Source organism: Pongo abelii, chromosome 3 (assembly GCF_028885655.2).
Source record: "Pongo abelii isolate AG06213 chromosome 3, NHGRI_mPonAbe1-v2.0_pri, whole genome shotgun sequence".
Lineage (NCBI taxonomy): Eukaryota > Metazoa > Chordata > Mammalia > Primates > Hominidae > Pongo > Pongo abelii.
In genome coordinates, this window is record NC_071988.2 from 90,561,397 (window position 1) to 90,633,485 (window position 72,089).

The following is a 72,089-nucleotide window of genomic DNA, read 5'->3' on the forward strand; positions in this document are numbered from 1 at the left end:
TTTTGGCTTTGATTTGCATTTCTCTAGTGATAAGTGATGTTGAGCTTTTTTCTATATGTTTGTTGGCTGCATAAATGTCATATTTTGGGAAGTGGCTGTTCATATCTTTTGACCACTTCTTGATGGGGTTGTTTTTTTCTTGTAAATTTATTAAAGTTCCTTGTAAATTCTAGATAATAGAACTTTGTCAGATGGGTAGATTGCAAAAATTTTCTCCCATTCTGTAGGTTGCCTGTTCACTCTCATGACAGTTTCTTTTGCTGTGCAGAAGCTCAGCAAAAAAAGCAAAAGCAGAAGCTCAGTTGGATCCCATTTGACAATTTTGACTTTTGTTACAGTTGCTTCTTGTGTTTTCATGATGAAGTCTTTGCCTATATCTATGTCCTGAATTGTATTGCCCGGATTTTCTTCTATGATTTTTATGGTTTTGGGTTTTACATTTAGGTCTTTAATCCACCTTGAGTTAGTTTTTGTATATGGTGTGAGGAAGGGGTCCAGTTTCCGTTTTCTGCATATGGTTAGCCAGTTTTCTCGTCACCATTTATTAAACAGGGAATCCTTTCTCCATTGCTTGTTTTTGTCAGGTTTGTCGAAGATCAAATGGTTGTAGATGTGTGGTGTTATTTGTGAGGTTTCTGCTCTGTTCCATTGGTCTATATATCTGCTTTGGTATAAGTATCATGCTGTTTGGTTGCTGCAGCCTTGTGTTACAGTTTAAAGTCAGGTAGCATGCTGTCTCCAATTTTGTTTTTTTTGCTTAGGATTGTCTTGGCTATACAGGGTGTTCTTTGATTCCGTATGTAATTCAAAGTAGCTTTTTTCTAATTCTGTGAAGAATGTCAATAGTAGCTTGAGGGAATAAGATTGAATCTATACATTACTTCAGGCAGCATGACCATTTTCACGATATTGATTCGTCCTGTCCATGAGGATGAAATGTTTTTCCATTTGTTTTCATCCTCTCGTATTTCCTTGCACAGTGGGTTGTAGTTCTCAGTGAAGTGGTCATTCACATCGCTTGTTAGCTATACTCCTAGGTATTTTATTATCTTTGTAGCAATTGTTAATGGGAGTTGATACATGATTTGGCTCTCTGCTTGTCTACTGTTAGTGCAAAGTATCCTTGTGATTTTTCCACATTGATTTTGTATCCTGAGACTTTGCTGAAGTTGCTTATCAGTTTAAGGAGTTTGGGGGCTCAGATGATGGGGTTTTCTAATTAAAAAATTATGTCATCTACAAACAGGAACAATATGACTTCCTCTCTTTCTATTTGAATACCCTTTATTTCTTTCTCTTACCTGATTGCCCTAGCCAGAACTTCAAATACTGTGTTGAATAGGAGTGGAGAGAGAGGGTGTCCTTGTCTTGTACCTATTTTCAAAGGGAATGCTTCCAGCTTTTGCCCATTCAATGTGATATTGGCTATGCGTTTGTCACAAATAGCTCTTATTATTTTGAGATATGTGCCATCAATGCCTAGTTTACTGAGAGTTTTTAACAAGAAGAGATGTTAAATTTTACCAGAGGCCTGTTTTGTGCATCTATTGAGATCCATTGTGGAAGACAGTATGGGGATTTCTCAAGGATTTGGAAACAGAAATACCTTTTGACCCCACAGTCTTATTACTGGGTATATACCCAAAGGAATATAAATCATTCTACTATAAAGACACATGCACACATATGTTTATTGCAGCACTATTTACAATAGCAAAGTCATGGAACTAACCCAAATGCCCATCAATGATAGACGGCATAAAGAAAATGTGGTACATAGACACCACCAAATACTGCACAGCCAAAAATGGAATGAGACCAAAGCCTTTTCAGAGACATGAATAAAGCTGGAAACAATCATCCTCAGCAAACTAACACTGGGATAGAAAACCAAACACAGCATGTTCTCACTCATAAGGGGGAGTTGAACAATGAGGACACATGAACACAGGGAGGGAAACAACAAACACCAGGGCCTGTTGGGAGGTGGGGTGTGTGGGGAGGAAACTTAGAGGATGGGTCAATAGATGCAGCAAACAACCATGGCATACGTATACCTATGTAACAAACCTGCACATTCTGCACATGTATCCGAGAACCTGTGCAGCAAAAAGAAAGAAAAAAGAAAGAAAGAAAGAAAGAAAGAAAGAAAGAAAGAAAGAAAGAAAGAAAGAAAGAAAGAAAAGAAAGAGACCTAGCTCTATATTCTCAAGTGAACAAAATATATTTTTATATTATTGAGGAAGCTAACATATTAATAAACTTAATGTCAATGGTTATTCCTAGTCCTAATTTATGAAAAATAAAAGAGAATCTGGATACAGCTATTCAATGTGCTAAGGAATAATCAGAAAATAAACAGTATGTTCCAGGAAACATATAAGGATTTTTTTCTCAAATGACCAAATTTGATAAGGATATCTAAATAGTAATGTATGTATCATCTTTCAAATAGTGCATAATCCTTCTTTCATATTTTAATACGTACCTGATACTCTCAAAATTCATTTCATATATAACATCAACATTCAATCTTCAAGTGTATTTCTATATACCACTCTATTAGTTGGCTAGGGCTGCCATAATAAAGTGCCACAGACTTGGTGGCTTAAACAACAAGAAACATATTTTCTCACAATTCAGGAAGCTAGAAGTGTGTAATCAAGGTATGATTAACAGTGTTGGTTTCTTCTAAAGCCTCTATGATTGGTTTGTAGATGGTTGCCCTCCTTACGTGGACTTTCTTCTCTGTATTTGTCCTTATGTCCATATAAGATATCCTCTATATGCCCTCATTTTAATTTTTTCCTTAATGGCCCTGTCTCCAAATGTAGTCCTATTCTGAGGAACTGGGTGTTAGAACACAAACAAATGAATTCGGAGTAATGAGCCATGATTCAACCTATAAGCACTATTTAGCATTTCAAAATAAAACATACATTTTGACAAAAAATACCAACAGCAGAGTATGCATTCTCAACATATATACTTTCTATTTTCCCAACATAAAGATAAACAAACTGAAATACAGTGCCCAAATGAACATTCAAATAAATCTAAAGAAAACAATGCAAAACATCTTATTAAAAAATTGAGGTCTTATGGCAAACTTTCTTAGACTCAACTAGAAATCCTTTCCGTTGTATTTAATTTTAAGTGCACAAATTCCTATTCTATAAAATTACGTTAGAAAGCTTTTATGTCATTTGTAATGATGTCATTTGTAATTTATGTAATTATGTAAATTGCTTAATTTGATGATCTTTTCCATGAGGGCAGCTATATTCCACTTTGACTATTGAGATAAGTAGGCTGTCCAAAGTCCAGACTGATTCACCATCAATTGATTGAGAAATTGAAGCATGAAACACACGTAGGATTAAACTGGCTAATGAGCTTGCTGTACTTATTTTAAGCCCAGGGTAAATTAAAGGAAGAGTTGGCCATGAAAACTGTGAAAGGCTTCTTCTTTTTTTTTTTTTCCTGCTAAATCTGTGTTTCTGTGACTCTGGAAAGTCTGGGAAATTACTTGTCTGGCCCATGAATTTTAGTCACTCAATTTAAAAGTTATTCTAGAAAACCTACAGCTTGATGGACATGATATAACCATATTAGTACCTCCACCAAGCCTCCTGCTTGATCATACCAAGATTCCTTTTAATGTGAAGGTTCTCCTACTTTTAGCAACTAAGAAAACCTCACAGAAGACATATATTCTTTTCTCCTTACAGCTTCTTTAGAACTGCAGAGTCTTTCATGGTGTGGCAGGCAAATAAAATTGTCAGAAATAGAATATAAAAATAAAACTGTACATATCCAAAAGTGTGTATGACAGTGCTGTATTAAATGAGGAGTTACTGAGAAGGCTGTAGGCAGCCAAGTTTTTTTATTTTGCTGACCCTTTAGCTTACTACGGAGAGTTGATGGCTGGGCTTCTCAACATTTCATTTATATATTTGTTTCTGGTTTCCCATGGGAATGCCATGTAAATTTAGCAAGTTCAAGAAGGACAAATATTTTATGAATCCACTTATATTAGTTAAGTAAAATAGGCAAACTAATTGAAGCAGACAATAAAATAGTGTTTTCCAGGGGTTTGGGAGAGAGAGAAATTGGGAGCTGTTGTTCAGTGAGTATAAAGTTTCACTTATGCTTATGAATAAGCATAGTGATTTGCTCTACAATATAATGCCTATAGTTAACGACATGGTACTGTACACTTAATAATGTATTAAGAGGGTAAATCTCAATCATTATTACAATCAAAAACAAACAGTAACAAAGAGAACTTTTGTAGGTGATGGATATGTTTATTATCTTCACTGTTATAATGACAGCATCATGGATGCATGTATATGTCCAAACTCAACAATTTATATATATATATATATGTATGTATAAAATACTTGCAGTTTTTTAATATCAATTGTACTTCAATAAAGCTATTAAAATTATATGCATCTATATTTAAAATTTATATGATGCATTTCTTATATTGATATACAAATTATTTCTTCACAAGAAATCAAATAATTCATTGAGATATCAGGGAAAATGGTATTGTGGTTTTTATTTGAATTGATGATCAAACATTTCACAGAGAAAAACACAAATACAGCAAAATAATATTTCCTAGATCAGACAGAAATTTATTTAAATTTTAAACTCTATATCTGATTCTTAAAATTACTTCCCACAAAAAGAGATAAAATTTCAAAATCCAGGTTTCCTTTAACACTGAAAATTTTGACTTGTGCTGTTTTCAGAAAGTTATATCAGTATAAATAATAGAAGACATTTTGATCTTATGGACTGAAACCCAGCTTCTGTCTATAACATAGAGAACAGCAGGTGAATGCCTTACTTTATCCATCACCCAGGCTCTGTAATAATGGATTTTCTAAATGAAGTGGGAAGCCTGTGAGCAGCACTAGAGGAAATCATGTTATCACTTCAATCATCCATTAATGAGTTTAAAATTTTGGTAAAAGATTGAGTTGACAAGGTCTGGCTTCCATTATGTAATGATAGCTAGATACATAATGATAACTCCTATCTCTGTTACTAGGCCTTCTTTTCCAAGCTAAGCGCAGTTTAAAATTTGGAAACAGCATATTTCTTTAGAGAGAGATTGGCATGGATCAAAATGAGTCCACTTACATTTTGACTGTAGAAGGAAAGACTAAAAGTCAATTCCCAAAATTGGAACAAAAGTCAGTCCAAAAAAATTCGGACATAAGTCTCAGAACTTAATATCTCCTGGCTTGTACATGCAGAACAGGGCATAATTAAGCTACTTTTGAATAACGCTATAAAAACTTTAACATTCTGAGGTGAAGAAGAAGTAGACAGATTTAATCTTGAATAAAACTGACTATATTGAGATTTAACCTATAAAAAAAAGAAAGCCAATTTTCTATAAAGTCTTATAGTTGCTTTTTAAAAAGTAATATATAAGATCATCCTGTGCTTTTTTTAAAAATCAAGTTTGAATATTAACAGTCTTTTGTGTTTTCATACAAATTTTAAGACTTTTTTCAATTCTATAAGAAATACCATAGGAATTTAATAGAGATTGCAATAAATCCATTAATCACTGTCAGAAGTACAGACATTTTAACAAAATGAATGTTTATCTGGTCTAGCAAAGATACTCCATCCGACACAGGGGATTGCCAGTGGAGCAACTACGTGGTGGAAATTGCAGGAGTCCACTACCAGACTCTAGGATCTATTGGATTTTGCAATGGTCACACTTTTAATCAAAGATGTAATGGAGCCCATCATCCTGCATCCTTTATACCTTTAAGATCTTTAATTTTCACAATCCCCAGGTATGTAATGCAATATTATTTTCCATTTTCTGGGTCACCTGACATCTGTGGTAATGGAGAAATTAAAAAGCTTCATGTATCTAGTGAAGAGTTGTCTTCCCCAAAAATGTGTCCAGAGAGTAAACTCCAGAATCTATTAAAGTGACTTTATTGGAGAAAAGATCTTTGCAGATGTATGTAGAAAAAGAAAATCAAGACAAATTTATTCTGGATTTATGATGTGCTCTAAATCCAGTGACAGATATCTTTATAAGGAGAAAGATAGGAGGATCCCCTGAGGCCAGGAATTCAAGACCAGCCAAGTCAACATAGCAAGACACACTTTCTACAAAAAATTAAAAACAAACAAACAAATAAATTTTTTTTGAAAAGAATAAAGGCAGGAAAAAATTACAAAGAAAGAAAAGAAAAGATGATGCTGAGAAAAGAGAAGTTGGAGAGAAGCCACAAGCCATGGGACTCCAAGAATTGTCAGCAACCAATAAAGGCCAAGAGACAGTCATTGAATTGTTTTTCTCTTAGAGCCTCCAGAACAAATGGACCCTGAGAACACATATTTTGACTTTCTGGCTTAGATAGCTATCAGAGAATAACTTCTATTTTAAGCAGCCCAAGAAATCAATGCAAAGATAATCCACTTGGCCTTTCCCACTAAAATGACTTGTATCCAGGCACCAGTTACATAATTTCACAGTTTTTCTAAAGAGAAAGTGTATCTACACAATTATGCATTTTGGAAATTGAGGAAATCATCAGTTATCCTAGGGATGTCACTGTCCCTTTCAGGAAAAAAAATATGGAATCACTAGCATGTGAGTTTATTTGGCTTTACAGATTTTTTTTCCCTGAAGGGCCTGATGTCTTTGTCCATAAATAAATTTCAGGTCTGAAAACACACTTAGGTCCAGACCCTTGACAGTTTACTGTGATTTCTAGTGAGGACAGCTGCCCTCAACTTTTTAGTATCCATTCTTGAACTCTTCTGGTATTAAAGATTGAGAAATTCCCTTGGTCACCTATCTATTTTGTCCCTAGTGCTATCTTCTCTATTACTATGTACCCAGCTTTCTGAATTAGGTCTTTCTGGATAACACCCCAGTCTTAGTGCTCATGTTTATTATGGCCATCTGCCTTCTGAAGGTCTCTATTATTTCAATATCTGATCATAAATTATATCAGTGAGATTGGTTTGGTAAGTCAAAACAGACTTAGTCCTCAGAGGATAGACATGTTGAACATTCATTATAACTTCAGCAAATATTTGATAGATTTACAGCACTGCATAAGATGTCTATGTTAATATATCCACTATCATAAGCCTTCTGATTCCCTCTTTCATTCACTGCCAAGGCCGTTTCAGCACACAAGTTTCATTTTGTAGTAGCCACAGTTTTTCCCAAGATTATGAACTTATCTTAGTAGTAGTCTGTTACCACTACCTTCTGAAGTTTGAGCACAACTATTAAATTCTATTTCCTTTGAGAGTGCTTCAAAACAGAAAAGGAAAGTGATGTTGAACTTTTTGAAAGCCTTTGCTGCATCTATTGAAATGATCGTGATGTATTTCTTTTTAGTCCTATGTATGTGATGAATCGCATTTATTTATTTGCATATGTTTAACGAATCTTGCATCCTAAGATTAATGCCTACTTGATTGTGTTGGTTAGGTTTTGATGTGCTGCTGAATTCGATTAATTAGTACTTTGTTGAGGATTTTTATGTCTATATTCATGATAGATATTGGCCTGATGTTTTCTTTTCTTCCTGTGTCTCTGCAAGGTTTTGGTATCAGAGCAATCTTGGCCTCATAGAATGAGTTAAGGAGAAGTCCCTCCTCAATTTGTTGAAATAGTTTCAGTAGGATGGCTAATATATCTTTTTATATGTATAAAATAATTTGGCTGTGAATCTATCTGAATCCGTTCTGTTTTGTTTGCTGGACTGTTTCAGTTTTGGAACTCATTTTGGGTCAGTTCAGGGTTTCTATTTCTACCTGGTTCAACTTTGAGAGGATGTAGGTGTCCAGAAATTTATCTGTTTCTTCTAGGTTTTTAAGTTTGTGTGCATAGAGATGGTCGTAATTGTCTTTGCAGGTAGTTTGTTTTTCCTGAGGTTGATGATGATCTCCTGTTTGTCATTTCTGAGTGTGTTTATTTGGATCATCTCTCTTTTATTCTTTTGTAGTCTCTTTAATAATTAATCAATCTTATTTATTCTTGCAAATGACAAACTTTCAGTATTGATGTTTCCTATGATTGTTTGGTCTCAATTTTACTCTAAAAAACCCTGAGCAAATTATGTGTTAAAGGAAAATACTCCAAAATAATACGAGCCATCTGTGAAAACTCACAGTCAACATCATACTGAACGGGCAAAAGCTCAAAGGATTCCTCTTGAGAACTGGAACAAGGCAATGATGTCCATTCCAACCATTGCTATTCAGTAGGGTATTGGAAGTCCTATCCAGAGCAAGAGAGAAAAATAAAAGGCATCCAAATAGAAAGAGGGAAAGATAAACTATCTCTCTTCACAGACGGTATTATTTTATACATAGAAAACCCCAAAGCCTCTGTCCAAAAGCTCCTACTTCTGAAAAACAACTTCAGCAAAGTTCAGAAGAAAAAATGTATGTACAAATGAGAGGAGGTTCCAGCTGGGTTTCCTGGGTCGAGTAGGGGTTCCGAAAACTGTGAAACTCACTCATTTCCTGCATCAGAACTTACTTTGGTCCTGGATGAATAATATTGAAGATATACGCTTAAAATATCCATAACATCAGAATTTGTGCATGTTTTCTTCCCCAAGAAAGCTATAAACAGCGAAACTTTAGTTGTAAGCTTCCCTGTGTCCTTGCTCCCTCTCTCCCTTCTCCCTCCCCTGAAACTAAAAGGAATGTTAAAAGCCAGTTTTTCTATGACCAGCAGCCATTGTCTGTGCTCCCAATTCCAATTCCTTGTTAACACAATTTGTAAAATCCTGTGAGATTCTGTCTCCTTTGCCATGCCACTGCAAGGTTATAAAGTAGATAAAACTTAAGTTACAATGCCAATTTTCCTCAGGATCTAAGACATGTTAATTGTCTTTGTTTCTGGCTCTGGTAACATCTTCCCACCACATGTATTTCCCGCCTTAAAGAGTTTAAAAGGTGATGGAAAAATCTAACACTAGCTACCCGCTTGGGACCCCTTCCATGCTGTGGAAGCTTTGTACCCTCACTCTGCTCAATAAAGCCTACAGCTTTTTTTTCTCTCGGTTGATCCGTTTCTCTCTCTCATCCTCACCAAGGGCTGCCACCACACCAAATCTTTGGCGTGGCTAAGGCAAGAACCTTTGGCATTACATTTTTGGTGAGCTAGAAAGGAGGATCTCCAGGAAAGGCATCTAGATCGTCACGTGGTGAGTATGATCGGACCTCTTCGGCTTGCTCTTCTGTCCTGTCCTTCCTTAGAATTCAGAGGCTAAACCGGGCACCTGTCAGCCACTTAAAGGTGATTAGCACGACTCTGGGACTAAAGACAGGGGTGTCAGGCTCTCTGGAAAAAGGCTCTCTAACAACCCCGACCCTCTGGGTCTGGGAATGTTGGTAAGTGTGGATCCAGTTCATACTCTTTCACTTTCTGGTGGTCCGGAAGTACACCCGGGAGTTATCAGCGGACATTCTAGTCTCCCATATTTCCTGGTTGAGACCATGGCCCCTCCAAAGGCTCTCCCAGGAAGGGTTACTGAGTGTGAGACCTCCGCATCTTCTGACCCCTTCCTCCTGGGTCCTAATGTCCACTGTCTAGACTTCTTTCCTCATCTCGAAAGCAAGGTTATTCCCACTAGGCAGGATGAAGATTCTCTATTTAAAAGTCTTAAATTCTTGGGATGGTGCCCAGAAGATCCCTGTTCATGGTGCCCTCCGGGGATCAGGCAGGTGTTTCCATTCCATGGCCATTTTGAAGGGCCAGTTCCCCACCATAGTGTATGTTACCCCACATCAAGACAATTTAAAGATAGGTCTGTAATTTTCATGTGGATAGTAGACGCCTTAGGGCATTTCCTCCATTGCTCCCCAGATAGACTTTCCCCCTTCGTGGGACCTCTCAAGTACAATATGTGGTGCATGGGTACAGCTCTTAGAGCCATTGAATTGCTATTTGAACCATTCAATAGTTGGTATTGGAAGGAAGAAAATGTAGTCAGTTGGGACACAGGATACTGGCACCGCCATAAGAGAGGGGCTAACTTCTTTGATGGCAAGTGGGGACAGAAGGCTAGAGTACAGCAGCTGTTCTCTCAACCCTGGCCTAGAGAACATACACCACCCCCTTAAGCTTACTAAGCCTCCTGTTGCTAATTCAGAGATTTCTCCTTGAAGGACAATTTTATGGCCAGGCCCACGTAAATTGGGCCTTAGCATGCAAGCATCAGTGGTGTCTCAGACCCAGGCCTTGCCACCCTGGAACAGGTAGGATGCATTGGCAGAAGGACTACAATAAGTCCAATAGTCCTTGTGCTCCATTTAGTGGTCAGTGGGTGCACAGCAGGGACAAGGGAAGTTTCCATCTTGCCAGTAAGCATGGTTAAATCCAGTAGATGGAGGGCTCAGGAAAAGTGGCCATGAGCTTTGAGCACAATTGGACCTGACCTGTGCGGGATGCCCTAAGAGAAGACGAGTCCCAGGAATAACCAGGGGTGCGGGCATCCCCGTGTTTAAAATTCCAGATGGACACCACACCTTCCAAACCGGACACTCCCTTAAGATGTATCCTGAATAACTGGGACAAATTCAACCCTGAAACCTTAAAAAGAGCAGCTGATTGTCTTCTGTAGCACTGCCTGGCCACAGTATTCCTTACAAAATGGAGAAACATGGTCCCCTGAGGGAAGTATTAATTATTACACATTTCTACAACTAGATCTTTTCTGTAAACAGGAAGACAAATAGAGTGAAGTCCCTTATGTACAGGCTTTCTTTGCCCTTCATGACAATACTCCCCTGTGCCAAGCCTGCAAGCTTTGCCCAAATGACAGAGGGCCACAATTGCCTCCATACTCAGGGCCTCTTCCCTCAGCCCTACTCTCCTCCTGCACTGGCTCTCCTCCATCCAGCCCCACTGAAGTGTGAAAGGCACACCGGAAAGAGAACGTGAACTCTGTGGGCCAGGCACCCAAATTATGTCCCTTACAAGCAATAGGAGGAGAATTTGGGCCCCTTCTCACTCTCAGATTTGAAACAAATAAAGGCAAATTTAGGGAAATTCTCAGATGATCCTGATGACTATATAGATATCCTGCAAGGATTGGGGCAGTACTTTGATCTAACATGGACAGATACCATGTTGTTTCTTGATCAGACCTTAAGTCCTACTGAAAAAGAAGCAGCTTTAGCAGCAGCCTGGCAATTTGGGAATCTGTGGTACCTTAGCCAGGTAAATGATTGAATGACCCTGGAGGAGAGGGAAAAATTCCCCACAGGGCAACAGGCAGTCCTCAGTGTAGACCCTCATTGGGATACTGACTCAGATCATGGAGATTGGAGCCGCAGGCATTTGCAAACTTGCATTTTAGATGGGTTGAGGAAGACCAGGAAAAAGCCTGTGAACTACACAATGCTATCCAGAATTACACAGGGAAAAGAGGAAAAGCCCTCTGCTTTTCTAGAAAGGCTAAGGAAGACCCTAAGAAAGCACACCTCCCTAACTCCAGATTCCGTTCAAGGCCAACTTATTTTAAAGGATAAATTTATCACCCAATCAGTGACCGACATTAGGAGAAAACTCCAAAAGTCTGCTTTAGGCCCAGAACAAAATTTAGAGACACCATTAAACCTGGCAACCTCGGTGTTCTATAACAAGGTCTAAGAGGAACAGGCCGAAAGGGAAAAGTGAGATAAGAGAAAGGCTGCAGCCTTAGTCATGGCCCTCAGACAGGCAGACCTTGGTGGCTCAGAGGGAATCAAGAGAGGAGAGGCCAATTGCCTAGTAGGACTTGTTATCAGTGCAGTTTGCAAGGACACTTTAAGAAAGATTGTTCAACAAAAAACAAACCACCCCCTCACCCATGTCCATTTGGTGCACTGCCCCAGAGGATGAAGGCCCTCTGGACCAGAAGCAACCAACCAGACGATTCAGCAACAGGACTGAGGGTGTCTGGGGCAAGCGTCAGCTCATGCCATCACCCTCACAGAGCCCTGGGTAAGTTTGACCATTGAGGGCCAGGAAGTGGACTTCCTCCTGGGCACTGGCACGGCCTTCTCAGTTTTAACCTCTTGCCCCAGACGACTGTCCTCAAAGTCCGTTACTATCTGAAGAATCTTAGGACAGCCTGTAACCAGGCATTTCTCTCACCTCCTCAGCTGCAATTGGGAGACTGCTCTTTTCACATGCCTTTCTTGTAATGCCTTAAAGTCCCATACCCTTATTAGGGAGGGACATATTAGCCAAAGCTGGGGCCATTATCTACATGAATATGGGGAACAAATTACCCATTTGTTGTCCCCTACTTGAAGAAGGAATCAACTTCGAGGTCTCGGCCTTAGAAGGATAATTTGGAAGGGCAAAGAATGCACATCCAGTCCAAACCAAGCTAAAAGACCCCACCATTTTTCCTTATCAAAGGCAATATCCCTTAAGGCCTGAAGCTCTCAAAGGATTACAGGATATTGTTAGAAATTTAAAAGCTCAAGGTTTAGTAAAAATATGTAGCAGCCCTTGGAACACCCCAATCCTAGGAATACAAAAACCAAATAGTCAGTGGACACTAGTGCAAGACCTCAGGTTTCACCTGTCTACCTTCAGGCATTTTTTTCATCTGTGATATCACAGCCTATCGATGCCTAAATGGCACTCTGAAAGAACTATGCTTTCTCTCCTTTCTAGCACCTCCCATGTCCATATATACTGAACAAGAGTTACAAAGTCTCCTTATACCCCAATCTTGCCACACGTGAGCCCTTATTTTCCCTTTTATTGTAGGAGCCAGAATACTAGGCAGGCTTGGGACTGAAATTGGAAGCATAACCTCCTCCACCCAATTCTGTTATAAATTATCATGAGAATTAAATGATGACATGGAATGAGCTGCCGACTCTCTAGTGACCCTACAAAGCCAGCTTAATTCTCTAACTGTGGTAGTCCTTCAAAATCGGAAAGCCCTAGACTTATTAACAGTTGAAAGAGGAGGAACCTGTCTCTTCTTAGGAGAAGAATGTTGCCATTTCATTAACCAGTCAGGAATCATTACTGAAAAAGTCAAAGAAATAAGAGAACGAATAGAAAGTAGAAAAAAGGAGCTTGAACACTTAGGTCCCTGAAATATGTTTAACCAATGGATATCTTGGCTCCTCCCTTTTGTAGGCCTGTGACAGCCATCCTACTATTAGTCGCTTTTGGGCCTTGCATTTTTTTTTTTTTTCTTTATTATTATTATTATTATTATTATTATACTTTAGGTTTTATGGTACATGTGCGCAATGTGCAGGTAAGTTACATATGTATACATGTGCCATGCTGGTGCGCTGCACCCACCAACTCGTCATCTAGCATTAGGTATATCTCCCAATGCTATCCCTCACCCCTCCCCCCACCCCACAACAGTTCCCAAAGTGTGATGATCCCCTTCCTGTGTCCATGTGTTCTCATTGTTCAATTCCCACCTATGAGTAAGAATATGTGGTGTTTGGTTTTTTGTTCTTGCGATAGTTTACTGAGAATGATGATTTCCAATTTCATCCATGTCCCTACAAAGGACATGAACTCATCATTTTTTATGGCTGCATAGTACTCCATGGTGTATATGTGCCACATTTTCTTAATCCAGTCTATCATCATTTTTAACATCCTTGTCAAATTTGTTTTCTTCAGGATTGAGGCCATCAAGCTACAAATGGTCTTACAAATGGAACCTCAAATGAGCTCAACTCATGCTTCTACCGAGGACCCCTGGATCCACTCACTGGTCCCTCACTGGCCTAAAAAGATCCCCTCTGGAGGGTAAGACAACTGCAGGGCCCCTTCTTTGCCCCTAACCAGCAGGAAGTAGCCAGAACGACTGCCGCCCAGTTCCCAACAGCAGTTGGTGTGTCCTGTCTAGATGGGGGACTGAGAGGAGGTTCCAGCTGGGCTTCCAGGGTCAAGTAGGGGCTCAGAAAGCTGTGAAACTCACTCATTTCCTACATCAGGACTTACTTTGGTCCTGGATGAATAATACTGACGATATATGCTTAAAATATTCCTAACATCAGAATTTGTGCATATGTTTCCTTCCCCCAAAGAAGCTATAAACAGCGAAACTTTTGCTGTAAGCTTACCTGTGTCTGTGCTCCCTCTCTCCCTTCCCCCTCCCCTGAAACTAAAAGGAATGTTAAAAGCCAGTTTTTCTGTGACCAGCAGACCTTATCTATGCTCTCAATTCCAATTCCTTGTAAACACAATTTGTAAAATCCTGTGAGATTCTGTCTCCTTTGCCATGCCGCTGCAAGGTTATAAAGTAGATAAAACTTGAGTTACAATTCCGGTTTTCCTCAAAACGTAAGACATGTTAATTGTCTTTGTTTCTCTCTCTGGAAAAATCTTCCCACCACATGCATTTCCTGCCTTAAAAGAGTTTAATAGGTGATCAAAAAATCTAACACTGGCTACCCGCTCGGGACCTCTTCCACGCTGTGGAAGCTTTGTACTGTCACTCTGCTCAATAAAGGCTACAGCTTTTTTTTCTCTCAGTTCATCTGTGTCTCTCTCTCACTGAGGGCTGCCGCCACACCAAATCTTTGGCATGGCTAAGGCAAGAACCTTTGGCATTACACAAATATTGGTAACATTTGTCTATACCAACAACATCCAAACTGAGAGCCAAATCAAGAATGCACTACCATTTACAACAGCCACAAATAAAATACCTAGAAATACAGCTAACCAGGGAGGTGAGAAATCTCCACCCTAAATGTTACAAAATGCTGTTGAAAAAATTAGAAACAATACCAACAAAAAGAAATGTGTTTCATGCTCAATTATAGAAAGAATTAATATTGTTAAAATGACCATACTACCCAAAGTAATTTACTGATTCAGTGCTATTTCTGTCAAACTACCATGAACATTTTCCATTCAATTGGAAAAAAAATCTAAAATTCCTATGAAACCAAAAATAGCCCAAAAGTCAAAACAGATCTAAGCACAAAAACAAAGCGAGAGGCATCACAATACCCAACTTCGCACTTTAATACAAGGCTACAGTAACTGAAACAGCCTGGTACTGGTACAAAAAGAGACACGTAGATCATTGGAACCAGTTAAAGCACCCAGAAATAAAGCCTTACACCTACAGTCATCTGATTTAAACAAAGTCAATAAGAACAAACAATGGGGAAACAACTCACTCTTCAATAAATGGTGCTAAATAACTGGCTAGCCATATGCAGAAGACTGAAACTAGATATCTTCTTTTTACCATATGCAAAAACCAACTGAAGATGGGTTAAAGATGTAAATGTTTAACTAATATGGCTTGGCTGTGTAGCCACCCAAATCTCACCTTCAATTGTAGCTCCCATAATTTCCACCTGTTGTGGGAAGGATCCAGCAAGAGGTAATTTAATCATAGGGGTGGGTCTTTCCAATTTTTTTGATAGTAAATAAGTCTCATGAGATATAATTGTTCTATAAAGGGGAATTTCCCTACATGACCTCTCTTACCTGCCACCGTGTAAGATGTGACTTTGCTCCTCATTCACCTTCCTCCATAATTGTGAGGTCTCCCTGGTTATGTGAAACTGTGAGTCCATTAAAACTTTTTCCTTTATAAATTAGCTTTGGGTATGTCTTTTTAACAGCATGAGAATAGATTAATACAGTACATTTGTACTAGGTAGTGGGGTAGTGCTGTATAGATATCAGGAAACATGGAAGCAACTTTGGAACAGGGTAACAGCAGAGTTTGAAATAGTATGGAAGACTCAGAAGGAAACAGAAAGATGTGGGAAAGTTTGAAACCTCTTAGAGACTTATTGAATGGCTTTGAGCAAAATGCCCATAGTAATATGGACAATAAAGTCCAGGCAGAGGTGGTCTCAGATGGAGGTAAGGATATTGTTGGTAACTGGAGCAAAGGTGACTCTGCTGTGTTTTAGCAAAGACTGGTGGCATTTTCCTCCTACCCTAGAGATTTGTGAAACTTGTAACATGAGACAGCTGATTTAGAGCATCTGATGGAAGAAATTTCTAAGCAGCAAAGTATTCAAGAGGTGACTTGGGTACAGTCAAAAGTATTCCGTTTTATGTATTTACAAAGATATGGTTTGGAATTGGAACTTATGTTGAAAAGGGAAGTAGAGCATAATAGTTTGGAAAATCCATAGCCTGACAATGTGGTATAAAAGAAAAATCCCATTTTCAGAGGAGAAATTCGAGCTAACTGCAGAAACTTGCATAAGTAATTAGAAACCAATTGTCAATAGCCAAGACAATGGAGAAAGTGTCTCCAGGGCATGTCAAAGGTCTTCCTAGCTGCAGCCCTTCCCATTACAGGCTGGGAGGCCTAGAAGGAAAAAAATGGTTTTGTGAGCTAGGCCCAGCATCTTGGTGCTTTGTGCAGTGTCAGAACTCGGTCCCCTGTGTCTCAGCTGTGGCTAAAAGGGGCCATGGTAGAGCTCAAGCCATGGCTTCAGTGGGGCAACCCCCAAGCCTTGGCAGATTTCCAGCTTTGATGTGGTGTTGAGTCTGTGGGTACACAGAAGTCAATAACTGAGGCTTGGGAGCCTCTGTCTAGATTTCAGATTTATGGAAATGCCTGGATGTTCAAGCAGAAGTTTGCTGCAGGAGTGAGACAGTCATGAAGAAACTCTGCTAGCACAATGTGAAAGGAAAATGTGTGGTGTGATCTCCCCCCACCCCCAACACACCCACACGAGAGTCACCACCAGAGCCCTACCTAGTGGAGCTGTGAGAAGTGGGCCACCATCCTCCAGACCCCAGCATGATACATCCACAAACAGTTTAGACTATCCAACTGGAAAAACCACAGATATTCAATGCCAGCCCATGAAAGCAGCCAAGAGGAGGGCTGTACCCTCCAAAGCCACAGGGGTGAGCTGCCCAAGACCATGGAATCCCACCGCTTATATCAGTGTGATCTGTATTTGAGACATGGAGTCAAAGAAGACCATTTTGGCAATGACTGTCCCCTGGATTTTACTGCCTTACCTGGATTTCAGACTTGCATGGGGCCTGTAGCCCCTTTGTTTTGGCCAATTTCTGCCATTTAGAAGGAGTGTATTTACCCAATGCCTGTTTCCTTATTGTATCTAGAAAGTAACTAACTTGCTTTTGTTTTTTAGGCTCATAGGCAAAAAGGACTTGCCTTATCTCAGATGAGACTCTGGACTGTGGACTTTTGAGTTAATGCTGAAATTAGTTAAGACTTTGGGGAACTGATGGGAGTGCATGATTGGTTTTAATATGTGAGGACCTGATATTTGGAAGGGGCCAAGGGAAGAATTAAATGATTTGGCTGTGTCCTCACCCAAATTTCATCTTGAATTGTAGCTCCCATAATTCCCACTTGTTACGGGAGGAACTTGGTGAGAGGTAATTGAATCATGGGAATAGCATGTAATTGAATGCATGGGAATAGCATATTTCCCATGCTATTCCCAAGATTGTGAATAAGTGTCTTGAGATCTTATAGTTTTATAAATGAGAGTTTCCCTACACAAGCCTTCTTGCCTGCCTCCCTGTATTACATAATATTGCTTCTCATTTGCCTTTTATCATGATTACAAGGCCTCCTAAGCCATGTGTAACTGTGAATCTATTAAACCTCTTTCCTTTATAAATTACCCAGTCATGAATATGTCTTTAGTATCAGCATGAGAAAAGATTAGTACAATATCCTAAAACTATAAAACCCTAGGACAAAATCAAGAGAATAGAACATAACTGAACCAAAAAACCTCTGTACAACAAAAGAACAAAAGTAACTATCAACAGAATAAACAGATGGCTTACAGAATAGGCAAATATAATTGTAAACTATGCATCTGATAAAGGTCTAATATCAAAAATCTATAAGGAACTTAAACAAATTAACAAAACATACACGAACAACTCCATTACAAAATGGGACAGGGACATCAAGAAAGAATTCTCAAAAGAATATATACACAGGAATGTGTTCAAGATGATCAACTAGATGCAGTCAGGAAGTGCCACTGCCACTAGGGGAACACCAGGATGTTAATCATACCAACATAATTTGAACAGATCTTTGGAGAGAAAATACTGAATGTGGATGGAGAAAAGAAGTAGTCACCGAGACTGAAGAGAAAGAAGGCTGAGGACGCTGAATGCGGTGCCTGAATACTACAGCTGGTTCTCTACCCTGAGTGGTTTCTAGGGAAGGGTGAGTGAAAGGAAGAGTAGACAGCTCCCTCTCACTGTACACATCTGGAATTCTGAATAGATGGGGCTCCATACCTTCAAGGACATGTGGAGTGGCAGAGGGTTCTCCCAGAGACTGCACAGAGATGGAGCTGCAGACAAAATCCAGGGACCGTTGTGAATAGGTCCTTTACAGAGACAAGACTTCTATATAAGAAAAACTTGAAACAAAGGTGTTGCATTCAATTCCTTGCCTTCAGAGGATGCCCTACTCTGCAATTTCACAGCTTTCAATGAACAATCTTTTCTAACTGCACTCTGTGACTCACCTTGAATTCCATCCTGTGTGGAATCCGAGAACCTTCCCTCGGTGTCTGAATCAAGGCCCCTTTTTCTGGGAACACTTCCAAGGAGACTTTTCTGGCTTTCACCCTTTGTCTTAATTTGATGGTTATTAGTCCTCACTCTTCTATTATTGTCTCCCAAGCATTAACTCTGTAGAAAAAAACATTTGCCTCTATTGTGGTCATAATTTCTACTTTTCCCATATTGATACATTTGTGATATATCCTAATAAGTAACACTTTCTCTTTCAAAAGATTACCATCATAATTTGCCATTACTGAAAGTATGAAAAATATAAATTATCACATTCCAGGGTCTATTTGTGTTCTCCCTACCAATAGTGATAGGATTCTCATTACAACTGGTAGTGAATGATCCAACTCTAAAATCTCATTTTGTTGTCTGCTCTTTTTTCCTGACCTCTCTTGGTACATATTATCAAATGCTGGGTGCCTCCAAGAAGTAGACTCTAACCTGAATATGTTTTTGAGGGAGATAATTTGGGAGTTTTATTGAAAATAACATCTGTGAAAAAGTAGGAAGCAAGATTGGACAGTGGAACAAATTAGGATATAATTCAGTGCAATGGTTTGAATGCTTGAGTGCTCCAAAGATTAATATCTTAAAATTCTTATAACCAAAATGATTGTATTAGCAGACAGAATCTTTTAGGAGGTGTTTAGGTCACGAAGGCAGAGTCCTCATGAGTGGAATTAATTCCATTCCAAAATTTGCTCACAAGAACTCATTCAACTCTTCTCCCCATTAAGACATGGTGACGGGCTGCCATCTTGGAGGAATGCCCAATACCAGAATCTTGATTGTGAAACTTTCAGCCTCAAGAACTGTGGCAAATAAATGCTTTTTGTCTATATGCTAGGCAATGTACAGTATTTTTCTATATAGCACCCTGAGCATGCTAAGACATGCAGTCTCAGCATAGGTTTCATTTTACCCACTGGGAGTTCTGGAGCTAAGTTAGCCCTTCAGAGTTGGTCCAAACTGAAATGAGGAAAATGGGCCTTTAGAGTCTTACGTACGACCAGGCATTGGATATGGGCTGTCTTGGAAAGGTCACTTTATACTAGATAGCTTTCAGCAGCGCTGTGCTGAGAGAGAGCTTCTAGGTGAAGTATGTCAGTTGTTAATCACTTCATCAGCTGGAAAGTAATTTCTATATTCCCAAAAGGGAAATCTGGGTGACACATAATGCATGCACTCAAGGACATTAAAAATATTGAACGATATTGCCACTCTGCAGGCAATATTTGCTCACAAACTGTGTTCAAATATCCTTTTAAGAAAGATTTACCTCATTTCAGGTTAACAGATTATTAATAGAATAAAAACAAAGTTGTTTATTTTGTGACATTCATCTTTTCCTTCCTAATTCTACTTTGATGGAAATTTGTGGTGAGACTTTTTAAAAGTACAAATTAACTGAATTACAAGACAGTCTATGAAACAAGTTCAGGAGTGGGCATTTAGAAGATAAATACTTTCTAAGAGTGAGAAATATAAGGAATGCTGCAAATATTCAGAAAAAGAAAATATTGTGATTTAGACAAAATATTTTCAAATGAAGCGAAGTAACTGTAATTGTACTTAAAACATATCTGTTTGGATAAAAAGAAAATGAATTTCTATAGTCAGAAAAACAATGTCAAGAAACACAAAATGATGCTAATATCATAATTGTGAGAATACATAGAGAAAATGAAGACGGTCTATTTGAGAATGTTTAGATAAATAAGAATAGATCACATCCCTGCCTCATTGTTGACACAATGCTGCTTTCTTATACTAGAAACTCTTCATATACAATTAAATTATCTCTTGTTCTGGAGACAGCCACATTTACAATAAGAATGAAATTTATGATTCACACATACAAACACAAAATCATTCATCCTTTTCTTTATTCACTTGCTTTCCAAAACCTCTATTGTCGATACTTAAATCATTGTGACATTGATTGGTATTGATATGTACCAAGTTAGAGAAAGTATAAAGAAAGATAGCATTTTATCAAGTTGCCTAAGAAACGGGCTTTTTTGTTTCTTATGCTGACAGTTGTATTCTAGCTCTGAGTCCTGTGAGAAGGGGCTGGTGTGGCCAATGAAATACAGTCTTTGTATCAATTTAATGTTGATACTTGATGAACTTGCTCAGAACACCAAGAGGTAACTGTGCTTGTCACCTTCAGCTTCCACCCTCATTGATTCCAACAATCTGCTGTTAAATTTGAGGTTTATCCCACATCTTTTACTGAGAATGAACTTGATTTCATTTTTATGAAATTGACCAAGATGTGGACATATAAATTTCCAAAGAGTACATTGTTGGCATATGATTCAAAGATGCAAAAACTACATATCATGAGTGTTCTGATACTGTTCAAAAGCTCTTTGAGTATGCTGTTTTGAATAAGAAAATTATGAGGAACAACAAGATTCCAGAATTTATGGCATTCTTGCAGATGTCAGTTCTCAGTAGTGAGCTGCTATCTGAACAGCTTAATCTGTTAAACATTTGTTAAACATTTGGTCTACTATCATCCACTTACAACTGGAAGTATGTACCAAGAACTCTGTGGAGGAATTACATTACCTCCTTCTGATGTAACTGTTGTCATATCAGAACTTAGTACCAAAATACGTTTGCAGAAAGGTGAAAAGTCTGTTGCATTTTCTTCGTTTTGACTTTGCATTTGAGATTTTTAACAAAAAGAAGTGGGATCAGTTTTGCAGTGAAGTATTAGGTAAGTTAGTATTTAATTTATTCACTATTCCCTCCAATATGTGGAAGGAAACCTTCCTTTTTTGTGTCTGTTAGAGTGTGTTTATAAATTAAAATAAAAAATAACCTTTTTGGCTATGTGAAAGACAAGGGTTGGCAAGATTGTGGAGACATTGAAACCCTCATACATTGTTGGTGAGAATAGAAAATTATTCACCCACTCTGAAAAAGTCTAGCAATTCATCAAATGGTTACACTTACATTTACCACATAATTCAGTAATTGCCTTTCTAGGCATGTACCCAAGAAAAATAAAAACATGTCCACAGAAATCATGTACATCAGTGTTAATCAATGCTATTCATAATGGCCAAAAGTAGAAGAAAATCAATATCCATCAACTGATAAATGAATAAATAAATCATGTTTATAAATAGCATCTGATACTATTTGGCAATAAAAACGAAGTCCTTATTTACACTATTCTATGGATGGTCTTTAAAAACATTAAACTAAATAAAAGAAGCCAATCACAAAAGACCACATATTATATAGTTTCATTTATTTTTAAAAAGATCCTGAATAGGCATATTTGTAAAGGCAGAAATTAGATTACTGGTTGCCCAGTGCAGGGTGGATGCAGAAATTCAGTGGGGAGATGAGAGCTAATATACAGGAATTTTTTTTTTTTTTAGATAAAACTCATTGTTATGTTGGATGCACAAGTCTGTGAATTTACTAGGAAATAATTTGAAATAATAATTGATGAATCATACGGTATTTGAATTATACTTCAACAAAGTTTTACAAGATATTCTTGAACTACGATATTCAAAAATGCTATTTGCATTGTAAAATCACTTCATCTCTTATTCTGTGTTAAGGGCCCTGCAGGACTCTCTCACTTGCCACTGTTCTTGACACTATTATGAAATACATTATATAAAACAGGGTACTTGCAAGGTCATTAATCTTAGGTGGATGACAGCAAATATAAACATAAAAGAAACATCAAACATTCTTGAGTAAATATGAAGCAATCAAACTTTGTTTGTCTCCTTGTCATCCATGTACTCAGGATGCTCATATAATGTATTTACTTTGAATTGAAGGAGTTATGTTTTAACTTGATTGATTTATCTCTGTATATAAGTATGAGAAAGAAACAATGACTTGAAAAGAATTATCACATTGTACCAGGATGGCTCTGAAATGGACTTCAGTTCTCCTGCTGATACATCTCAGTTGTTACTTTAGCTCTGGGAGTTGTGGAAAAGTGCTGGTATGGGCCGCAGAATACAGCCCTTGGATGACTATGAAGACAATCCTGAAAGAACTTGCTCAGAGAGGTCATGAGGTGACTGTACTGGCATCTTCAGCTTCCATTCTTTTTGATCCCAACGACTCATCCACTATTACATTTGAAGTTTATCCTACATCTTTAACTAAAACTGAATTTGAGAATATCATCATGCAACAGGTTAAGAGATTTTTAGACATTCCAAAAGATACATTTTCGTTATATTTTTCACAAGAACAAGAAGTGCTGTGGAAATTATATGACATATTTAGAAACTTCTGTAAAGATATAGTTTCAAATAAGAAACTTATGAAAAAACTACTAGAGTCAAGATTTGACATCGTTTTTGCAGATGCTTTTTTTCCCTGTGGTGAGCTGCTGGCTGAGCTATTTAACATACCCTTTGTGTACAGTCTCCGCTTTACTCCTGGCTACACACTTGAAAGGCATGGTGGAGGACTGATTTTCCCTCCTTCCTACATACCTGTTGTTATGTCAAAATTAAGTGATCAAATGACTTTCATGGAGAGGGTAAAAAATATGATCTATGTGCTTTATTTTGACTTTTGGTTCCAAATATGTGATATGAAGAAGTGGGATCAGTTTTACAGTGAAATTTTAGGTAAGAATTTTTTCAATCAGTAACATGAAGATCTAACTTATTTGTGTCTTTGAAGCAGAGCTTATATAAAGCCATAAAGTCAGGGAAGTGGAGTTTTTGGTAAGTGAATTTATGAAATGAAAATACAAGATGATCTATCAATCTCACAAATATTATAGAAAAGCTCAAATTATAGGGTCAGTTAAAACCCTGTGGCCATCTCTCATACAGAACACGCTAGGAAATCATAAACAAATTTTAGTACACCTAAGACTTTAAGCAATTACACGTCTGTTTTACTATATAATGTTTTAGATCTCAAAAACAGTAAAATCCATCAAGTAACATCTTTCTGAATGCATAGATTTAGAATGAGTAATTACACATTTTTCTACAACTATCTATATAACTGCAGAAATTTCTCTTTGTAAATCTCAGTTTTCTTATTTAGAAATTAAAAAGATATTCCCATGTTTCCAGAAGGTTTCCTTCACAGTAGAGAGAGATAATGTCTACATCTCAGATGCAAAAGTCAATAAGGGTAATTTGAAGTTTCTAATGTTTCTATACTCCTTCACTAAAGAACTGGAATTTATTCATTTAAAGTCCAATTATCTTGCTGAAGTGTGAAGGTTGTTATATCTATATAGTTTATTTGAAACTATGTTGCTTTATTTAAAAATATGAGACAGATTAAGGTTGAGTACAGATCTCTACTTCAATAATTTCTCAAAAATTTCTAGCTATAATTTACAAATATATTTACTTAAAAGATAATATTATTAAGATCTTAGCTCAAATCCAAATGAGTAGTTGGTACAAGGATTTCTGCCATACTCTCAAAATAGCCCAGAGTTCACTTGAAGAACCAAGGATAGAAGGATTAGCTAAATGAGTTGTGTAAGCTAGACTGTTAGAAAATTGTTTTTATGGGTACAGTAGAATTACAGCTCAAAGAGTTGTTTAAATATCTATATGCTACTATTGAAGCTTTAAAGAGAAAATAAATTGATGTTTAATTCTCTATGACTTATTTTAATAATAGTGAGTATACTGACATGACATTAGAGATGTAGCTTAACCTCATAATTCTCCCACCACTTTGCCTTTCTTATTAAAAAACATGGGCAAAATATATAATACATAAAAAATATATTATTCATATATATGAATATATGTATATATTTTTCAAAGCACACAAACTTTACCTACATCTTTGCCTACATTATTCTAACCCCTTTCAGAAAGTTATGTAAAGTAATTATCTTATGTCATCCACTTTTTCTCTTCTTTATTCCTGTCAGGAAGACCCACTACCTTATTTGAGACAATGGGGAAAGCTGACATATGGCTTATGCGAAACTCCTGGAATTTTCAGTTTCCTCATCCATTCTTACCAAACGTTGATTTTGTTGGAGGACTCCACTGCAAACCTGCCAAACCCCTACCTAAGGTAAACATACTTTCATTGGTTTTATTTTGTTGGCTTCAAAGTGTCGGTAGAAATGAGTCTATAGTCTTCATTCAGAATGTTTGACCTACACTGAAAGAAAGATGGGAAGTAGGTGGTGTAAAGCAGATACCAATTAGAAACTCATGTACATGTTAATACCATCACATGTATGTGAGCTTTATGCATGTTACAAATAGAGAGGAATAGTAAGGAGACTTTGAAAATAGAGTTGGTTAAAGTAAAGTCTTGATTATGCAACACCTAAGAAGGTACTGGTCATTCATTCAAAGAATACTTATAAAGGGATTAGTGCAAAACACAAGTAAGTGCAGAAATTTCAGAGAAAAAAATAGACACAGTTTCTGTCTCTACGTACTTTACATTCTACTTTGAAATATAGAATATAAGTAATTAATGAAAATTTTATAAAAAACTAGTATCTCAAGGAAAAACCCAATGTCAAGAAAGCATCAGTGGAGATAATAGAAAGTATCCTGGAGTCACTGATTAGTAAGATGAGAGCTGAACAATATGCAGGAATAGGTAAAAGAATGACGAGGAGGGTCAGACAAAAAGGGAAAGCAGATAAACTGGTCAGGACAGTTCTCAAGTCCTCAGGTTTTGTTTTCAGGGAATGATTAAGAATCAGATGATATTAAGAGGTAAATTAGAGCCAGATACGTATTAGGAGTTGAAATATTTATTAAGAATATTGAAAAACTACTAAAAAGAGTTAAGAAATAAATATATATGAAACGATTCTCTTTTTTAAGAAAAGCCTCCAAGATATTCAATGGATTAAATTACAGAAGGGTCACACTGTAAAGAGCCAACTATTTAGGAAATTTTGCATGGATTCAGGTAGCAGATGATGGAAAAGTTTACTAGAATGTTGATAGAAATAATATGCCTACATTTACAAAAATAGTGCCAACTTCATATTTTGTTGTGTCTAAATAATATTAAAACAGACAAAACACTTAAAATGTCTCTGGCATATAGTCAGTGACTCAGAAATCTTATTAATTTTGCAATGTGGTTATTTTGTGATTATTACTAATACTACTAACTACTTAATATGTGCAAGTCACTTGAGATATCATTCCTCATTTAATGGAACCAGATTATTCAGCACATCAAGGATATATTCTCTTGCAAAGTCATAGATGACAGATACCCTTGGACTTGATTAAAATTAGACATATCAATTGTGACAGTAAGATGAGCTAGTTGAAATTCTAAAATTCTACCATAAGTAATAAGGATCTTCACCAGTATTCGAGCTTAAAACACTTCCTCAACAATATAAATGTGTGCCTTAAATATGTGCAGACAAACACAGGGTTCACTTGATTTTAATAAAGCATTTAAATCATTCTGCATTGAGATCCCAGAATTTAACATTTTAGAGCATAAACATACACTATTAGAGCAGATGATGTCTGCCTTATGAAAGCAACTCAGAAAAGCTTCCTGGGGGAACATGTCTCAACATCATAGGTGCCTGACAGAGAAACACAGAGATAGTGAACAATGCATGTATAATAAAGACCAAATAATTTCTGCCACTTGTATCTGAATAGTGCCGTTAGTTTCAATACGAAAAAAATTCTGTCAGTGTATAAGATTATATTCTTTTTGAAGGAACACAAGAACCTCATATATTTTAAATTAATATCACATTTTAAGACATATGTACAAAGTAAGCCTTCTTCAATGCATTATTATGCAACCTCTTAAAAGAACATGTTTGCTTACATAAAACTGAGATTTTATTCCATTGTTAAGCTCAGCATCTATGTTTAATGCAAATTGTATGGGCTTTATATAGCCACTTTCTCAAGAGACAAAAGCTGAGGTAAGACTAATGAAAAATCTATGCCACTCTACACTGCTCTTGAAAGATTTCCCCATTCACATTAAGGGAAACTGACAGTGTGAATAGGAGGAGGAAGAGAGTAGGAGGTGTAGAAGGACAAGAAAAAAGGTTGACTAGTAGTATAATAGTGGTAATTACTAATACTAGGTCTTGTTATTAACTTGTGGAAAGCTTTGAATGCAAGTCAATGGTTGTGAAACCACTTCTTTAATTGTTTATTATGTAAAACAATTGCTAACCCAGGTTGCATTCTTTTCAATTATATATTACATTCTCAGATAATTTCTATATATTTTAAGAAAATAAGACACTTGACAAAAAGTATCAAGTGTTTTAAAAATGCATATTGTTATTAATTTTATAATATATTCACCTGAAATCATAAAAAAACAAGGTGTATCTATTAAACATTATGGAAAATATTCACAAAATTAACATTAGAAGTAATCCAACATCTTATATGAAAGAATGATTAAAACTTATGTGCATATAGTAGCATTAAAATAATTTTATCAATGAAATGTTCAGTTACACTGTCAGCCATAATACAAACAAAGTGAGTTAGAAAATGGTAAATATAGCAAGATGGCAAGTTCTTGCAGGAGGAAATGTACATACAATAAGATTAAAATTTTCTAAATAAGTGTCACATGTGTACAGTTACCTACATAAATAGGACAAAATCCATAATAAAAATACATATTTTCTATAAATTATACCTCTAGATAGAAATTTTAGAAAAATAGTTTTTAAAAAGCTTTTCATACTTTTATAAAATTTCTTACATTAATTTTGTATTATTTTTATAATATTATCACAAAAGGAGAAACAACCGGTCCATATCAGTGATGAATCTCTAAACAGAGGTTAGATTCCTTCAACACCGGGTAGAAAAACAAGGCTCTGGTATCAAGCCAGTGAGATGAAACACTGAAAACGAGTTACATTAAATGTGGATATAGGTAACTGCAATCACATACAACACCTAGAAGCCCCAGGTATTCAGTGGAATAGTAGCACAAGGACTCTCACGTTAATGTAAGATTAAAAATCATATTTAAAAAACACTCTGCAATATGTGGTGCACTGTTTATATTTAGACACTTTTTTCTTTGTTTTATTAAAAACCATTTGGAAAAGTTTTACCCCAATGATTAAATCTGAAAATATCTAAATTTTAATATTGGTATACATTGGGGAACTCAAGTCAGAATAATTCTCAATCAATTGCAGCCAAGCACATCTTCACCAGGAGTATAATGTGGTGTGCGTGAGCTACTCAAAAGAAAGACAAGATCTCCCCTGCAGAAAGGCCTGGTGGCATTTTCTATTCTGGTGCCAGTGCTGCCTCTGAGACACAACAAAGTGATGATGAGAGTTCGTCACATGCAGTTATAAATAGCACATCAATTTAACAGTGTGATTTCAGGGCAATAGGTGCTCCACCTAAACAATAACCTGAAAGGTACAATTATTCAACTACTAACTATAAACTCTACAATTCTGTATGATAAATGAGACTCTCAAGACTGATCCATAAAAATTCCAAATCACAATACTAGACTCAGGAATGTCAATGATTCTTAACCACCAGCTTTCATTTTCATTTTTTATTTTTTGAAAAACTACTGGAAAACTCTGACAAACTTTAAGTGAAGCATAAAGCATTGTAGAGGAACATAAATGTAGATATAAAATTATCTCAACTGTGAATAGGTTTTCCTCAGTGCTCATATTTAGGGAAGTAAACCACTAATGGCTTCAAACTAAAAGAATTCTACAGAAAACCTGCCTGAAATAAACACAAGTGATTTAGTAGAACAAACATATAGGATTAAAGCCGAGTGGTGCCACTTTTTCCAGAACTTATATTAGTAATTATAGTATTATAAGTGAAGGGTCTGGGTATATTTTTTAACATTATCTCCCTGACTACAGTGTAATAGCTCCATTTCTTCTCTCCATTACACACATGCAGACACATACCTACATACACACACATATTTACACAAATATCCTTAACAGAGGCCAACTATCTCAAACATCTTCTTGCAAAGAAACTGAGTGATTGAGTCACTTAAAAATATTATTTACTCCAATAATTCCTCAAAATACTTGATTTTCTCTCTTTAATATTTTGTACCAATTCTTTCAGTAGTGCCTGCTGTGGTGATACTCTTTTGTGATGAAACAATTTTTTTTCACAGGAAATGGAGGAGTTTGTTCAGAGCTCTGGAGAAAATGGTGTTGTGGTGTTTTCTCTGGGGTCAATGGTCAGTAACATGACAGCAGAAAGGGCCAACGTAATTGCAACAGCCCTTGCCAAGATCCCACAAAAGGTAAGATAAAGTGCCTTACTGGTGTGGAAAACTACTGAAAGAGGCTGTCAAAGTTTGTGATCTACATAGAAAGGATATTAAGAGTAGATTGAATTCTTTACAGCCAAATACAGCCTTAAATATGCTTGTGTAGCTTCCACTGGCACAAGTAATAGTTGTGCCTCAGACTTAGTGGTTACATGTGGCCCTGGGGGAGTTACTACCCTTGTTATGCATGAGTGGTTCCTATTAGTATCAGTGGGAACTCAGTACTCCATATGTATCCACAAAAGGGAACTTGAGACCCATGGTTATTTTTAATTTCTGATATTAAGAGTCATACATACTGCTGAATTTAACTCAATATAGTTCAGGTAAGTGAAAATGGTGCTTAATGTAGTCTTTAGAATGACTTTCAGGTGTTTTCAACTAAAAATATATATCCAGAACTGCATATTTGTAGAAATACAAGTAAGACTTATGATAATTTTCTTCAAAACACTTTTCCTAATCTCAGCAATATCCAATGAGTGAAGAACATTTGACTTACTCTTGGGCCACCTCTATTACTTATTGTACTCTGGAAGGTCTTGGTGAATGTTTACAATTAAGGAATGTACTATTTCTGTTTGTACTTTAAGTCAAATGCTTATGTGAAATATGTGACAACAAATAGAGAACACTGCCTGAAGCAGGAAGATGAAAGAGAAAGGATGGAGATGGATCCTGACCTGAAGGTGGATCCTGTACAGTATAAAATGTGGCCCCACAAGGACTCAGCACTAACTACCAGATTAACAACTCCTCCCAATGGAGGCAGCAGAAGGAAATATAGGAATGAGTCAAACAGAAGGAAGCCAGGCAGGGGAACAGGTTCAGATGCCCCTCCACAGAACACAGTAGGAATATATTTTCTTCTATATAGAATAAACCAGTGACCTTTGCGTATTTGTGAATTACTTTTTAATTTCCTATCTGATAAAGCTTTCTTATAATGACCTCTAACTTTTCGATGAAACCTGAGTTACTTTAACACTGATGTAGCAAATAAAAGTTAAACACTGTAAATTATTGTTCAGTTTGTGAGGATTGCTTTGGAGTTTCAAAATTAGTAATGTTTAAGTTACTAATTAGTAACATTTAAGTAATGCTTAAATATAAATGTCTTGGCTGTAGCAGAACATATTAATCACTGTTGTCAAAGTTTGTAGCACGTTGTCTGAGTGTTAATAATCAGTTGACCAAATTCAGAAAAATACAATTTTGAGTTTATTCAACAGCTTTATTTGTATTCATGATACCAACAGGTTCCTCATTTCTAGGCCAAAAAAAAAAAAAAATCCAGAATTAACAATACTGGTAATATTCTGAATTTGTGTCAAAAATTGTCACTTGAAATTTTTCTTGGAAGTAGTGCTTGATAATTTGTAATTCCAATGAAGTTATACATAAAACTTTGGCAGCATTTATTTATTTCTTGTAAGTAGCTTATTTTACAGACTTGCTATTTTGTCAATCAAAGGACAACAGGCTCTAATATAATAACCTACCGACAAGTAGATATATTTAAACCACTTCTCATATTATTCAAAAAAAAGAATACCTTACAATTAAATTTGGAGATGAAAACTAATATAAAATACATAAAACAAACATATAGGTCATTACTAAATCGTTACTGTTTTTTTACACTGGAATTACAATGACTCCCTATAATTTTTTATACTTTTTTTAGAATATTTTTATTTTTTAAATTAAATTAATTTAACTTTTATTATTAACGTTTATTTTAAGTTCAGGAGTACATGTGCAGGTTTTTTACATGGGTAAACTTGTGTCATGGGGGTTTGTTGTACTGATTGTTTCATCACCCAGGTATTAAGACTAATATTCATTTATTATTTTTCCTGATCCTCTCTTTCCTCCCACCCTCCACCCTCCAACACATCTCAGTGTATGTTGTTGCCACCTATGTGTCCACGTGTTCTCATCTTTTAGCTTCCACTCATAAGTGAGGACATGTCACATTTGGATTTCAATTTCTGTGTTAGTTTGCTAAGGCTAATGGCCTTCTGCTCCATCCTTATCCCTGCAAAAATACATATTTTTGCTTTTTTATGGCTGCATAATATTCTGTAGTGTATATATGCCATATTTTCTTTATTCAGTCCATAATTGATGGTCATTTAGGTTGATTGCATGTCCTTGCTATTGTGAATAGTACTGCAACTAACATATATGTTCATGGATCTTTATAAAAGAACAAGTTATAGTACTTGGTTACATACCCAGCAATGGGATTGCTGAGTTTCGTGGTATTTTTGCCTCTAGGTTTTTGAGGAATGGCCATACTGTCTTCCACAATGCTTGAACTAACTTACATTCCAACCAACAGAGTATAAGCATTCCTTTTCTATATAACCTCACCAACATCATGATATTTTTTGAATTTTTAATAATGGCCATTCTGACTGCTGTGAGATGCTATGTCATTATGGTTTTGCTTTGAATTTCTCTAATGATCTGTGATGTTAAGTTTTTTTCTTCATATGATGGTTGGCCGCAGGTAGGTCTTCTTTTAAAAAGTGTAACAATTTTTTAAATACTTGAACTTTTCATTGATAATCTTACTTTTCTAAGGTACTATTTTGGAAAATCATGGTTTTTTATGTATCTAAATCATTATAAAAGTTAAGAAAATAAAATGTGAGTATTCTTTTTACATCAGTCTTTGAGTAGATTTATTTACAAACATCCCTTGATCTCATTCCTACCCTTTTTACAGTTCTAACATTCTATAATTTTTGAGTTCCACTCATGGAATAAGATATGCTCTTTACTGTAACAGGTTCTGTGGAGATTTGATGGGAATAAACCAGATGCCTTAGGTCTCAATACTCGGCTGTACAAGTGGATACCCCAGAATGACCTTCTAGGTAACACTCTGGTGAACAAATACTGGATATATTATTAACTGCACATTAGAGTGTTAATAGTTCATCTTGAAACATGCTTATTGAATATTTCTTATAGGAAAACAAAAAAGAACTTCTTTACATTTATTTTCCAGTCCTAGGGGAAAAATATGCTGTAATTGTTGGCATTTTATGATATACACTCACATTCTTTATGGTCAGAATCAGAGAGAATCTTTATTTTAGGTGCTATTATATCTCACAGACTTTTTCAATATCTTCCTGGGCTGTCTCTCTGTCTCCTATTTCTATAACTTTACACCTGTTTTCTCCTCTCCTGCAGGGTTATTTCAAATGCCAGTAAATATAATAGCTCTTGTATCACCAGTGACTCTGTATTTTCTGGAGGACTAAATTCCTAATCTTAAAGTAATGACACATTTCATGATGAAGTGTAACCTGTCTTTCCTCAATCCTAGCACCACCACCAACCCACTGCCTGCTGCCTTGCACACCCCACATATCACTCTCTGTGACTGTACTTAAAATTTTATTTCATGCCCATCTCTTTGCTGTCCTCTTTTGTGCACATTTAAAAAATCTAGAATGCACTTTTCATTAGTCCATCTGAAAATTGTGTATTATGTTTTGCAGTCTGAAGTCACACACACCATATAGCTTTCAGTTACATCTCCTAAACAAGTACGTGTTTTTTCGCCTGAACTCTGTAAAGTAATAGCAAATTAGTTTAATGTGTTATCTAGAAGACATTGTCACTTTCAGAGCCTTTCGTTGTGCATCTCATTATATTCCTATGAATAATTTTGCTAAAATTCATCCAATCCTAGGTCATCCAAAAACCAGAGCTTTTATAACTCATGGTGGAGCCAGTGGCGTCTATGAGGCAATCTACCATGGAATCCCTATGGTGGGCATTCCATTGTTTTTTGATCAGCCTGATAACATTGCTCACATGAAGGCCAAGGGAGCAGCTGTTAGATTGGACTTCCACACAATGTCGAGTACAGACTTGCTGAATGCACTGAAGACAGTAATTAATGATCCTTTGTGAGTAGATCAATATTTTTCACTAGGTGGTATTTGTAGATAGCTTTTCTTGTTAATAGTGAGCATGAGTTTCATCCTTTTTATAAAAGAGCAATCTTGAAAGAATTTAAATGATTTAACCAACCTGAAATCTGCTTTGTTTTTTATATGTTATTTAAAAATTGTATTTGAATCCCATACATCTAATGAGTAACCAGTTAGTGAAACAATTTTTTAAACAAAAATAATTTTAAAATGATATAGATAATATAAAAAATACATTTCTTAAAATTTTAACATAATGAATCCATAATAGAAAGGAAGAATAAACTTGAAATAATATAATAAAATGTTTTAATTAAATATCTAAAATGTCTCAGAATATAACTATTTTCTTGCTGAAAAATTAATTTTTATCATCATTATTGTAACAGACTTGAAAATGAGATTTAATTTCGATAGCTTAAAATCCACCTATTTATGCCATAAAATCCAAATATTTTTACTATGTTTACAGAGTCATGAAACTATCACCATTATATAATTTTAGAACATTTTTATCAACACAAAAGAAACTGCAATGTCACCAAAATCAATTCTCATGACTGCTTAGTCCTAGTCTAACACCAATTTGTTTTCTTTCTCTATAGGTTATTCTCTCTAGATATTTCATATAAATGGAATTATACAGTCTTGGGTGCTGTGTAAATGACATTTCACTTAGCCTAATTTTTTGTTTTTTTTATGGTTTTTATTTTAATTCATATGGTTGTGTGTTTTAATACTTCATTTCCTTTACACTTGTATAAAATATTATACACTTGTATAAAATTTTATGGATATGTCATAATTTAGTTGTTCGTTTGTTAGTGCATTGGCCTTTTGATTGTTTCCAATTGTGGCTACTAGGAATATTGCTATACATGTTTTTGCATAATCATGTTTTCCTTTCTTTTGGGTTGATACTATAAGTGGAATTGCTGCCTCATGTGAGAACCGTATGTTTATGAAGAACTGCTAAACTGTTTTCCAAAGTACTTGTTCCATTCATCACTACCATCAGCGGTACAACATGGTTCCAATTCCTCCACACTGTTGCCAAACCTCTTATTTTCTGTCTTTTTCTGACAGCCTTCTTAGTGGGTGTAATGATCTCTCATCCTGGTCTTGGATTGCATTTTCGTTACTGCTGAAGATGTTGAGAATCTTTAAGTGTGCTTATTGATCATTCATATATCTTCTTAGAAAACATGTCTATTCCAATGCTTGGAACATTTTTAACTTTGCTATTTGTCTTATTAAGTTTTAATAACTATTTATATATTATGGGTCAAATCAGATATATAATTTTTAAATATTTTGTCCCATTCTGGGTGCACTAACTGTTTACTTTTTGATGATGGTCTTTGAAGCACAAAAAATATAGTTTTAAGTTATATTTTTAATAATTGATTTTGTTCACACCCCAAAGATAACAATGTGCAAAATTCCTTGCAGAGTCCAGCTACCATCAATTCAGCATTTATAACTACTCTTAATAAAGTTTTTGTGTAAGGAGGGTATCATCTAAAGGAATACTTTAAAAATACTTTATCCCAAAGAAAATAGAAGGATAACAAATGATCAATATACCTTTAAAGAAGATGGGAAATAATTGAAAAGCAACACAAACCAGCTTGGACAAATAGAAACGAAATATAAAACAAATTGGTAGATTTAAATGTGATTATACAAATACTTTCACTCAATCTAAACAGATTTTTAATAAAAGAGCAAATAATGAGTAAGGACATAAAACATTTGAAGAACGCAATTAACAAAGGGAATCTTATAATGTAAAACCATATACACACACATATATACATAAACAATACCCATATATGTATTGTATATATCAACTTGAAGACACATTTTCCTAGAGCACATCAAGTAGTTAATCATTACTTGAATGATATGTGGTGGGCAATAAATCAAGTAGTTAATCATTACTTGAATGATATGTGGTGGGCAATGATATGTGGTGGGCAAGACTTAGGAAATACAAAAAGATTCAATATCACGAAGAGTACATGATCCAGCCATAGTGCAAATAAAGGAGGTTAAAAATACTATTACTAAAATATCTTTAAATTTTGGAAATTAACAAAATACACTTCAAAAACATTTAAAGTCAAGAAGTAAATCATAAGTATGCATGCACTTTTATCTCAGCAATTCTGCTCTCAATTGTATACCCAACAGATATACATAAATATATAAATCTAATGCTGTATAGAAGAGTGTTCATGACAAAATTATCAACAGTGTCCAAAAATTGTTAGCAACTCAAATATCTATTCATCATAAAATAAAGACGTAATCTGTGGTTTATCAATCAACAGAATACTACATAGCAATGGAATTACCCAAGAACTGCTACATTAAAGAAAAAGACACTAATGAGTACATATTATATAATTCAATTACATAAACAAGCAAAACTAATGTTGTTATTCAAAGTCAGGCTAATCCTTAGTTGGAGGACAAAAGTGGTCACTAAATGGTTCGGAAAAAGAAAGTTATTCTAGGTAGGTTGTGATAGCATATACCATGACCTGAACAGTAGGTAAATTGGTATCTTCACCTCAAGATAATGTTCAAGATGATCTTCCATTTTTGAACTATTCACTTAGTGTATGTATATTTATCTTTTGTATTTTATATTTAAATGTATATTTTATGAGATATATAAATCATTTACAAAATTCTAGGAATCAGATAGAAAATAAGCACAGAAAATAGAGAAAATCCTAGAGACTCCATCATAGTCTGGCCAGTAAAAGCCTCTCTTAGAGGTAACACTTAGAGGGTAGCCACAAAAAGGGAGAGACGCATGGCTTGGGTTGTAGCAAGAAAGAATACTCCAAGAGCAGGAGAGAAGGGACAAAATGTGTAAAGTGCTAAGATGGGAACACCTTTGGAAGCTTAAAGAAAATTAGAAGGCCAATCTAGAAGACAGTGTGCAGGGGAAAAGTGTTAGAATAAGAGCTTGCCAGTGTCTTACAATGTAGGGTTCTGTAGACCAAATAACAGAGTTGAATTTTATGATTAAAATAATGAGAAGCCAGGCAAAAATCTCAATCAGAAGAGTGCCATAATCTGACTTGAATTTCTAAAAATCATTCTGGGTACAGGGTGGGAAACAGTAGGAGACAAAAGAGTAATGTAAAAGCCAAGTGACGAGCTATGAGGTATGTCACTCACCATGATAAAATTCCTTTTTAGGAACTTACAGATGATAATTCTCACATTGCATTTTCACAATCTTTCTTACAGCACTTAAAATGGCTCATTATGTTGAGCATGTGCTCATATGCCTGTTTGAGAACTAACAGTGTAATTGGATTGTTCATAATACAAAGGATAAATGCTTAAAGGATGAATATCCTATTTTTCATGATGTGATTATTTCACATGTACCCCATAAATACATACACTTAATATGGACCCACAAAAACTTAAAATTAAACAATTAAAAACCAATTAAAATGCCTTATATTTTATCTGCTTGAAAAAAATTAACTTTCTCACCTGACCTTCCATTTCTACTTTAAAAATATTTGTCAATGAGAAAAGTCCAATTTAAAAGCCAAACTATCTATGATGACTCAAATTAAAATACACAAATTCTCTGTCAATTCTTTGACATTTACTTTGAATTATTTGACACTTTAAAAGCCTTTCGTAGACTTGATATGTACAGGCAAATTAACTTACTTTCAGTGTTGGTATCTTTATTTTTATCCTTCAGATATAAAGAGAATGTTATGAAATTATCAAGAATTCAACATGATCAACCAGTGAAGCCCCTGGATCGAGCAGTCTTCTGGATTGAATTTGTCATGCGCCACAAAGGAGCCAAACACCTTCGAGTTGCAGCCCGTGACCTCACCTGGTTCCAGTACCACTCTTTGGATGTGATTGGGTTTCTGCTGGCCTGTGTGGCAACTGTGATATTTATCATCACAAAGTTTTGTCTGTTTTGTTTCTGGAAGTTTGCTAGAAAAGGGATGAAGGGAAAAAGGGATTAGTTATGTCTGACATTTGAAGCTGGAAAACCAGACAGATGGGATGACTTCAGTTTATTCCAGCAAGAAAGAAAAGATTGTGATTCAAGATTTCTTTCTTCCTGTGACAAAAAAAAAAAAAAAAAAAAACTTTTCAAAATCTACCTTGTCAAGTAAAAATTTGTTTTTCAGAGATTTACCACCCAGGTAATGATTAGCAATATTTTGTGGCAATGAAGAAAACACTAGGGAAAATAAAAAATAATATAAAGCCATATGAGCTCATATTGAAATTTGTTGCACTTATATTGAGATTTGTTGTTTTAATTCACAAGTTACATGAAAAAAATTACTCAGCTTAACTATATTTCACACATTTTACATAAACACAAGAACATTAAGAAGTCTACTGACAGTATCAGTACTGTTTTGCATATACTCAGAATAATTTGGCTTCATTTTGAACAGGATTCTGTTGTTTTAACTGTTGCTAAAGAAACTATTACATAGTTAAATTGTATAGAAAGTCTCTCTCTTCCTTTTGATATTTTGAGATAAGTAGTATTGGTTCACTTTTACACTCCATGCAGCTTTATTGTCACATTTTTTGCTAAAATTGATGGCCAAATGTTTACTGTTTTAAGAACTTAAGTCATTTCTCAGTGGAAATTATGTGGAATTAGAAATATAGCCACTCTTACCTGCTTCCTACTGTAAAATTGAACTATTTTGCCACATCTTTGGTTTCACGAGCAAATTCTATTTTTTCCAGATACTTAAAAATATTTGTCTGGTTGATTTCATTCTCATAGTTTTAATTACTTCAATAGTTATTTGGGAACAGGTTGTGTTTGATTAGATGGATAAGTTTTTTAGTGGTAATTTCTGAGGTTTTGGTGCACATATCATGTGAGAAGTGTACCTTGCACTGAATGTATAGTCTAGTATCCCTCACCACCCTCCCACCCTCCCATCTGAATCCTTAGAGCCCATTATATCATTCTTATGCCTTTGCATCCTAATAGCTTAGATCCCACTTATAAGTGACAATTTACGATGTTCAATTTTCTATTCCTCAATTACTTCACTTAGAATAATGCTCTCCCACTTCATGCAAGTTGCTGTTAATGCCATTAGTTTGTTTCTTTTTACAGCTTAGTAGTATTCCATGGTGCATATATATACATATATATATATATATATATATGTATATATATATGTAGTATCTGTATGCATGTGTGTGTGTGTGTGTGTGTGTGTGTGTGTGTGTATGTATCAGGGGAACCCACCCTCAATATTTCAATGGAGTTTCTATTTTCCATAAGTGTTGGCTGGCTGAGAAATAAAGAGAAAGAGTACAAAGAGAGGAATTTTACAGCTGGGCCACCAGGGGTGACATCACATATCAGTAGGACTGTTATGCCCACCCGAGCCTCAAACCAGCAAGTTTTTTATTAAGGGTTTCAAAAGGCGGGGGTGGGGGGAGTGTAAGAACAGGGAGTACGTACAAAGACCACATGCTTCAAAGGGCAAAAGGCAGAACAAAGATCACATGCTTCTCAGGGAACATGGCAAAGAGCAAAGCAGAGCTACTGATAAGAGTCCAACAAAGATCACAAGGCAAAGGGCAAAAGCAGAACTACTGATAAGGGTCTATGTTCAGCAGTGCACCTATTGTCTTGATAAACATCTTAAACAACAGAAAACAGGGTTTGAGAGCAGAGAACTGGTCTGACCACCAATTTACCAGGGCGGATTTTTTTCCCCACTGTTAATAAGCCTGAGGGTACTGCAGGAGACCAGGGCATATCTCAGTCCTTATCTCAACCAAATAAGACAGACATTCCCAGAGTGGCTGTTTATAGACCTCCTCCCAGGAATGCATTCCTTTCCCAGAGTACTAATATTAATATTCCTTGCTAGGAAAAGAATTTGGTGATATCTTCCCTACTTGCACGTCCATTTATAGGCTCTCTGCAAGAAGAAAAATATGGCTCTTTTTGCCCGACCCCGCAGGCAGTCAGACCTTATGGTTGTCTTCCCTTGTCTCCTAAAAATTGCTGTTATTCTGTTCTTTTTCAAGGTGCGCTGATTTCATATTGTTCAAACACACATCTTACAAGCAATTTGTACAGTTAACACAATTATCACAGTGGTCCTGAGGTGACGTACATCCTCAGGTTACGAAGATAACAGGATTAAGAGATTAAAGTAAGACAGGAGTAAGAAATTATAAAAGTATTATTTGGGAACTGATAAATGTCCATATTAAAATGAAATCTCACAATTTATGTTCCTCTGCCTCAGCTCCAGCCAGTCCCTCCATTTGGGGTCTCTGACTTTCTGCAACATCTGTGTGTGTGTGTATGGATGTATACTACATTTTCTTTATCCACCTATTGGTTGGTTGATGGGCATATAGGCTAGTTCCATTCTTTTTTTTTAATTGCAAATAGTGCTGTTGTAAACATGTATGTGTGTGGGTCTTTTTCATATAAAAACTTTCTTTCCTCTGGGAAGATACACAGTAGTGCGACAGGTGGAGCAAATGGTATTTCTACTGTTATTTCTTATAGAAATCTTCATATGGTTTTCCATAGTAGTTGTACTAGTTTACCTTCCCATAGCAGCATAAAAGTGTCCCCTCTTTACCACATCCATGCCAATATTTTATTATTTTTGGATTTTTAAATTATATCCATTCTTGCAAGAGTATGGTGGTATTGTATTGTGGTTTTGATTTGCATTTTCCTGATAATTAGTGAAGTTGAGCATTTTTTCATATATGTTGGCCATTTATATATCTTCTTTTAAGAACTGTCTATTTATTACCTTAGCCTACATTTTGTTGGGGTTATTTGTTTTTTTCTTGTGGATTTTTTTTTTTATTTTTTTATTTTATTTTTTTTTTTGCCATTTGAAGATTCTGGACATTAGTCCTTTGTCAGATACATAGTTCATGAATATTTTCCACTACTCTGTGAGTTGTCTGTTTACACAGCAGATTATTTCTTTTGCTGGCAGAAGTTTTTTAGTTTAATTAAATTACAACTATTTATCTTTGTTTTAGTTGCATTTGCTTTTGGATTTTTGGTCATGAGGTTTTTGCCCAACCCAATGTCTAGAAGAGTTTTTCCAATGTTACCTTCTAGAACTTTTTATTGTTTCAGGTCTTAGATTTCATTATTTGATCCATCTTGAATTGACTTTTTATAAGGTGAGAGACAAAGATGCAGTTTCATTCTTCTACATGGGGATTGCAATTATTCCACCCCATTTGTTGAATAGTGTGTCATTTCCCCACTTTATGTATTTGTTTGCTTTGTCAAAGTTCAGTGGGCTGTATTTGTCTTTATTTCTGGAATCTCTCTTCTGTTCCATTGATCTGCATGCCTGTTTTTATACCAATACCATGTTGTTTTGGTAACTTGTAATATGCCTTGTAATATGTTGGGTAATGTGATGCCTGTAGGTTTGTTCTTTTTCTTAGTCTTTCTTTGGCTATGCAGGTTTCAAAGCTGAGAATCAAATAAAGAACTCATCCATTTTGAAAATAGTTGCAAAAAAAAAGAAAAACAAAACAAATTACTAAGGAATATACCTAACCAAGGCAAAAGACCTCCACAAAGAAAACTACAAAACACTGCTGAAAAACATCATAGATGACACAAACAAATGGAAATACATCCCATGCTCATGGATGGGTAGAATCAATTTTGTGAAAATGAGCATATTGCCAAAAGAAATCTATAAATCCAATTTGATTCTCATCAAAATGCCATCATCATGCTTAAGAGAACTAGAAAAAACAATCCTAAATTTCATATGAGTTTTTTTTTATCATTTTTGACCTTTAATAACAAATGTAAGTCCTTTATTTTAGGTTGTGATAATATAGAAATGTCACTCTAAAGGGACTTAGTGAATTTTCAATCTTGCTAAATACACAGGTACATATATATGTCCATTTCTTTTAAAACAAGACACAGCATCAATTAACTAGCTAATAGATATGCTGTGAAATTCAATGTGTATTTTGAAGACACCTTGAAATAATTATTATTATTCTACATAACTATACTTTAAATGATCGTATCTATTTTTTTATTTTCCACAGAGATTTTTGATTCATCCCTCCTATAAATGTAATATGGAAACATAAATTTTTAGTAAGTCAAAAAATATATACAAAAGATACCAAAAAGTTTATAAATTTTGTGGAAAATAGCTAAATCAAGCCATAAATCTCCTTTAATCTACACATCAGGGAAGCACTTTATGATCAAACTAGTCCAGATTAACAGAAACCTAGTTGTTTTTGTCACTAGAAGTCTTACCATTAACCACTTCTCACAAAAATATTCTACAGCATAAGGTCTGATTAAAAACATATATATGCACATATATGTATATTTATAATTATATAGACATAGATGAATCATGTAATATACATATACACACACACTCGAAAACATTGATGAGATAGAGAGATTATAGAAAATTTTATACAAATCATCTAGGAATTAATACAGATATAAAGAAACACAGAACTTATATAGTGCCAAAGATTAATAATGTTGTTTTATCATGCTTGTAAATCTGAAGTAATTCACATAAAACCTATCCTATAACACATATAACAAAAGATTAGTATCCATTGTTCAGTGAGAACTACAAATCACTAACCAAAACTGACAAACAATCTAATAAAAAAGTGATTAAAATATGAAGAAGCAATTAAAAGTAAAAATGGCCCATAAGACATAAAAGATTAAAAAGTTACTGATGCTCAGTAAAATAGAATTAATGCCAACAAATTGATGTCATAGAGAAGATTTGCACCCTATAAAAACCTGAGAAATCTATTTTGAGGGAGTATAATTTGAAATAACACTTTTAAATAAAATGTAAATATGCCGTTTGAAACTGAAGTTCTACACTTAGGAATCTGTCATGAAAAATCCATGCACATAAGCACATGTATGAACAGAATGATTCCTCCAGCACTTAAATGTCTTTCAGTCAATGAACACATGTACCTCCAACAAATGTATGAGTGTAGCCATTGCAGAAAACAGGCTATCACTTTGCTAAACAGAAGAAGTAGTTTCCAGAAAAAAAAAGTATTTTTTGCAATGCAATAAAATGTATGTAAACTGGTACAAACAAGAAAGAACCTCAAAAAACACATGTAATTCCAAGGATGAGAATTTTAATTTTTATTCTATATAATTCTGCAATGTTTAACTTTCCACAAAGTTTTTATGTATTAATTATCATATTTAAAGTTTAATTTGTGAAATAGTGAAATAAGCACATCCGTTTAAGACAGGAAGTTTCAAAATGTGACATTGCATTATTAATTCACTAGTGTTATTCAAAAAACTTGATAATGTTTCTCTTATATTATTTTATCCACTTGCAGCTTGTTTTTAGGACATTTGTTCTATTTTTGAAAGTATGTATGAATAAATATAATACAATGTTTAGAAACTGCAATAATTGTAGAAACCTAAATTCATGCAATTTTAATACTTTTTCTTGTACTATTTTTAATATTTTATGAATCATACAATAGTTTAATAACCTCTGCTGCCTTCTTAAAAGGGTTATATTTGTTGTTATTTTGAGACATGACTATAAATACATTGACAATTTTCCTATCAATTAATATCCCCTCCCTTTGAAGTTTGGCAAACTTTGTAGCTGTCTCAACAAAAAGAATGTAATGAAAATAATGTGGCTAAACTTTCAAAGCTCTGCTGTAAACACAGCATGTTCTTCCTCTGTTTCTCTTTCTCTCTTTCTGTTTCTTTTTTTCATGTCTTTTTTTTCGCCCACTATTACTAAATAACTCAACATGTAGTCCCCATAATAAATGACAATTTGTAGAGAGATACAAATATATGCCTAAGGAATCCTGGTAGCCCACTAGCACTTTGAGCCTTTCAACATGAATCTCTAAGTATGTAAGTGAATGATCTTCAGATAATTACAGACCCAGGCACCATAGAAAAGTAGCTACCTAAGAAACTCTGTGAAGGAACACATAACTGAGCCCACCTAACACACAGATTCTGAGAGATGATAATAAAATGATTACAGTTGTTTTAAGGCCCTACATTTGAAAACTATTTGTTATGCAGTGATACACACCTGGAATAATAATTCTACATATTTTAAATTATACATTTGTAATAAAATTACAATTAATATATATCTACATAATGGGAAACTGTGATACTACACTTGGAAAACATCTGTACCCCAAATAGGTGAGTCAATATAACCTGGTGGTTAAGAGCTGGCACTCTGGATCCAGATGGCCTTGATTCAAGTCTTAGAAACCACTATATAATGATGTGGGACTGGACAAGTTACTTGAACTTTATTTGACTCAGCTTTCTCACCAATGAAATGGCCATAGTTGTCATCACATTATCAATAACATGGGTTGCTGAAAGAACCAATTCATTAATATTGCAAAGCACTAACAATTGTGTGTACAGCAAAATAAAATTGTACTATTATCATTAAACAAGTCAAAAAATTTCCACAATAATAATTTCAGTGTTCATATAATTGCATAATATATTATAGTTTCAAAACATGCTATGTTTCTAATGCAAATGATAAAAATGACAGCATTTAATATTTCAAGCATGTGGGAACTAAATTTGTAGCATAAACCAAGGGCTGACAAACTATGGCCTCGTGGTCAGTCAAATCTGGTCAGCTATTTGTTTTTTAAAAAAATAATTGATTTAAGAATTTCACACCACAAAATTATACACTTTAAGCATTTAATCTGTATGATTCATTGGCATTTAACACATTTGAAATGTTGTGCCACTACCACCACTATCTAGATCCAAATTAATTTTTTTTCACTTTAAAAGGAAGCTTTACACCCATTAGAGAGTCATCTTGCATTCTCCCATTATCCGTGCCTTGCAACCTGGCATTATGTGTTGGCATAATTGTATAGCCTATTGGGTAATATTTTTTTAAAAAATGCAAATAGGTATATAACTTCAACAAAGTGTTTTATTTTTTCTTACTTCTAACATATCCTATTTGTTTCTAAACAGCAATTTTATGATGCATGAAATTAAACTTTTATGTTCTAATTGCTCTGTTATTAAATATATTCAGAGGTGTTCTGATTTACATTGTTGTGAGTTCTTTCCAATTTTATATTGAAGTATTTTTCTTGAGAATGGCCATAAACCAAGATCCTGAAAAGCTCTGATGGAGGTGGGGAAGTGAGTTTCAGATATATGAGTCAGGTAAAATATAACGAAATGAGAAAGGAAGAACAAAATGCAAAAGTAGAAGAAATTTATTACTCACAGTTCCTAAGTGATGTTAGGGATGATGATAGGAAACTGACAGAAAGTCCAGAGGTGGTAGAGAGCTCAACCAGCTGCCTAGAAGTGCGAGGGGGAACCCTTGTGGAAAGACTTTTATTAAGGACCTTGGGTGTTATTTCCTAGGCTTCTCTGCAGGAGCTGAGGAATGGCTAGCTTAAGGGAACACACATGAAGGGGAAAATGATTATATGACTCTGGTATTGATCATTAGGTTATATCATGGTCATCACCTCTGTGATGTGTTGCATTTCTGGGTCATTAGGATGAGAAACATGTAGACTCTGTCTCAAACAACTACAGGAAGAAGGGAAGTTTTAACAAAGCCAATAGTGACAACCTATGACTAGGTCTTAAGCAACTCATGTTAAGCCTAAAAATCAATGCTGAGGCAAAACAAACTTACGACAAGAAGGTAGACAGACATTTTAGAAGAAATGTGACCTAGCCACTTCTGGATTGGTAGCATAAAAAGTACCACGAATCAGCTTCTAAATGTAACAAGAATAAATAGTGAAAATTGTTTTTAGAGACAACTATGTAAACATATTAGGAGAAGTTGACTGCAGTGGCATGCACCTATAGTCCCAGCTACTCAGGAGGCTGAGGAGGGAGGATTACTTGAGCCCAGGAGTTCAAGGCCAGCCTGGGCAACTTTGTGAAACCACACCTCTTTACCGTTTTCCAGTTTAGGAAAAAAATAGTGCAGCTCACAGCCAGCACTCATTTAACTTTACATAAATACACTCTTTGAGGCTGAAGCAAATCTGTCTCATTTTCAGTGTGAAAATACATTATATAAACTCTTCTTGGAGTTGTTTCTAAACAGAGCTAATATCAGAATCATCTGAATCATCTAATTTAGAAAAATAGAATTTATCAAATTAACCTTCAGCCAACAACTACTTGATAATAATGTTAACATCATCGTGTATTTTCTAGGATTTGACATCTTCAACGATTGAAAATTTCTATATTTTGTAAATGGAAATAGCACTACTACAAATAGAATGCTAAAAATAGAATGATTTTTTTTCCAAAGTTGATATACTAGAGCAATGAAAAATTAATAATAAAAGCTAGATGTTTTGTGACAAAATTATCTTGAAGTAAATGCTCGACCATAAGAAAGTTAATCAGAAACAAAAAGAAAGATAGAAAAGAACAGCATTTCCTGTGTTCATATCACCCTGAAATGCCTCAGAAACGATCACTGCAAAAGTGCGTAAATGTTATTAGATCAGACTATGAAGTGATATATGCCCCAAGGGCAATGCCAAAAGCAAAATATCAATCAGCCAATAATTTGTGAAGGTTAAGAGCTAGACTGAGCTTGTAAAATTAACAAACAAAAAAATAGAAAAGAGTCAAAGAGTGTCCCTATTAAAACCACTGTTATTCTAGGGCTTGTGAAAATGCCCAAGGGTTCACTTTCTGAGTAGAAATTCCATGGAAATAACACTGCAATGTAAAGAGACTTCATTAAAATAGTCCATCTATTCACCAAACAAATTAACAATGAAAATTAAAAGAAGATGGGGATATAATTTCCAGAGTAATTATAATATATTATCTAAAATATTGAGGATTTAACAAATTTTAACAAGTGTACAAAGAAATAGGAAAGTGGGACTGCTATATGGGGAAAACGGGCAATAAAACATGCCTGTGAAAGGAATGAGTTGGGTTGGGCGCAGTGGGTCACACCTGTAATCCCAGCACTTTGGGAGGTCGTGGTGGGTGGATCACTTGAAGTCAGGAGTTCAAGACCAGCCTGGCCAACATGGTGAAATCCCATCTACTAGAAATACAAAATTATACGGGCCTGGTGGTGCATGTCTATAATCCCAGCTACTTGGGAGGCTGGGACAGGAGAATTGCTTGAACACGGGAGGTGGAGGTTGCAGTGAGCCAAGATGGTGCCACTGCACTCCAGCCTGGGCAATAGAGTGAGACTCTCAAAAAAAAAAAAATTAGTTGTAGATTTAGTAGGCAAAACTTTAAATTAGACATTATAAATATACTCAAAGACCTAAAGGAAACCACACATAAAGCTGAAACCACACATTAAGCTATAATGACAATGTCACATTGTCATTATAAGTCACAAGAAATAGAAGTTATATGTTTTTCAAAGAACCAAGTGAACATACTGGAATGAAAATATAATAACAGAAATAGAGAATGCATAAGCAGGATTCTGCTTCATGTTTGAGGCAGATGAACAAGAGCCAAAAAAATGCTCAAGGGAGATCAATAGAGATTATATAGTCCAAAGAACAGAGAAACAAAGAATGAAGAGAAATACACAGAACCTTATAGACTTGGGACACACTTAAGCACAGCAACATATGCAAAATAAGAGTACCATGTGAAGAAGAGAAAGATTCAGTGAAAAATATTCATAAATAATGCCCCAAACACCCCATTAACTATTTTCAAAACACTAATCTATGCATTTCAGAGGTTCTACAAATTCTTAGTTTAGGGTAAACACAAAAAGATCCAAACAGAGACACAATAATAATAAGTTGAAAGCTAAAGAAAGAAAATTATAAAGCACAAAAACAAAAGCAAGTAACCACATATAAGGGAACTCAGATAACATTAATAGCTGACTACACATCAGAAACAATGCTGCCCCTAAGGCAGTGGTATGTCATATTCAAAGCGCTGAAAGAAAAAACTGCCAATCAAAAATTCTTTATACTACAAAATCATCTTTAAAAAATAATGGTGAAATAAAGACATTTCTAAACAAACAAAAACAGAAAACTATTGCTAACTAATCTGTCTCACAATAAATTCTGAAGAAAATTTTCTAGGCTAAAAGTAAATAAACACAGAAAGCAGTGCGAACTTAATATAAAAGTGCACCTGAATAAATAATTATGTAATTTTAACAGATAATATAAATTCATATTTATTCAACTTTCTTAGCAAATTTAAGAAACAAATATATAAAGCATATATATATAGTTTTCATGCTGAACATTTAATTTATATATATGTAATATATTTGTCAATAATAGCACTAGGTAGGTATGTGGATGCAAAACTCTATTGCAGTAAGAAATGACACCAAGAGGAGCGGGAGATCGGGAAGGATGGAGGGCCGGGGAGGAGGAATGTGGGTTAGTGAAGGTGCCTCCACAGGGACTTGCCGCCATTAATTCTGCTGCCTCCAGCACAGCCTCAGCGTCTCTGAGCTGATGCAGCCAGGGCTGCCTACTGCTGCCCGGCAAGTCCAGGCATTGAGGAAACATGAGGGTGGCCCTTCTCAACCATGCTCCTGGTGAAAATCAAACACTAATGCTCTGAGACATCTAAGGTAAGGTACTCAATTGTGTGGGGTACTACATAAATCCTAAAAGAATGCAATAAAGCGACAATGTCTCAGGAACCCGCCCCACCTATACCTAGAGATATGTCTTCTTGTCCCATAAGTGTTATACACGGGTCAAAGTAGTAAAATGTTCAACACGTAGACCATTAATAACTTCATTTTTTGTCAAGAGGAAATGGTGAGGAGGTAAAAAGTTCCACATTTTCGCCTGGCCCAGTGACAAAATGAAATGGTGCCTGAGGGTAAACCCAAAGGGATTAGATAATGAAAGTGAAGACAACTTGTCCTTATATTTGCTTTTAGTCAGATGCCCCAAAAGTGAAGTGTGAGCAAAACTCAAATTTTCTCTTCTGAACTCCAAAATGGAAGAAAGAAAAGCAATGGAAAGTCAAAGGCATATCAAGTTGTGCAAGGCAAGGACTGGGATTTTTAAAAAAATCATTAGAAGGGACCTTTAGCTTGAGGAGGCTAATGGTCTTTTACCAGATGACAAGCTTACATTATTTTGTGAGGTGATTGTGGTCCAAGATTCAGTAAATATATCAGGACATACTAATACAAATACTTTGAAGGTGGCTGAGTATTGACTAGGAGAAGATTTAGGTAATCTCTAGGATAACACAAGATTTACAGACTGCAGTTTTTTGTGAGAGAACAAGAGTTTAAAGCTCATATAAATCTGCTTGTACCTCCATCCCCAGTTTTTAATGCCATGTTTGAACATGAAATGGAATAAAGCATAAAGAATCGAGTGGAAATAAATGATTTAGATCCTGATGTTTTTAAAGAAATGATGAGATTCAGTAACAGGGAAATAACTAAACCTTGACAAAATGGCTGACACCTTGTTGGCAGCTGCAGACAAACATGCACTGGGAACAGCTGAAGGTCTTGTGTGAGGAAGCTTTGTGTAGTAATCCCTCAGTAGAAAATGCTGCAGATACCCTTGTTCTTACAGATTTGCACGTTGCAGAACAGTTGAAAGCACAAGCCATAGACATTATTAATAGGTGCATTGTACTTCGACAACTTGGGTGTAAAGATAAGAAAAACTGGAACAGCAACCAAGCAACCGATGTAATGGAAACATCAAGGTGGAAGTCCACGATTCAGTCTCACCCTTACTTAGCAGCAGAAGCCTTCTGAGCACTAGCATCTGCACAGTGTCCACAGTTTGGCATTCCACACAAATGGCTTAAACAGTCCTAAATCTTCTGTGAACAGTTGAAAAATGGAATTGACTTTTATTCATTCAAGTCCAGAAGGATTCTAATACATAAACCATGAGGAAGATTTGTTTCTGTTATTTGGTCCACAGAACAGAAGCTGAAAAAGCATATTGCTTGCAGTTCAGGTGGTTAATTAATGGTTTATTCTTCAGCTTTCAGTTAGACTGATTAATTCACTTCAAGGCCTTAAACTATGTTCAATGACTTCTCTTGTTTGTATAATAATTCTTTAATTTTCTTTTATTTTGCCTTGTCATTTTGGCCAATGCTATGCAGAATTATATAAAGTAGCTTTATAATGCAGTCATAATGATAACCAAAGATATTAAGTTTCCAAAGGATCTTTTATTTTGAAAAGGAAAAATGAATTTTATAGTTTGTCCTATGCTGTCTCAAGAATTAAGATTAAATTCTCTTTAAAAGCACTCGTATTGGAGTTTACCAGTAATGTCTTCAATCTAAGTTCTATAAATACGAGAGAACCCATTTACCTTCCAAGTAAGTTACCGCAATACAGTGCTTCAATTCTTTCTTTTTTTTTTTTAATTTTATTATTATTATACTTTAAGTTTTAGGGTACATGTGCACAACGTGCAGGTTTGTTACATATGTATACACTGCTTCAATTCTAATTCATTTTTCACTTCAGGGAGCAAATAAACAATAAGTTGGCCCAGATTTTTAGTGAACTGTGTGATGTTTGTCTTGTATGTTAACTGTCCAACAAACTATGGGTTTATCTAAGTTTACAATGATTCAGAACTGAATGAGGTTAAGATATCATGAAGAAAGCATGTATTGTGTGTAAGTAATTTTTTAAATTTATGGTGACCTACATTTATATATACATGTTAAGAGTAAGGATGACCAAATGTAAATTTAATAAGTGGACCAATTAACAAAGATAGATAGATAGATAGATAGACAGATAGATATGAACTTTCACTTTTACTGTGTAACTTTTGTATGCTGAATGGTACATCTTTATTTTTACTTTTGAGAGAATTAATAGGGTAAAATTAGTTGTGTCTTAATATCTGAAAGAAATTTTTAGAAGGAGTCAACTGGGATGTTTGTGATAATAGATAAGAAAGATATTCTTGGTTTCTACTAAAAATACAAAAAATTAACTAGGCATGGAGTTGGATGCCTGTAATCCCAGCTACTTGGGAGGCTGAGGCAAGAGGCTTGCTTGAACCTGGGAGGCAGAGGTTTCAGTGAGCCAAGATCGTGCCACTGGACTCCAGCCTGGGCAATAAGAGTGAAACTTCATCACAAACAAACAAACAAACAAACAAAGCAGAAAACTGATAACTTGTCTGTGGGAGATGCATATAAAAACAGAGAAACCTTAGAGTATAGCAGGTCACACACCATGAGCATCCCCACCCACCTCTTATTTCTTCTTTGTGTTTCAGTTACTGTACCAACATTGTGGATGATACAGAAATTCTGCTTAATATGAATAGTTATAAATGATTTATAATTTGGAAAAAAATGAAGCACACCAAATGATAACTTGAATTTATAAAAACAAAAAGAATGTTAATGAGGAGGTGCAGTGTGGCATTTTGGTATTATCATGATATTGGAGGCTGGTAACAGATATCAGCAAATTCTGCCCTGTCATTTAGTACTTTTGTTTACAGGATTACTGAGGGGTACACACTACAAATGTTATCAGAAAGAAGTTATGTTTTAATGGGTAACTTCACTAGCACAATAACAAGAAGTAGATATTGAAAAACTCTGAAACATACGGAGTTTAGGCTTTCCATGTAATCCGGGCCTTTTTACTTCCCCTAATTTTGAAATAGGCCTATTCAGTATGTTGTTCAGAGGGCTATTCAGAGAATGGAAACCCAAGGCTCACTCTCCCTGAGGCCAAGTACCACTCAGCCAGGTAGATTTAGAGAAATAGAAAAACCAAACTGCCTTGGTGACTGGATTTTGCCAATGTCTGAAAGAAAGAAGTAACAGAAAGAAGGGGATCTAAGGTAGATCCTGTGAATTATAAAATGTGCCCCCAAAGGACTTTGCTTCTACCATGTATATTGATGCTACCTCCCATCTGAGAAAGAAGGGGGATATAAGGAGGAGTCAAGGCCAGGCACAGTGTCTCATGCCTATAATACCAGCACTTTGTGAGGCCTAAGTGGGAGAATCCATTGAGCCGAGGAGTTTGAGACAAAACTGGATGCCTTAGACAGAGCCCATTTCTAAAACAAAACAAAACAAAACAAAACAAAACAAAACAAAAAGCAGGACATAGAGGTGAATGCCTGTAGGGCTAGTTTGTCAGAATGCTGAGGCAAGAGGATTGATTGAGCCCAGTAATTTGAGGTTGAAGTGAGCTATGATTGCACCACTGCATTCCAGCTTCAGAAATACAATGTGATCCTATCTCGAAGAAGAAGGAGGAGAAGGAGGAAGAGGAGGAGGAGGAGGAGGGGAAAGAAAGTGATATGGAAGAGGGGCAGGGAACTGCAGGGAGGAGAAGGGTGGGTCCCTGGCAAGGACCCACCCTATATAAACTTGTAGATTATACTCTAGTTTATGAAGATTGCTTGGTAATTCCAAAATCAGTACCACGTTTTGGTACTGACTTGTGCCCAGGGACCTAGGTGAGGACAGGCACTCCTGCTTTCACGCCCTAATGTTGCATTTCCCAAGAACACACTGCCCTGACACTCCCCCATCATGTGCCTATAAAAACCCCTGAGACTCTAGCAGGCAAGCACACAAGTGGCTGGACATCAAGAGGAGCGGATTAGCGGAAGAAGAAACAAACAGCTGGACGTCAAGAGGACATCAGGGGAGCACGCAGGCAGGCCATCAACTGGCAGAACAACACGGAGTTTGGCTGGGGTGGTTGGAAAGCAGCCTGACTCCAAGGGAAAACCATCCCCTTTCTGGCTCCCCCATCTGCTGAGAACTACTTCTACTCAGTAAAACCTTGCACTCATTCTTCAAGCCCACGAAGTTCTGATGCACCAAGGCAAGAACTCCAGATACAGAAAGCCCTCTGTTCCTGTAATAAGGCAGGTGTCTAATTGAGCTGACTAACAAGCCATCTATGGACTGCTGAACTAAAAGAGCATTGCATACCGTGCAGAAGGAAGCCAGGCAGAGAGAGAGGTTCAGATGCTTCTTCCACCATAAAATATAGTAATAACTAGCTTTATAATATGTACAACACGACTTTGATATTTGAATATTTATAAAGCAGTTTTTAGTTTTATATCCTGTATAGCATTCTTGTAATCACCTATACTATTTTTTTGATGCAAATGTGTAGTTACTTTTAAAACTCACATAGCAAGTACATGTTAAAAACTTGTAGATTATACACTAGTTTATGAAGATTGCTTGGTAATTCCAAAATCAGTACTACATTTTGGTACTAGGCATGTACTACATGGCTTAGCTATAGCAGACCATATTAACCACTGCTGTCAATGCTTTGGATTGTGCCATTGAAGAGTTAACAGCCAGCAGAATGAAATTTAGCAACATCACAATTTTGGAATATTTTCAACAGCCCTATTATTAATGAACTGTGAATCAGTCTTTTCTACATTTAATTTCCAGTTGTAGCACATGCGATATTATTCTGGACATATGGGGAAAAAGTCACTTGAATTTTTTTCTTGGAAAAAGTGCTTAATAATTTGTAATCGGAAACAAATTATATGTGCCTTTTAAGCAGATTAATGTATTTCTCAGACATAGATGATTGATAGATTTGCTTTCTTTGTAAATCATCATATATGGGAATATATGGGAATATAACTTATGAAACAAGTGAATATAAGTAAACTTACTCCCTTTTCATTGCTTTAGAAATGAAAAAGCTTAACATTATATTTGGAAGTTGAAAGTGAATGTAGTAAATACATTAATAAAAAAGGTGTGGACCATTAGTAATTTTTTACTCATCTTTACACTGGAATTATGTCTGCCTAATGATTACTTAAATATTTGAATGTTTCATTTATTATCTCAATATCTAAGTCACTTTGTATAAAACATCATGATTTTATTTAATCTGATTTAATATAAAATCAAGTCAAGGAAATATAGATGTTCTGTTCACTTCAGTCTTCTAGAAGTTCTCATTACTTAACCTGCCTTGTCCTCATTTCTTTATCAGCCATATGGAAAGCATTTAAGTAGGTGACCTCCATCTTTTTATATATATATATTTTTTTGAGACAGAGTCTCTCTCTGTCACCTGGGCTGGAGTGCAGTGGCGCAATCTCAGCTCACTGCAACCTCTGCCTCCTGGGTTCAAGCAGTTCTCTGCCTCATCCTCCTCAGTAGCTGGGATTACTGGCACCCACCACCATGCCAGGCTAATATTTTTCATATTTTTAGTAAAGACACAGTTTTGCCATCTTGGCCAGGCTGCTCTTGAACTCCTGACCTTGAGATCCACCCACCTCAGCCTCCCAAAGTGGTGGGATTACAGGCTTGAGCCACCGCGCCCAGTCCCTTTTTAGAATTCTAACAGACATGCTCTAATTTGAATTTGACTCATAAAACAAGGTGCTTTCTTTCTTTCTTTTTTTTTTTTCAAGTTTTAAGTTCAGGGGTACAAGCACAGATTTGTTACATAGGTTAACGTTTGTCATGGGAGTTTGTTGTACACATGATTTCATCACCCAGGTATTTAGCCAAGTACCCATTAGTTATTTTTCTTTATCCTCTCCCTCCTCAAACCCTCCGCTCTCTGAAAGGCCCCAGTGTGTGTTGTTGCCCTCTATGTGTCCATGTGTTCTCATCAGTAGGCTCACCTATCTATATGGATCTATGGAAATTTGATGACAGGAAATCAGATACCTTAGTACAATTGCTCAGCTGTATAAGTGGGTAGTCCAGAATAACTTTCTTGGTACGACTATGAAGAATAAATTTTGAAAACTTGGGTAACAGCCAATCAGGATGAAAATAGTCCAAAAGAAAATTTCTCATTCATCATTTATTATTTAAAAACTCAAAAATAAAATCTAACTTCTTTTCATTTATGTTCCAGTCCTGCAGCAAAATGTAATAAACTACAACACTTGGCATTTTTTATGTGCAGTCACATTTTTTTTTTATGGCCAGAAACAAAACCTTTATTTCAAGTGTAGTTACATCTCACAAATAATTTTTCAATCGTTTTCTGGGTTGTCTGTATACTAATTCAAATGTTACACCTACCTTTTTCTCCTAATAGCTAGATATTCCAAATGTAACTGAAATATAACAGCCCTTCTTTTGTTACCAGTGACAGCATTTTTTATGGGACTAAATCCCCAGTCTTTATTATGAAGTGGTAACACATTTTGTCATGGAATGTGGCCTGTCCTTCTACTACTCGAGCATCACCACCACCCCACTCCCTGCTGCCATGGATACCATGCCCTATCACACTCAGTGACTCCACTATTTCTCTAAGAGAATATGCTTTTTGGGGGCTAGAGTGGGGGATATGCAGTTTTTTTTGGTCTACAGTGTGCTCTTTCTATTTGTCCACTTGACAATCTTGTATTCATTCTTCAAGTCTCAAGTCACATACCACTTCTTCAATATGTAGCCTTCACTTATCGCCCCAGAGGACTTGGTGCTTCTTTCTCTGAGATCTGAAAGTAATTTTAATGCAGTTTTACTGTTACAGTAATTTGTTACCTAGAGAACCATGCCCGTTTCATTGCCTCATATTGAGCATTGCTCATTTTAAGACTCATCAAGAATAATTATTCAAAAATTTATCTAATCCTAGGTCATCTAACAACCAAAGCTTTTATACCTCATGGTGGAGCCAATGACATCTATGAGAGGATCTACCATGGGATCCCTGTGGTGGGCCTTCCTTTGTTTGTAGATCAACCCAATAACTTTGTTCACATGAAGGCTAAGGGGGAAGCTGTTACAGTAGATTCAAAAACGATGTCAACTACAAATTTGCTCAATGCATAAAAAGCAGTCATTAATGACTCTTCATGAATGTAATTTTTTTAACTACATAGCATGTATTTGCTGACTACATTTTTTTTTTGGTAACACTTAAAGGCAATCGTCAATTAACCACTATGAGTATCACAATCTGTTTATTTGGTGGTTTTAGTGGAAACATTTGTCAGAGCTTTTAGGATATTGTATAAGTTTTAAAATAGCCAAAAAGTGAAATAAGAGGAATTACTGAAGATGGTAACAGAAGGATTATAAAGAAGACTGAGAACAAAGTTGAAGAAAAGAAGCATGAATATTATGACAGCACTGACTAATTTTCAGCAGTTATGAGGGTCTTTTACGATGAGATCTCATCAAATGTTAGACTTTAAATAAATTTTATTTGGTCTATTGAAGGTATATAAAGTGATATTATGGGATACAAATACTTACTTAAAAGGCTACCATAATAAAGCAAATAAACATGTCCATCATCTCACTTTAGTTACCCTTTTTTCCTTGTTTATAAAACTCTTGTAAAATAATTTATTTTCAGTAAGTCAGCATGACATAATCAATCTCTAATTCCTATTATATTTAATGCATTCCAAATTTTTATGCTAACATTTTGATCCCATGACTGATAACTTGTAAACAACTAGAGCTTTCAAATTTGGCTTTACAAATTATTGGAAAAAGAACATACTTTATAAATGTAGCCATATTCTTTGTTCTTATGGTTCTGGTTGCTTTTGCTTATTTGGAAGATTTATAAAATCGAAAAAATAATTGGCTTGAAAGAGACAGATTGGAATATTCCTGTTTAATAGCCAAAATGTCTGAAACCAGAAATATAGAATTTCTAAGTTATTTCAGTACATACGTTAATTTCAGTTTTGCTATTACTATTAAATTGGTAATATTATAAATTTTAATAAATATAAGGCTGTGTTGAAAAATAAAGATAATTTTTAATTAGTTGATACCTATTGAATGTATATGAAATGACATGCACTATATTGGTAATTTGTATTATGTAACTTCTTGGTTATAGTTTTTCCCAATTGTATTAAAAATATATATCAAGATTAATTCCCTCCTTTGAAAAACACAGTCTTCCCACTCTGTTTTTTAAATATCAAAGAGAAGTTACCTCCATTGCTATTGCTACAGTGCCATGCTTTAGCACCCTTTGGTTTCAACCTGCTAAGGCTTATACTTATATTCATCCTTATTCCTTGTTTATTAGTCCATAATTATTTCAGCACTGGAAATAAATGGAATTACGATGCCTCAAAGTAAAACATTAAGCACCACTTAAATTTTAAAATCACAATGCAAGAAAAACAGCAATAATAGTGAACATTTACTGAGAGTGTCTTTATGATGAGAATAATTCTACCAAGTATCCTAAGAATCATTACATTACTACTTACAATAATCAGATAACAAAGATACCACTCTTAGGCCGGGAGAGGTGGTTCACGCCTATAATCCTAGCACTTTGGGAGACCGAGGCGGGCGGATCACGAGGTCAGGAGATCGAGATCATCCTAGCCAACACGGCGAAACCCCGTCTCTACTAAATATACAAAAAATTAGCAGGGCGTGGTGGCCGGTGTCTGATGTCCCAGCAACTCGGGAGGCAGGAAAATGGCGTGAACTCGGGAGGCGGAGCTTGCAGTCAGCAGAGATCGCGCCACTGTACTCCAGCCTGGGCTACAGAGCGAGACTCCATCTCAAAAAAAAAAAAAAAAAAAAAAAAAGAGAAACCATTCTTATTCATTCAATTTAACAATTCAAAAACAACTAGGAATAGATACTTTTCAAAAAAAAAAAAAAAAAAGGACCAATAGATAGCAGGTAATGATTCAAACTAAGGCTATTTACTTTTACACATTTAATCACTGATTCACTCATATAATGTGAATACTAATTCCTGATCAATGCCAACTTCTTATCAGCTTTGCCCTGACATGTACCTGAACCTTGTCATAGATTTGTCTCCTATCTCTAGACCGTGATACTATTTTGAAACTTGCACACCAGGTTCATTACAATTTCATTAATGGCTAATTCAACCTCTGTACTCTCGAGTGATTTCTTTTTATCCTTTGGACTTATCTAATTTTCATTTCTAGGATAGAAATACTTGTTCTCTCTTAAATTATCTTTTCACATCTTGAAATCTTATGCATCCAATAAATTCTAACCCATAAACCAAAATCTCTATAACCACCAGGAAATAAATTATTTTATTTTTCCTCCACTTTTATGTGGCACTAATTTTTAATATCTACACACAAATTTCACATATTTATATTTTATATTCTATAAGTTTATGTCTATTTGATTTTCCTTAACTGTAAAGAGAATGTTATATGGTTATCCGTCATTCATTATGATCAGCTTATGAAGCCCATGGACCAAACAGTCTTCTGGATCAAGTTTGTCATGTGCCACGGAGGAGCCAAGTATTTGCTGCCACCTGCGAACAACCTCACCTGGCTCCAGTAGTGCTCTCTGGTTATGCTGGCCTGTGAGGCAATTTTTACTCTCTTTGTCATAATATATTTCTTGTTTGATTATCAAAAGTTTGTTAAGACAAGAAAAAAATACAGAGTAGCACTGTTTGAGATCTAAGGCAAGCAGGCATGATAGGGAAGGTCATGACATTTAATGCCACCACTATTCATCAAGGTGTGGCAAAATTCTCCTCTATATTTCACAAGACTTGTGCTTTCCTGATTTATTCAAATATTTTACTCTCATTAAACATTAAGTAATATACAATTCTAATTTCAGAAAACCTAAAATAACTCAGTATTAATGCTTATTTATGTATATTTCTAAACTGAAAAATAACGAGATTCACTGAAAACTCAGGCTGTTTTTTTGAGAAGGTCAGAAATAATGTGTTTCTACTGTGCATTTTTAGAAAAACCTTTTTTATTTTTATTTTATTTTTTATTTCCAACATTTATTGTAAATTCAGAGGTACATGTGCAAGAGGTATAGGTTTGTTACATAGGTAAAAAAAAAACTCTTTTGTATAAACAAATACAATGATATGGACTATATGTGTCCCTGTCAAGAAAAACAGAGCAAAATCCTTCTTAAAAATGGCAAGACACATTTTATTCTGACTAGTGAATTAGAGGATAGAGACTACAGTATAAATTGAGCTCAACTCTACTTAAGACAAAGGTAACTGAGGCTTTTAAAGAGAAAACCAAAATGACTAAAAATGTGGAAAACATAAAGGAGCTAAGAGGTTATATGAAAATGGAATATTACATAAAAATTCAATGTGAAATAATTGAAAATTATTAGGCAAGGTGGGTTAGGCAGTGTATATTTTGCAGTTTGGCAGGATCATATTCCTTTGAGCCAAGACCTACCATGGAAGCTAGGGTGATCTTTAAAGGCAAATTCATGACCTAGTGCACATATAAGCTAAACTAAACTTGGCCAAGTCTCTTAACATGGTGTTTATGCAAGTATTTTGTGTTACGTGGGAGTGTAAAATTCAAGTCCTTCATGAAATACAAAATATTTCTTAATGGGAATGTTCTCTGTTTCAAAATTATTGACAGTCTTAACTAACTTCCTATCCAAAACTATGCAACCTGGTAAAATCCTTGGTTAGAAAGACAAAAGATGTTTTCCACATGAGGCCTGGAATATGCTTGAGTTACTATTTTCACTTTAGTAATGACCCTTTGTAATTGGATAATAATACACAAAATAAAAGAAGAGGATAATTCCCTTTAGTTAGGAATTAGAGATATGGTTCAGCAAGTTTAGTCCAGTCCCTATAGATTATAATGTTACATGATTTCTGTCCTGCAATAATATCTCACTATTTCTTGGCCTTAATTTGTCAAGTCAGACATTTCCAACTTCTTTAATACCTGGAATACTGAGGATACACAAACCACAAATATATATAATCATTTTACTTATTCTCTCCTCATAAATATGGAAAAATAAATTGTAGATGGAATAAAAAGCCAAATATCCTGTGCAATAATTTTTAAAATCTATGTTGAAGAAAGCATAATAAATAGCAAAAAGCTCTCTAAATCCTGCCTTTAAAGACTGATCATTACAGCCTCTGGATTCAGAGAAAGGTTTACAAAGCAAGTCACAGAGAAGAAAGAAACCAACTTAAGAGCAGTTCTGTCTGACAAGAGATGTGCCTGAACGATCGGATGGAAGAGAGGCATATAGTGATCATTCTAACATATGAAAAAGATTTTTATAGTACACTTTTCTATGAAAAAATATTTTTAGCAACAATTGGTTATAAAACAAATTATTTTAATGTCTAGAAAATAAATATACAGTGAATATTTTACTTTATTAAACTTTGAACATATAATCATGCCACCAGAAAGGAAAAACAAAACAAAGCGCAAGAAAGGAAAAAAGTAACGCATTCATGTGCTTTAATTATAGTAATGTCTTTTTAAAAGAGGGAAAAACTTAAGGATAAATATTAGTCTGAGGCAATAAGGATGCTCAGCATGTACTACAAAAGATAAATCCTGGTCTGTTTATATTTTCTTAATGAAATATCTTCTGAAAATGTATCAATATATCAGAATATAATTTCTTAATAAAGTATGTTCTTAAAATAGATCTTCTTTGAAATTCTTAGACCATATATCCAATACATCTATCTATGCCTGTCCATGAGTGAACACATAATACTTTCACTAGTTTAATTCTGAGAAGCCTTTTTACATAAAGTGATATGTGCATATATATTTAGGAAAATATGTGAACATGAAGGTATGCTTGATGGAGAGTCATAAAAATTCCACAGTAATTTGGATTACAAAAATTGCAATAATATGATGTGTCTGCTTCTTGGAGATTGATTCTACAAGCTTTTAACTATCTCAGCAGTTAAAAAAAATTAAACACAGAAACTCTAAGCTATCACATAGAATGATATAATTGATATAACATTCTTCATATTTGTGATATTCTTTTAAAAAAAATTTTTGAATATGCTGCATAAAGACAGGGATATGTAAGCACCACAGAAGTTGAACACAAAAATAAAATAATTGTAAGTTTTATCTTGGAAATAACGTATGAAGCTGAATCTATCTGTGTCAAGGACAAATGTTTTATGTAGGAGTTTTCTGAATGAATTTCCCTGCAGAATGCGATACTTCTTAAAAGATAAAACAAATGTGCTATTAGAAGTTTTCCTCTTACATTCTTTAAGTATATTCTTTAGTATTCATAAGTATAGTCATTAATATACATATTTTTAAACTCCAACATTAATGATAAACATTACTGAGTACCTAAAGAGTGGGTCCTTGAAAGGGATGCGCCCTCCTACATCAACCATGTCACTATCATGTGTCCTCTATTGACAAAGCTTAACATTCAACTAGCTGGCACAGGAGGAATGCTTACAGGATCCTGATTCAGTATCATAAAGCTATATTTGGATCCAAGGGACAATAAGTTGAAAACTGGTGAGGCATAAAATTTCAAATTTCTCATTTGTTATTATTCTAAAAATTGTACCCTTGGGCACTGAATCTTGGTAAAGTTCGGATGAGTAGGAGGCAGGACTTTCTTTTGAAAATAACATTTTTGAAAGTGGGGGCATATAGAGGTTTTGACAAAGGTGAGCTTAGAGTTGCCCACTGAGTTCACAGTTCCACTGGTGGTCACTTGCCTTATGTTCAAATGTATAAGAATTGCTATACTAGTAGCTTGGATTTTTGATTTCTGTAGTTGCTAGCTCGGACTTGGTTAGAGGGATTCTTCTTGTGCTGGGCCCGTGTGTGCCCTTCACCTATCACCACTCTATTCATACTCCCAACAAACCAGCACTGGAGTTGCCAGTTATTTGGTGCTTTACCTATGATAAATATGAATTTTTACCAATTCAAAGAATTTGAAGACATATCATTGATTTCATTGTTAGTCCCTAATTAATAAACTGATTAATCACTTTTGGGTTTATGATCCAGTCAGAACTTTGTTCATGTACTGCACTTATTTTGTCAAGTGATATTTTTCATTAGATTCTTCTTTAGTATAGAGACTTTATTAAGGACAAATTTGTTACTCATAAGAGATCTAGAATCCTAAGTCATCATGACCATGGCTCAGAGTGACTAACAAATAAACAAAATTAATAAAGGTCAGATAAACAAGTAAAAATTAACGAATAATCCTTAGTCAGATCAGGTGAACTTTGCAGTTGGATTCATCAATAATAATGAAGAAATGCAGGTTGCAAGAGGTAGGACAGAATGAAATAAAAATTGAGACAATCACATTGAATCAGGGCATAAATTAACAAAGCATATAATGGAAAGTTAAGACCAAGAAAACAACTAGAAACAAGAGAGCTTTGGAAGAAAAACTAATCAGGAAAGCTCTAATGGAAGGTGTTAACAAGCAACACTTTTAGATTTTAATCAGTTTACTGGTAATTTCAAGAGCATTAAGTGATTCTTCTTGGGGGCTGTATGACTCTTTCATCTCCGAACATTTAAATCATGCTTATTTAAAAATCTCTTTTGTAAAGTTATGGTGGTTCAAATCTGTAATCTCAACCCTTTGGGATGCTGAAATGAGAGGACTGTTTGAGCCCAAGAGTTTGAAATCAGCATGGACAGCACAATGAGAGCTCATCACTACAAAAAATAAAAAATTAGTTGGGTGTGGTGACATGCACCTGTGGTCCCAGCTACTCAGGGGGCTGAGGTGAGAAAACCACTTGAGCTTAGTAAGTTGAGGCTGAAGTGAGCCGTGATCACACCACTGCACTCCAACCTGGATGACTGAGCAAGGCCTTAAAAAATAAATACTAAAATCAAAAATCAAAATCTCATTCTGGTCGTTTCCTCTATCTAGAATCCTTGAGTGCAGATCTTCCAATTGTGTATGACTGCTTAATTCCTCATGTAGTTTTCTTGAGGAAATCTTCAACAGGTGTTGCTTTCTGCAGCATCCCTCATGTTCTGCATTGTAAGAGTATCCTTTCACATTTTTTCAATTGTCTCTGCTGTAGTCTAGGGAGATCTCTAGTTCCACACATTTTTTCCTTATTTATTTTTTAACAGGATGCCACTGCCCCCGGTAGAGTAAATATTGTTCCCTGCTTCTAAGACTATGTCTCATTAGTTTTCCTCCCAAAAGTCACTTTGTAACAGCTCTTACAAGCATCTATTCACAGAATTCCCTTTGATTTTAACAATCGGTAAGCATCCTTCCTTCATTTTTGTTTGTTTGTTTGTTTGTCTTTACTCTAACACCCAATCTGGAGTGCAGGGGCACAATCTCGTCTCACTGCAACCTCTGCCTCCCTGGTTCAAAGAATTCTCATGCCTCAGCCTCCCGAGTAGCTGGGATTACAGGCACCTGCCATGACATCTGGCTAACTTTTGTATTTTTAGTACAGACAGTGTTTCATCATGTTGGCCAGGCTGGTCTCGAACTTCTGATCTCAGGAGATCTGCCCACCATGGCCTCCCAAAGTGCTGGGATTACAGGCGTGAGCCACCGTGCCTGGCTCTTCCATCATTGTATACTAGGCTATATATATTGTTCTATGTCTTTTTTTTTGTAGATGTGTATGTGTCTGCAGTAGAATAAATGGGAAAGAATTGAGCCACTTAGGATCACCTCAGTATTCTATGCCATATGATTAATTTGAGGCCTGTTCATAGGAAACCTATTTTATATTTAAAATATCTATGAATAAATATTTTACAATGCATAATAAATGTTTCAGTAGTTATAAAAATTTAAATTCACACACTTCTATGATTTTACTGTGTTTCTAATGTCAATATGTAATGAAATTGCTGGTTCCTTAATGGCTTCTGTTGACTAACTCAACAGCTTATATTTTGGTGATTTTGAGACATGACTGCAAATACTTTGACATTCTAATCAAACCATGGTCTCTATCTCTTGAACTTTAGCAAGGCCTGTGGCTGTCTCAGCAAAGAAAGCATAGTGGAATTGACAGCATAATTTTGAAGACTGTGTTAGAAAAGGCAGTACATTATCTCTGTATGTCTCGTTTTCTCTGTCTGTCTCTCTTTGTTTTTACTTATGTATCTTTCTTCCTCTCTCTCTGCCCTTCTCCTTCTCTCTCTTTTTCTCCCTCTGTACACTTTGGAGCCCTGTGTTACAGCAAAAGTCCTGTTGATAAATGACAGTTTGGGGAGGGGAGCACAGAGGAGACTAGGAAGTCAGGATTATTCAGTCAAAAAAGAGTTTCAGTCTTTTGACATCAATCAATAAGTATGTGAATGAATGACCTTCAGATGACTACATCCCCAGCCACCACAGGAAAGTAATAACCTGAGAAATACTCTGTGTGAACCACCTGCTAAGCCCACCCAACACTCATGCTATGAGAGTTCTAATGAAATGCTTATTGTTTTTCAAAGTCCCCACTTTTGAGGGTAGTTGGTTATGAAGTGATAGATAACTAAAATGATATTTCTAAAAATTTAATTATACATTCATAATAATATACAATTAATATAGAGGCAAGAAAATGAAAATTACAAATGTAACATTTTGAAAATAACTGTAACTCAGAAAGGGAGGTCAGCATAGCATGGTGGTTAAGAGCCCTTGCACTCTGGATCCAGTTAGCCTGGATTCAAGTCCCTGCAAAACCACTAGAGAATTATGTGGGGTTTGGCAAGTTGCCTCAACTCTATGCCTCAACTTCTCCATCACTGAAACGGAGATGGAGTAATGCCATTATCTACCTCAGGTGGCTGATGAGAGGACTGATACATTAACTTGGTAAAGCACTACAGTTGCTGTATGTAACAAACTAAATTTGCATTAGTTATAATAATTATTAAGTAGACAGAAAAATTTCCACAATGATTTGAGTCCTTACCTAAATTGCTTCATATGTTTTTAAATGTATCATGTTTCAAATGTAAATGATAAAAATGACAGCATTTGCTATTTTAAATATGTCAGAATTAAATTTATGATAATTTAATTCACCAAGGGCTGACAAATCAATTGGGTCCTCTGGGCAAAATTTGGTCAGCCACATATTTACATGTTTGTATTCAATATTTGAGGTAAAATTACATAAAATAACATGTACTATTTTAACCATTTAAAAGTGAACAATTCAGTGGCATTCACAGTATTGTGTAACTATCACTTCAACCTAGATCCAAAACTGTCACCAACCTAAAAGGATGTTTATACACGTTAGACAGGCACCCTCCATTCAAGCTTGCCTTATCCTGGTAACATGGCATTTTCTGTTAAAATCATTCTGTTGTATATTAGATTTTTTTAAGACATAAAAGATATGTTTTTTTCTTAATTCTGTTGGTGTTATGTATCACATTTGTTGGTTTGCATATGTTTAATCTTCCCTGCATCCCTGAGATAAATCCCAGTTCATCATAGTGTATAATCTTTCTGATGTGCTGTTGAATTTGATTGGCTATTATTTGTTGAGAATTTTTGCATCTATGTTCATCAGAAAAGTTGGCCTACAGATTTTTTTCTGTATTTTATCTTTTATTTTTAATTTTTTTACTCCCTCTTTCTGGTTTTCATATCAACGTGATCCTTATCCCAGCCATAAAACCCTATTTCCTAAGGCATTCAATTCTCCTTCATGTTTTGGAAGAAACATTTTAGAAAAATAGTTTAACTATTTTTTAATAAAGTACATTTTTATGTGAGTTTTTATTGCTGCTTCAATTTTGCTACTCATTATTTCTCTGCTCATGTTTCTATTTCTTCATAATCCAATCCTGATTGGTTGTACATGTCTAAATATTTGTCTGTATACTTTAGATTTTTTAATTTTTTGGCAGGTACTTTTTTATAATAGTCTCTTATAAACCTTTGTATTTTTGTGTATCAGTTGTTATGTATCCTTTTCATCTGTTTCATTTATTTGAGTCATCTCTTTTTGTAGCTATTCTAGCTGAAGCTTTTTCAATTTCTGTATTTAAAAAAACAACTTTTCTCTTGTTGATCTTTAAATATTTTCCAAATTTTTTTTTAACTATATCTTCGGTGTTTCCTGACCTCTTTTATAAAAAGATGTGCTCTGAATTCTCTGTCAGAAATTTTATATATATTTATTTCTCCTACTGCATTAGGTGAGTTCTGTTGTTTTTTAGTGGTGTTGTGTTTCCTTTCATCTGTACATTGCTGTTTCCATATTTAAAGAGATATCCACATGTTCTAGCTTTTATAGGTGTATTCCTGTGTTGTTCAATCTTTACTATTTATTATTGGAATCTAATTCCTTGACACCAGTTGCTTTTTGTTTGGGCAAGGACTTAATATTTGCTACCAGAATTTAATACTGCACCAAAACTCAATATTTACTCTAATGTTGTTTTCCAGTCTTGGGAGACTTATTGTGAGCATCTGAACTTAAATGCTGCACTGGAACTTAAACCCAGACTTGCAGTGATTTCTAGGTCTGGGAGAAAATTAAACAATCATGGGAACTTAATTTCAAACCTTATACTTGTTTCCCAGTCATGAAAAATCTCCACATGACTACCTGGGAATTGTAAAAAAATCTTGTCAAACATTCAGACCTTCCTTTAGATCTTGCCCCCTGCAGTGCTATCCTTCTGGTCAAACTTCTCAGTGTAGCATCCCTGTAGCTAGGTACACAAAGCAGATGCCAAGATCTGTGTACCACTCACTGTGATGACTACTCTCACTTTTGTCTCCAATTTACCCCAGGTGGTTCAGCCCTCTGAACACTCTTCATACCTCCTGTGGGGTGGGACAAACGTAGGCTTTCCCCCCAAATTTACAGACCCATGAAGAAATTAAATGTCCACTTGAAATTTCCTCCTCCCATTTCAATAACTGCAGGTGAAAGGAAGTTCTCTCACAGTGGTGTCATTTTGGTGTGTGGAAGGGGAGTGGCACAGTCCAAAAAAATTATTCATCTTACCAATCATAAGTTTTCTCAGATCCGTGAGTCTTGAGTTTTTCTCCTTCTTTCTTGAGATCTGGTGAATTCAGAGTGGCATTTGTGTATTTGGATAGCTACTAGTTATACTTTTGTGGGGGAATTGATGTTGGGTTTTTACAATTTTATTGTTTTGTTGACATCACAAAGTGTCAACAAATTGACACTTGATATGGTTGAAATAGTTTTATGAGTTTGCAAACCATTATGTTTTTAGAATTTGATGTCTACCAAATATTAAATGAGTTGGACATTTCTCACTTAAGTGTTTCTTATAGTTATCGGGTTGTGTGCTTTTTCTAGTAAATAATTATTATATACTGAAGCTATATGTTTCTAACACAAAATTTATAATTTCTATTCTAAAATGCATCTCAGAATATAGGGACAATATAACTATATATATGACAACTTCAAAATTTTATTTTAAAAGTATACATAAACTATATTATTTTATGTGGTATTGCATCTTTATAATGAAGACAATTTTTTCTCTGGAGGAAATGGAAGAATTTGCCCAGAGCTCTGACGAAGACGGTGTTGTGTTTTCTCTGGAGTCAGTTGTGCAAAACCTTACAGAAGAAAAAGCTGATCTTATCACTTCAGCCCTGGCTCAGATTCCACAAAAAGTCAGTACAACCTCCAATCCTTATAAGAAACTAGTCACACAATGGAGAAAGTATGGCTTTCCACCTGGAACTTGAATCTCATTTTTCAATTGCAAAACAGGCACTAGATTTATGTAACAATTTGGAAAGCATTATGGTAGTGTATGTGGGCACAACTGATTATTTGTCTAGTGATCTTTGCTATTACTTTAGTAACACATCTCTTGGTTGTCATTTGTTAATAATAAAATAAAAATAAAGCATTAATTCCCTATTTCACGTTGCAGGATTTGAAATCTTAAGACCTATTCTGATGACTCCATAGGAAACTTCTTAAGTATACTAGCTCAAAGGAACATAAACATTGGGGGATGATATAAGAAAGATAGAGAAGAATCATGCTCAATATTATCCTCAACATATTTTATTGTATAGGAACTCTATTCAGTGTATTTGAACATAAAAGTAGAAGCTTAGATTTATGTAGTCTTTCTAATGAACTGGAGTTTTCAATAGTTACAAGGCAATTATGATTTTAATATTACAGTCTAACAACCTGCATGTAACACTTTATGATATTCAATTAATTTTATTACTGTAATTCTAGTTTTCCTCTCTTTAGTTAGTGCTATTTATACACTAACCTAGAGGGTTATTTTTTAAAATTTTATGTTTAAATTTCAAAACACTCAATAAAAGCCAGCATGCTAATTAGGAACGTGAAATTAGTTTTGATTATGAGATTCTCTTTTTGGGAGTTCAGAATATCTATGTAATCCTTTGTTTTCAAGTGTAAGATTTTCATATAGGTTTCCAGAAAGAAAAAAGTATGGAATTTAGGTACAAATACAAACAAAATTCAACCTTGAACAATGAAGTATAGATAACTTCTGTCTCTTTCTTTTTTGATTAAAAATAAATGAAATAAAGGAGAGAATGAAGCATAAAGAGAAAAGACAACCAAATATCCAAAACCAGACAAAAGCCAAAGCAATGTTTGTCTCTGGGAAACTGTAAATTTGATAATAGAGCTAGAATGGCCAAGTGATTTACATTTACACAGCAGTTGTGTGTCCATAAGAATATTTAACTTCCATATGCTGAAAAATTATCCAAGACTGCTTTTTTTTTGTTATTTATATAATCTCCTAGATGTTTTGAGTTTGCAGTAAACAAAATAATAAATGGTATACTTAATAGTTGAATAGTGCACATTCTTTTAAAAGGTGACTGTCAACAATCCTGTTTCTTTCAGTGATTACAAAGGACCCTTACATATCCCTGTCTCAAATGTCATCTGAAATAGAGTGAATTGTATGAATTATAATGCTCTGAAAACTCAAAATGCTATTATATTGTGGTTTAACTTGTGAAATGCATACATTTTCTTCCTCAGGTTTTATGGAGATTCCAAGGAAAGAAACCAACTACATTAGGAGCCAATACTCAGCTCTGTTTGGATATCCCAGAGTGATCTTCATGGTAAGATTATGACAAAGTAAAATAAGGAATTTCATGATGGAAAAATTGAATTACTGTTTAACAGCTAATAAGTTTAACAAAAATTTAAAATGTATAGTTTGTTACTTTAATTTTAATTAAATAATTAAATAATTGGTAGTTAATTTTTTTGATTCTTACTTCCTATTTTTAAAGTAAGTTTCAAGCAATGCAGAAATATTTTTTTTCAAATGAATACATATGGCTCATTTTATTCAATACTTATACTTACAGAATATATGCAAATCAGCCTTTCCAATGATTAATATTAGTATTTAAGACTGATAAACTTTTGAAAGGGCAGTTAAAGGTTATAGTCTACTATTTTCTAACTTCAGAAATACTTTTGTTTGAAAGCTGGAAGATAAAGTTTCAAGGAGATTAAGTCCCAATATTCCTATTTCAAATCTCTCAGCTTGTGCAGGCAGGGCAGGTAAACATGAAGTTTTTAAGGATAGAAGGGTCCTCAAAGATAGTAGAGTATGTCTGCTACACAATAGGTCCTCAGGTTAGGTTTGATGAATAAATGGAATGAAAGAATGGATAAATACAGTTGGGGAGTTCAATATTTTTAAATGAACTCCTATAAGGCAATATTTTTGCAATAGTAATTATTTATATGTGTTATGTTTATTTTTAAAGAATACAATTAAAATGAAATGATTAATCTGTCATTGTTTGCATAAATTGAATGTATAAGAAAAACATACATACATAATAAAATATATAGATTATAAAATCTGGAAACATAAAAACATTCCCTTTTTACTTCTGAAGAAACTAAAAGTTCAAAGAAGATAACAATACACACAATAATGACAAAAAATAGGAAGCAATAAATTATTTTTATGAGTGCAAGATTCATATTTCTCTCTTCCCAAGGATTATTCCATTAATAATAAACTTTTACTAGAAGTTTTGTACATGCTCACTGCAGCAATCACAGATAAGAAAAAGGAAAAAAACTACTTAAAAGACAAATGCTCAGAAATCACAAATTTAATATTTTGTACATATTTTTTGCTAAAACAAGACCATGGTATGTTTGTGTGTATGTATAATTTAACTGATCTTTTTTCCTCACTAGCTATAACAAAATACATCTTTGCACATCCACGTACTTCTGTATCTATTGCCACCTTCAATGGTCACATATTATTTCATCCAATGGATGCAACTGAAATTTATTTATAGGATTCATTCTATGGGTTCTTTTCAAAATAAGTGTTGTGAAAAATAAAGTGCATGTATCTTTATTTCCTAAGGGTATTTTAGTATAATGGAATTGATGGGTAAAGGGCATACACATTTTTTAAATGTAGTACTTACCACCAAATTATCTATTTGAAAAGTAATCAGCAACTTAAACTTTAAGCAGGAGTATAAAACATCCTCACAAATATTGTGGATAGAAAACTGTTTCATTCCTCTTTAATTTAAATTCTTATGCCAGAAATGGGAAGGAATTTTTCCTATGTACATAAGTAACTTGTAGATCTGGAAAAAAGTACTTTGCCCAATTTTAGAGTTTTTGATGATTTGATTTGAAAGAATTCCCCATAAAATGAAAATGTACTTCTCATCTAATGTGTATATATACATATAATTTTTCATCTAATGTGTATATATAACTGATAAATATATAACAGATTATATCTGTAATACATATGGTATATGTATCAGTAATATTTATATACATATATATCATATGATATATAATAAACAATATAGGCCGGATATGGTCGCTCATGCCTGTAATCCCAGCACTTTGGGAGGCCAAGGCGAGCAGATCACTTGAGGTCAGGAGTTCCAGACCAGCCTGGCCAACATAGTGAAACCCACCCTCTATTAAAAATAGAAAAAGTAGCCGGGCATGCTGGTATCTGCCTGTAATCCCATCTACTTGGAAAGCTGAGGGAGGAGAATTGCTTGAACCTGGGAGGCAGATGTTGCCATAAGCCAAGATTGTGCCATGGACACCAGCCTGGGGGCAAAGAAGGGAGACTCTGACTCAAAAATATATATATATATAATGAATTCCCTATAAAATGAAAACATACTTTTCATCTCTCTCTCTCTCTCTATATATATACATAATATAGTTAATATTTTTCAAGTAAGCTCTCTTTTGTTAATTTTTTTCGGAAACAGAGGCAGTTTTAATTTTTAGTTTGCTAAATCAACCTTCAGAATGTCTGCTTATGAGGTCATTCTTAGGAAGGCCTTTGTCAACATAAAATGTACCTGTAAAATAAGCATTTGTGTTTTCTTCTGGTACTTTACTCATTTGCATATGTAAAAATTTCAATCTGTATTCCATCAGGAACTCATGTTTGTGCCATAAAATTTCATTAGTTTTCCTCAAACAGCAGGTATTTTTCATGTTAGACCTAAAACCATAAAAACCCTAGAAGAAAACCTAGGCAATACCATTCAGGACATAGGCATGGGCAAGGACTTCATGTCTAAAACACCAAAAGCAATGGCAATGAAAGCCAAAATTGACAAATGGGATCTAATTAAACTAAAGAGCTACTGCACAGCAAAAGAAACCACCATCAGAGTGAACAGGCAACCTACAGAATGGGAGAAAATTTTTGCAACCTACTCATCTGACAAAGGGCTAATATCCAGAATCTACAATGAACTCAAACAAATTTACAAGAAAAAAACAAACAACCCCATCAAAAAGTGGGAGAAGGATATTGTGTCCAGAATTGGTGGGTTCTTGGTCTCACTGATTTCAAGAATGAAGCCGCGGACCCTTGCGGTAAGTGTTACAGCTCTTAAGATGGCGCATCTGGAGTTTGTTCCTTCTGATGTTTGGATGTGTTCGGAGTTTCTTCCTTCTGGTGGGTTTGTGGTCTCGCTGGCTCAGGAGTGAAGCTGCAGACCTTCACGGTGAGTGTTACAGCTCTTAAGGCGGCACGTCTGGAGTTGTTCGTTCCTCCCGGTGGGCTCGTGGTCTCGCTGGCTTCAGGAGTGAAGTTGCAGATCTTCGTGGTGAGTGTTACAGCTCATAAAAGCGGCGTGGACCCAAAGAGTAAGCAGTAGCAAGATTTATTGCAAAGAGCGAAAGAACAAAGCTTCCACAGTGTGGAAGGGGACCCGAGCAGGTTGCCAATGCTGGCTGGGGCAGCCTACTTTTATTCTCTTATCTGGCCCCACCCACATCCTGCTGATTGGTAGAGCCTAGTGGCCTGTTTTGACAGGGCACTGACTGGTGCGTTTACAATCCCTGAGCTAGATACAAAAGTTCTCCACATCCCCATCAGATTAGTTAGATACGGAGTACCGACATAAAGCTTCTCCAAGGCCCCACCAGAACAGCTAGATACAGGATGTCTATTGGTGCATTCACAAACCTTGAGCTAAATACAGGGTGCTGATTGGTGTGTTTACAAACCTTGAGCTAGATACAGAGTGCCGATTGGTGTATTTACAATCCCTGAGCTAGATATAAAGGTTCTCCACCAGAGCAGCTAGATACAGAGTGTCTAGCTCTGTATTGGTGCACTCACAAACCCTGAGCTAGACACAGGGTGCTGATTGGTGTGTTTACGATCCCTGAGCTAGACATAAAGGTTCTCCAAGGCCCCACCAGAGCAGCTAGATACAGAGTGTCGATTGGTGCACTCACAAACCCTGAGCTAGACACAGGGTGCTGATTCGTGTGTTTACAAACCTTGAGATAGATACAGAGTGCCGATTGGTGTGTTTACAATCCCTGAGCTAGACATAAAGACTCTCCACGTCCCCACCAGACTCAGAAGCCCAGCTGGCTTCACCTAGTGGATCCCGCAGTGGGGCTGCAGGTGGAGCTGCCTGCCAGTCCTGCGCCATGCACTTGCACTCCTCAGCACTTGGGTGGTGGATGAGACTGGGTGCCATGGAGCAGGGGGTGGCACTCGTTGGGGAGACTCGGGCTGCACAGAAACCCACGGAGGTGGGGGAAGGCTCAGGCATGGTGGGCTGCAGTCCTGAAGCCTGCCCCCGCAGGAAGGCAGCTAAGGCCCAGCGAGAAATTGAGCACAGCGCTGGTGGGCTGGCACTGCTGGGGGACCCAGTACACCCTCCGCAGCCGCTGGCCCGGGTGCTAAGTCCTTCATTGCCTGGGGCCAGCAGGGCCCGCCGGCTGCTCCGAGTGCTGGGCCGCCAAGCCCACGCCCACCCGGAACTCCAGCTGGCCCACAAGCGCGGCACACAGCCTCTGTTCCGCTCGCGCCTCTCCGTCCACACCTCCCCACAAGCTGAGGGAGTGGGCTCAGGCCTTGGC

The 72,089-nt window shown here is 35.5% G+C and overlaps 1 protein-coding gene and 1 pseudogene across 4 annotated transcripts; both read left to right on the forward strand.

Annotated features, from left to right (window-relative positions):
• The first annotated feature begins 22,452 nt into the window (after positions 1–22,452).
• On the forward strand, positions 22,453–37,356 carry LOC100446313 (UDP-glucuronosyltransferase 2B11). Of its 4 annotated transcripts, XM_024246073.2 has the most exons (7): positions 22,479–22,788; positions 23,140–23,199; positions 24,483–24,631; positions 28,718–28,849; positions 31,677–31,764; positions 32,592–32,811; positions 36,581–36,860. In XM_024246073.2, the coding sequence occupies exons 1-7, from the start codon at positions 22,479–22,481 to the stop codon at positions 36,858–36,860; spliced, it is 1,239 nt and encodes a 412-aa protein (XP_024101841.2). The 4 variants fall into 4 exon arrangements, with proteins under 4 accessions (XP_024101840.2, XP_024101841.2, XP_009238321.2 ...); XM_024246072.2 differs by having other exon boundaries at positions 22,453–23,199; positions 36,581–37,356; XM_009240046.3 differs by lacking the exon at positions 23,140–23,199 and having other exon boundaries at positions 22,479–22,947.
• Positions 37,357–47,597: 10,241 nt separating this feature from the next.
• Positions 47,598–48,761, forward strand: LOC100939531 (speckle-type POZ protein-like; annotated as a pseudogene).
• The last annotated feature ends 23,328 nt before the right edge of the window (positions 48,762–72,089 follow it).

Coding starts and splice junctions, on each gene's coding strand:
- LOC100446313 (XM_024246072.2), top strand. CDS start 22,479: ATGGCTCTGAAATGGACTTCAGTTCTCCTGCTGATACATCTCAGTTGT. Junction 23,200..24,482: donor GTTTTACAGTGAAATTTTAG/GTAAGAATTTTT, acceptor TATTCCTGTCAG/GAAGACCCACTACCTTATTT. Junction 24,632..28,717: donor CTGCCAAACCCCTACCTAAG/GTAAACATACTT, acceptor TTTTTTTCACAG/GAAATGGAGGAGTTTGTTCA.